Below are 72089 nucleotides of genomic sequence, written 5' to 3'. Positions count from 1 at the left end.
ACTGGGAAAAGCACTTTTACCCGGTACTTTGCTGATCAACACGGGTATTTTTTCTGTGTGAAAGGGTCACCCAGGGACCTCGACCTTACTTTTTACCAGGTTGGGAGACCCGGCAATTTCTACCCAGGTTGACCCTTTCACACAGAATAAATACCTGTGTTGATCAGCAAATCACTGTGTAAAAGTGCTTTAACTGGTAATTTGCTTTTCTGTGTGAAAAGGGGGTACAAAGTGGGACTATAAAAAAAAAACCTGTGCTTCAAATGGCGGGTAAATTTTTTTTTTTATATTTTCTGTATGAAAAGGTTATTAGTGTAGTTACATATACAGCACATACAGTACTATACCAACATGACCCATTCCAGTAGGGATGAAAATCTCTATTCCTGGATATCCATCTGAATTTATTCATCTCCTGTGTTGAGCAAGTTAATTGACAATAAAAATGTGACAGCAATCATAAATTAAAGGGAAGTCCAGGAATACTGCATTTTGTCCCTCCTGGCTCATGTTGGGAAACATAAGGCTACCCCTATAGCACATACTGTATGGGACTGGGTAAAACATGGTATAAAACTGTGGTGTACAAGGCATGTAAAGTAAGGCTGCTTTATGGAACTCAATACACAAATATGTGTCTAGGGTCAGGGATGCTGTAGCAGCATGGGAAATCGAGATACTGAGCTAGTACGAGACTCAGCACTATCTTTGTATGAGTGACAAAATGGCTGCTGACCACTGAGCCAGGCTGCCTTGTAGCCAGATTCTACGGAGTGATGAGTGACATACAGGGCATGTGAAATGAGTCTGCTTTATGGAACTTGATACACAAATATGCATCTAGGGTCAGGGATGCTGTAGCAGCATGGGAAATTGAGATACTGGGCCAGTACGAGACAAAGCACTATAGGTCTATGTACGAGTGACAAAATGGCTGCTGACTGCTGAGCCAGGCTGCTTTGTAGCCATACTCTATGGAGCTATGAGTGGCATACAGGACATGTGTAATGAAGCTGCTTTATGGAACTCAATACACAAATATGCATCTAGGGTCAGGGACACTGTAGCAGCATGGGAAATCGAGATACTGAGCTAGTACGAGACTCAGCACTATAGATCTATGTACGAGTGACAAAATGGCCACCAACTGCTGAGCCAGGCCACCTCGTAGCCGGACTCTATGAAGCTATGAGCGGCATACAGGGCATGTGAAATGAGTCTGCTTTATGGAACTCGATACACAAATAGAGCATGGTAATTGCTATAAATGTAGGCCCTTACACAAACTGCCTTTGCTTTACTTGAGCTGCCCACCTTCCAGTGTGTACTCAGAAAGAGTTTTCAGCACAGCCAGGAACATTGGCCCTCATTCAGAGCCGTTCGTTAGAGGCAGTACGCTCGTTGCGTTCCGATGTTGACTAACCGCGCATGCGCCGGTGTTACACTGCGCATGTGCGTACGGCTGATTGCGAGTTTTTTTTGTCTCGTTCATCAAATAGCGTACAGGAAGTGACATGCCAAATGTGATTGACAGAACAGGCCGTTTTTGGGCGTTGACGGGGGTGGAGATGGAAAAACGCAGGCGTGGCGAGGCGTTTTTGGGGCGTACATACATTAACAAATGCGAACGTGAAATGTGTTCATACAAACTCGTACGTCACTGGATGATCCTCTTTCCCTTCAAAATGCTCGCACAGCTTAGGGGCTGGATAACTCGACCACAGTGGCGATGGCCTTCTCCTCCGTCCCGGCACTCCACGATGTTGCATCGATTAATCACGGCTTGTCAGAAACTCAATTAGTGTTGGATTGAAAACCGGCTTGGTATGTGTTTGGAAAGCATGTTTTTTTGAATAGCACAAAACCGAACGCAGGTGGAAATCATAGCTGCTAATGTCAGGATTACACAATCAATTAGCGTACATTTGTGGGGGTGTATTTTGGCCGCAATGTGTTCGTTTTTGGACTATTGTAACAATAATGTCATCATGTTTAGGTTTGGTCCCTCATTTTGTGTTTGCAAGGTGTTTTTTACTCCTTAGGTAATGTTTAAAACGTTCCTTAACGAGCACTTTTTTTTTACAATGTGTAATTTTTTTTTTTTTAACGTTGTTGGCTTGTGGTCCAGGATTAAAAGTAACCCATTTTGTAAAGAATGTCAGAATACAAAGTCGTACATTTCTGCAAAATTTATTTGTATCCACCCATGAAAAAAAATACATATTGAACTTCAACATTTTGGGCAGTGTTCCACAATATTTATTAATTGTGCCAACAATAATTTTTCAATAAATGTAAATGTAAAAATTAAAAACAATTCACAAGAAAGGAAGTTTTGGCCAGAAAGGAATATGAGGCAAGCACAGAAGGAGTGTGGGAAAAGTAGCCAATGGTGTCACCGTTTTTTCGCCCGTTTGGCTGGGGGAGGGAGGGCGCCAGACCGTGTCCGGGATGTCATCAGGCTGGCCTGTCCAGAGGCAGATGTTGTGGCCTCTGGACTAGGCACAGGGCTAGGCACATTTGGAGGATTGGCTGATGTTGTGCCAGAGGTGGAGGATCCTGATGTTCTGGCAGGAAGGGAGGTAGGCTCCACCATGTGCTGGCGAACGAGCTGCTCCAGGGCAGTGGCGATGCGGATGTTGGCCCTGGTATTTTCCGCCAGGGCCTGACCAATGGTCACGTTGGCCGCAGCATTTTGCTCCAGGGCCTCAGCCACCCGTACCAGACTGGCGTCCATCCTCTGCAGAATCTCCGTATGGAAATCCGATTTTAAATTGAGTTCTGTGAGGAGGGACACTGCCTGCGAGGGGGATTGCCCTGGACTGGCTTCTGCAGGGTCCTCAGCCGGATGTACTGGTTCCTCCCCTGCAGAGCTAGCAGATATTCTGCGGCCAAGGCTCCCCTCTGGAGCAGACTCATCCGCCTGTGTCTCTGTTGGAAAAATGAGAAAAGACTCACATTAGAATCTACATATTGGCACAATAACATTTCAGAGTTGGTGACATCACAACATTTACCTGGGACAACATGAGGAGCCGCAAAGTCTGGCATGTCCGTATCCATGTTGGACACGCCAAACACCTCCACAGGCTGCACACACCCCTGTGCCAGCTCTTCTAAATCTGTAAACTCCAATGACACAGGGGTGGGACCTCCACCTGTCCCCCTTGCATGCCTAGCCCTGTGTGCCATTTTTGTTTCAGCCGATATTTGAAGTCTTGCCATCTGTGGGTTAAATTGGAAACATTACTTTTTATTTGATTGGGTTGTTGGTTTTAGGGTGGTCAAGTGTTTACTTACCGCCGTTTGACATCCCGGGCTAGACGGACATAATCCCCCACCCTATTGACCTCCACGGCTACCTCTTCCCACATTCTCCAATTCTGGCTTGCACTCATATTCCTGTCTGCCTGTGGCAGGATGTCCACACACTTCTGAATCAAAACCTCCATCTCCTTTCTTGTGAATTGTGGCTGCCTTTTCTTTTTGGCAGCTTTGCCCGGATTACTGGGCCCAGCAGCCTCTTCCATGTCATCCTCCTCACCTATTTGGGGTGATTTGAAGAAATCTCAAATTCCCAACTTGCACAATAATATGTTTAGAATTAATCATTGAGTCAAAATGCATGAAATACTTACCGCGGGACTGTTGTCCATTGTTTTCCTGGTCTGTATCCATGTGTGTTGTTCCAACTAGAAATACACCAGAATTGTGTTTTTGTCTTGTGACGTATTTATACATGCATCCTTATTTTGCGGCCGCATCATTGATTGTGCGTTCCTCTGATCCTTCCTTAATTTGGGCGGGAAACTAAACACTATTTATGGGTTGTGGCGTTTCGACTCGAGGTGGCGTTTATTGAATGTTGGAGGTTACGTTGGTTGGAGTTGATTGTTGGCTGGTTTTGGAGATTGCGTTTATTGTTTATTTTTTTGTGTTAGCGGTTTTTATTGGTTTTCATTTCCTTTTTTTTCACTTTTGGCTTTTTGGATCGTTTCCAGTTTTGGTAAGTTTGGGGAAGTATAATTTCAGGGCAATTTGTCTCTCATTGTGGTGTTTATTTTTCTCATTTTTTTTTCCCGTCATTTCATCTCTCTTAGGTTTTTTTTTGGCTCTGCCCCAAAGACATTTTGGTCCGGTTTCTTATAGATTAGCTCTTGGTAAGTTCATGTGTTAAATTGTTTAGGGAATGTTCTTGTTTGTCTGTACGCAACTTTGGTTGGCCTTCCACATGTGACGTTGTTTTTTGCCAAATCGAACACTGTGTTTTTTGTTAATATTTTGGGCCACCCTTATTGTGCCCTGTATTTGCGAACTAATTAGCGCATTTTTACTACTTGCTATTGTGCCCTGTATTTGCGAACTAATTAGCGCATTTTTACTACTTGCTATTGTGCCCTGTATTTGCTAACTAATTAGCGCATTTTTACTACTTGCTATTGTGCCCTGTATTTCAGAACTAATTAGCGCATTGTGAAATGTGTATTCATCCCTTAAGAATGTTTTTTGTCGCCTGGAGCATTGGTTGATTACATTTGGCCTCAATTTGTCGTAGTGTGCGTAACGTCATTTTGCTCTTGGGCCAAATGTGTGTGTGTCCCCTTTTATGTTTTGTGTTGCTTAAATTTGTGATAATGACATGGCCAGCATAAAATGATGTATATTTTTGATGTTATTATTTGCAGTTACAACATATCATGACTATACCCCGGCATGTAAGCATCACTGGATGGTATTTGAAAGCAAAGTTACATGTATTTTTAGTGGGTGTTGTAAAAATCCTGACCTTCCAATGTTGTCATTTCAGGTTGATTTGGGTCGGATTGTTCTGGCCCTGCTCCCGGAAGCCGACCAACCTCAATCTCGTCCCAGGCATAGGCATCGTAGGCGTGCAAGGCCCCAGATATTTCGAACACGTGTCACCCTTTTTGGAATGCCAGATGATGAGGTTTTAAGATGATACCATCTTCCTCCAAAAATCATCATAGACACTCTCTCATTAATAGAGAGTGATCTTGAGCGGCAAATTGACAGTCCTACAGCAATTCCACCACTTACGCAATTAATGGCGGTGTTACATTTCTGTGCCTCAGGATAATTCCAAACAACGGTGGGAATAGTGGCGGGCATCTCACAATCCTCCTTTTCCCGGATCCTGAGGGCAGTGATGGAGGCACTTTTCAAGCACCTCCATCATTTTATTCAAATGCCTTTGGATATGGGTGCCCTTAGTGTGGCCAAGGCCAATTTTTACCAAATAGCTGGCTTCCCACACATCATAGGGGTTGTGGATGGTACTCACATACCACTTCAGCCTCCAGCACGGCTGGAGGCAATATTTAGAAACCGTAAACACTATCACTCCCTGAATGTAATGGTGGTATGTGATGCCTCCCTCCAGATCCTGTCCCTGAATGCAAAATTACCAGGAAGTGCACATGACTCCTTCGTCATCCGGCAATCAGGGATATGGCACAAATTAACCAACCTACAAGCTGTTGATGCGTGGCTTCTGGGTAAGTGGAGGCCTTTAGTACCTAACAATGTTAAGCTTCATACAGAGTGAGCCTGATGTTGTATTTTCCTTTTCACAGGAGACAGTGGCTACCCTTGCACGCCCTGGCTGCTCACTCCTTATTTGGCTCCCACACCAGGGCCACAAAGTGAGTATTATTCCGCATTTACTGCCACCAGGCAAGTGGTGGAGCGCTGTATCGGCCTTTTATAAGGCCGATTCAGATGCCTCCACCGCTCTGGTGGCGAACTCATGTATTTGCCGGATATGGTTTCGAAAATTGTGGTCCTGTGTGGGATATTTCACAACATCGCCATAAGGAGTGGTGTCCCAATGCAGCCAGAGGATGCCTTACCTGAGGATGGCCCCCACCGAGGTTGGTTGGAGGTCAGTATGTGGGGGGGGCCATACGCGATGATGTGGTGGCCAGATTTTTTAGGTAATTTTTTGCAAAAAACCAGTGTTGATACCTAATGTGGTTGGGTTTGTTTGAGAGCATCTAATTTTTGGCTAATTTGTTTCTCCCTCTTCTGTTTTTTTTACATAATCTTTGGCACACCAACGATGACTACTTCCTGCTACCCTTACAAAACCTGTATGTGGATATTTTGTGGCTATATTCGGGAACACTTCTTGCCACGCCATATATGTGGAATCATGTTGGCATGGTCCTTCGTCAACCAGTTCTTGATTGTTTTTTTTGGGTGTTTGTTTTTTGGTATGTGTTGTATTTGAGATTATCACTGTGTGTTTTGTTTGTGAGTGACCACTTTGAATTTTTTGATATGTTGGTAATAAATTTTTTAATAGCTAAATGTTGTCCCTTTTTTGTAAAAGTTACCACCAAGTGTAACCAGGTTCACACATGTAACATATGACTAAGGGGTAATCCAGTACTGACGCCATTTGTGCAAAAATGATTCCTTTCTTCTGGGTCCAAACCAACACCAAAAGGAAGCCTGTACAATCCTTTTGCTTCGTAATATTGCCCTAAGCTGTTTGCACACCAACTAGGAACCTGGAAAATGTTGACATATATAATGGTGACTACACCAAAAAACTGAAATCAGATTTGTACTGTTAGGTGTTTCTTGTGGCTGTTTGACCCAAAAATACAACACACACTCTTATTGGCCCAAATGTGAAATCCTTGCAGGAACACTATACTTATGTCAGGGTAAACAATATGTGGTTGGGACAAAACGAATGAGCCAGAACGTAACTTCAAACAAAACAATTTATTTACAGAATGTTGAACAAAAAAACAACTAGTCCCTAAGGAGGACCGACATACAGTCAAGGACCACCAGCACCCCGATGATTTGGCTGTGCATCTGGGCCACACATCCTCTTAAATTTGCCCGAAGCCTCTGTTCCTCTGTGGGTGAGAAAAAATTGGGGATTAATACAACAATAGTGAAACCACATAAAAAAAGAATTAAAAAAAAAAAACATTAAAATTCATCACACTAAAATGGTGTAGGGCAAAAATACAAGGCCTATGTCCAAATTCAGACAGGTGTGCTATGTGTATGTTGAAAAGAGCAGTAACAGGTTACGGCAAATGACCAAAACCACTTTTTTTTGTGTTAAACAAACACAAAACATAAAATTAAAAACAAAAAACAGTTTGTGTCGAAAAAAAACAGCAAAACAATACATACCGGAAGACCCAACGCCAGCTCCCGAAGGCCCTCCATTGTCCTCCTCGGAGGTGGGTCCATTCCCCAAAGATCGGGGCGGTGTAATGACCGACTCCGGGGAGGGGGTCATTCGAAGAGGGGTGGTTGGAGGAGAGGGGGAATTGGGACGGAGTGGAAGAAGTCCAGCAAAATCTGCCTGAGGGTGTAGGAAGGCTGGGGAGGAGGGGGGAATAGGGGAAGGAGTGGAGTTGGAGTGTTGGCTGGGGGTGGGGGAGAGTGGCCGTGCTTGCCGTCTGGCGGGACGCTGATGGTGTAGTCTTCGCTGGGCCCCTAAAAGATGGTAAACAAATTGTGGTTAGATCCAACACAAATCCGCAAACAAATTCAATATCAAATGCACCCCCAAACCCCCCAAAATTTTAAAAAAAATATAATGAATAAAGATGAAAGACAGGGAAAACATGGCCATGCAGATATGAAGAGAATGAATAAAGATGAAAGACAGGGAAAACATGGCCATGCAGATATGAAGAGAATGAATAAAGATGAAAGACAGGGAAAACATGGCCATGCAGATATGAAGAGAATGAATAAAGATGAAAGACAGGGAAAACATGGCCATGCAGATATGAAGAGAATGAATAAAGATGACAGACAGGAAAAACATGGCCATGCAGATATGAAGAGAATGAATAAAGATGAAAGACAGGGAAACATGGCCATGCAGATATGAAGAGAATGAATAAAGATGAAAGACAGGGAAAACATGGCCATGCAGATATGAAGAGAATGAATAAAGATGAAAGACAGGGAAAACATGGCCATGCAGTTAGGGCCACAAAGACAAACATGAAAACCACAATCAATTTAACTTACTCGCAGTGATCTGCATGCGAAAGCATGCCAGCAAGCGGGGCGTCCGCCGTTGCAGGTCCGACCACCTGCGCTCCAGCTGCCCGATATGGCGGCATGAGCCGAAGGAGCGCAGGAGGGCCCGAACCTCCGCATATGCGGATCGCTTCTCCCGGTTGGTGATGGGTGGAGGCTGGCTGGTTATCCGCCGATCCATCACCTCCGTAAGCACCATCAGCTCGCGCCTGGTGAATGCGGAGGTTCTCATGATGGCAATGGAGTTTTGCCAAAAAATAATTTTTGATAAAGTGCTCCAAAAATTTCTGATTGGCTAATGTATTTAGGATATTAACAGGAGCAATTCTATTGGTTAGTGTATGAGTCATGTGTTCGACAGGGCCAGAAATCTGAGGAGACTTATGATAGGCTTAATGCAGTGACATGCGTAAGCAAATTTACATAAAAAAATGAACTCCATGAAATATGTGGGGCTAAAAACAAATATACCAATTAGTTTATAGGGGTTAACATGTATTTTGACAAATAAAAGCGAATGTTTAAGCCGTACGTATTCTGCGGGTAAACACAAACACGGACATAAATAAAGTTTATTGCACTGTGTAAAAAAAACAAAAAAAAAAACAATTAAGCTAATTGATATATTGATTGGCATGTTACGATTGAGGGAGGTAGGCAGAATAAATGAGCAATTAATTGAAATGTCTCAGGCCAACTTCCGGGTAGTACTAGTGCGTGCGTTCCCTTCAAACCACTTCGGGGATGTACGCTCGCTATTTGGCACGCTCGTTAGTTAGAGGAGGGGTCGCCTGAGTTTGGGGAGGATGTTTTGATGCGAACGAAAATACGAGCATGTGCCTGAATTTAAATATTTCTTTACGTTCGCCTAACGTACGAACGGCCACTTGCGTCCGGGTCTGAATCAGGCCCATTGTCAGTGATTGGCCTGAGACCACTTCCCCAAAATGTGGAAAAGATGATGTCCATCAAAATGAACTACAAATTCTATGAGAAAGACCTTTACTGTCAATTACATGCAAAAATTAGAGGCACCTGTAATGGTGGATTCCAGCTGGGACAAACTAAATATTGTGTGAAGAAGATGATGTATACATCACCCCAGATTATACCATCACCCCAGTCTATATCATCATCCCATCCTGTATTGTGTATAAATTACAGCTGCAATCCCTGTTAGATAGGGGATTCATTGTCCACATCTTCTGACCTGGGCTACATGAGGAGCAGCTTCACTCTGGTATATGGCTGCATGGAGTTGCCCCTCTGATTCGCTGAAATTCAGGTAGAGGGGCCATGGGTAGAGAGTTGGGGCACTATAATCAGAGAACACAGTTTTAGCTGCTTTATTTCATTTTTTTAACCATATCTTCTATTTTCACCTTTTGAAAATGTTTATGCTAATATCAGCAAGGCATTTGTGATGTCATGGCTAACGTGCACACACACACAAAAAAAACACATTGATTGATTGGATTAATTTTTTTTGGCACTTGGGGGAGAGCACTCTGAACAAGGCAGCAGCCCCTTGATAAATGACACAGGCAGCACCCCTGCGCAGCTACGTTGCTGGTGATAAGTGGGGCTAATCCAAACACACACACAGAAAAACAAACACATTGATTGACTGATTTATTGGCTTAATTTTTGGGGGGGGAGAGCACCCTGAACCAAGGCAGCAGCCTCTTGATTAATGACACAGGCAGCACCCCTGTGTAGCTACATTGCTGGTGAAATGTGGGATAATGCGCAGATCCACACAGAAAAACAAAACCTTGATTGATTGGATTAATTTATTTTGGGCATTTGGTGGGGAGAACACCCTAAATGAGGCAGCAGCTCCTTGATAAACGACACAGGCAGCACCCCTGCACAGCTATGTTGCTGGTGATAAAAGGTGTTAACGCACACACACACAGAAAAAAAACCACCTTGATTCATTGATTGGATTATTTTTTTTGGTACTTGTGGGGGAGAGCATCCTGAACGAGGCAGCAGCCCCTTGATAAAACACACCTTTATTGATTGATTGGATTAATTTTTTGGGGGGACTTGGGGGGGAGAGCACCCTGAACAAGGCAGCAGCCCCTTGTTAAATGACAAAGGCAGCACACCTGCGCAGCTAGATTGCTGGTGATAAGTGGGGCTAATGTGCACACACACACAGAAAAAAACACATTGGTTGACTGGATACATTTTTGGGGGGGACTTGGGGGGAGAGCACCCTGAATGAGGCAGCAGCCCCTTGATAAACAACACAGACAGCACACCTGCACAGCTACATTGCTGGTGATAACTGGGGCTAATATGCACACACACACAGAAAGAAAAACACATTGATTGGATAATTTTTTTTTGGCACTTGGGGGGAGAGCATCAGTCCCTTGAATAATGACACAGGCAGCACCCCTACGCATCTACAGTACATTGCTGGTGATAAGTGGGGCTAACGCGCACACACACACAGAAAAAAACCCACATTGATTAATTGATTGGATTAATTTTTCAGGGGGGGGACTTGGGGGGAGAGCACCCTGAACGAGGCAACAGCCCCCTGATAAATGACACAGGCAGCACCCCTGCACAGCTACATTGCTGGTGATAAGCGGGACTACTGCACACACACAGAAAAAAAAACACCTTGATTGATTGGAGTAATATTTTTTTTAGCATTGGGGGGGAGAGCACCCTGAATGAGGCAGCAGCCCCTTGATAAATGACATTGCTGATAAGTGTGGCTAATGCGCGCACACACACAGAAAAAAAAACAATTTCTTTATTTTTTTCACACTGGGGGTGAAGAGCACCCCTGATGGACAGAGCACCCCATGGACAACACAGCAGCACCCCTTATGGACTGCAGTGACACAGGAGCCACTGAAACCCCTCTCTTCTGTCTGCAGCACAGCTCCTAGTATATACAGTAACACAGCCCTTATGGACAACAGGCACAGAACAGCCCAGCCCAGCACAGCAGTCAGCCCTAGTATGGATGGTGTGGACAACAGCCAGCCAATCAACCCCTATGACAAGTGACAACAGCCAGCCAGCGCCTATGCAGTATGGTTGAATATTAAGCAGCCAGCCCCTGACAAGTAACAACAGTGGCCAGCCCCTTAAACACACAGCAACAGCACAGACCCCTCCTTCCTCTTCTCTCTACACAGCCAGAATGAAAATTACAATGATCGTGGGACCTTTTATACAATTCAAAACCCACGAGTATCCAACAGCGGGATAATGACATTGTCATGGCTGCCGACACTTGAGACTCCTGGAGGAAGGCAGGCCTACTAAGCACAATAAACTGGGGTGGTCTTAGGAATGACCTTGCCATAAAACTCAGTAGCTCAGGATAAGAGTAAAATAGAATTTATTCACAAAAGAATTATAAACAGCAAGGTCTCAAATAAAGTCTCAAACAGCACAGATGTTCACATATGCAATAATATGTATAGGAGAGAATCCCCAAATATATATAAGCAGTCTTTAGCATATAAGAACTAATGTAGTAGGGAACCCCGAGTCCAGAATGAGGCTAACACCTCAGGATGACATTGGTGACTTTGCCAGGGTAGAACTCTGTAGTAATGGAAAACCAGAGCAGAGCGGGCCCTGCAGAATAATATAGTTCCAGAACAGGGCCAAGCTCTGCGGTGCAGTGAGAGATGAAGCAAACTTGAGCCTTGTGGGGTAGAACAGAAGTATACTAGTGCACTAAGACAGACGGGAGCAGTGGAAAAAAACGAGCTGCCGAATGGGATAGCTGACTCTATCCCTGGGTCATGCACAAAAGAAATAGATATACTGCGCTCAGCTATAGATAAGATGTATCCTGTTTATGAATATATATAGTGGTGGCAATAGTATATAGTAGAAAAACATATAGGTAGTACCAGTAGCTGTGGTGAAATGGTACTTTTAAATATATTGTACATATATAATAGAACACCTTAATATGGAAAAAAAATTGTTAGTCTGATGATAAAGGTACTAGACAAATAATGATATAAATCATATAACCACAAATCAACAGTATACATATAAAAAAAAGATGGATTTTATTTAAAGGGGTTTGCTAAAAACAGTGAGAACCAGAAAACCTGCACTAGTAACTAGATAGTCTGTTACTACTAATCCAAAGTCATGGAATTGGGATGAGTGGGTATATGAAGATCAGGAATCAGTATCTGATCTATATGTAGGGATGATAGGTTGATGTCCAAAATCCAACAAAGCAGTCAGTGGCAGCGGCATCCCGACACTTATGCTAGGTAGTGAGACACGCACTGTGGGAAAGACCTCCCCCCAGTTGCATCCACCGTACTCCTTGCCACGAGAAGACCATCCCAAGCATCCTATCGTTTTTGGTTCATTTACTATCAGCGGGACGCCGCTGCCACTGACTGCTTTTTTGGCACATCCAGTCAACAATTTTATGAAATACCTGATTTTGGACATGAAATATATATATATATATATATATATATATTCATAAGCAGGATACATCTTATCTATAGCTGAGCGCAGTATATCTATTTATTTTGTGCTTGCGCCTTGTGGGGTAGTGAAGTTGGAGCAGGGTTAAGCCCTGTAAGGCAATGAGATTCCAGGACAGGGTTGAGCCCCCTAGTGTGGCTAGAGTTTGGTGAGGGGTTGAGCCCCATGTTGCAGAGAGTATTGTAGTGGGGTTGAGCCCCATGATGCGGAGAAGATTGTAGCGGGGTTGAGCCCCATGATGCAGAGAAGATTGTAGCAGGGTTGGGCCCTGTAGTGTGGCTAGAGTACGGAGCGGGGTTGAGCCCCGTGATGCAGAGATGACACTGTAATGGTGCAGTTGACAACTGTAACAAGGATGAGTTCAATATCCACAGGAATGGAAAGACAACAGGCAATGTAAATAGTGCAGCAAAATGGTGAAACTGCAGTGATGGAGCAATAAGCAACACTCAGGCAATAGGAATGCTGGGCCCTGTAGTGCAGCAGGTGACTGACATCAGAAGTTCATCTGGAATACGACAAAGTCCACAGTAATCCACAGGTACAGTGGGGATCTGGCAGGAGTCCAAGAAAAGACCTGAAAGCAACGTTGCACAGACGCTGAGACACAGTTACTAACAGGGTTTATACTAGAGGTCTGTGATCCATAGAAAGTTTCAGAACATGTGACCCAAATGGAATCAGGTTTGAAATAATGAGCAATCAAGGAATCCCACAACCTGATGACACCTGGGAAACAGATGATCACTTTAACACTCTATCCCCTGAATGAGAAGCATGCCAGCAAGCAGGATAGCTCCTCCAATGACCACAATGGAACTTTGGAAAAAGTAGTCTATATGTACTGAAATAGTCGCAGTCCTGACAGACATTTTGTCTCGTTTTGAGATCCGAGACAGATGGGAAAACCCGAGCTGACTTGGATCTCGGTTCGGATCGCTAAGTTCGGGTGGGTTTGGATCTCTGAGATCCAAACCAGCTCATCTCTAGTAATTGCCTTGTTTCCTGTTTAGAGCAACTAGTTACAATCTATGTAAACGTTCTTGTATAGTTACTACATTCAGTGTTATGGTTATTTTATAACAAATGTCTCTATTGGTAACAGTAATATATTAAACTGGTGTAATCATCATCGCGATTGTATGTTGCAATATAATAGACACAGTATCCTCTTTATGTTTGCAGAACAAGCATTACCCCAAATCATTTATTGACTGTATGTTTTGTACTTTTTGTAACATCTAGCCTTCCGTAGTTCGTAAGGTTTTTGGTATAGGGTGTTCACGTTTAATTTATTACATCATTCAAGCTGCATCTGTGATGGGCTCTTGGCGTACACTAGCACGAGGTGTCATGTAATAAAGGTAAACTTGTTTTATTCACTTATTGTTATCCTGCTGAAGGAACATTAAAGTTCAGAAACATTGATCCAAAACTGGGTGTTTATTCATTATTTAAGATGGAGTGAGTGCCACCCTGCTTGACATTTTATATTTCCTTGTCCAACCCGGGGGGTCAAGGTAATAGGAGGGAACCAGTCACAGTTATGCCCCGTGATGCAGGATTGCTAACGGGATTGCTGGCTGCAGAGAGATTTGTGCAATACTTGGGTTAGTCCCCCTGACAGGAAACCGAGCAGCAAGGCACCCAGAAGCACATTTATTTATTTACTAACTGTGTTGTGGATTCCCAGAAGAACACGGAGGAGACCAGTATACCAACTGGAGATTATTCTACAATCATGGATTCTATGGAGGATTCAATTCCTTTCATCCAACGACAGATGGGAGACACATTCAACTTCTCTGTAGCAGAAGCTGAGGCTATCCTATTTAAGGAGCAATTAATTGAAAAAGAAGACATCACGAAGGAGGACCTATAGTGTACAGAGATTGGCTTAAGCTCAAAAAAGAGAAAAAGATTTTCTATATCACTCTATCACCTTATCGGACTATTAAAAATATAAAAAAATACTGAGAGGTTTCTGTATAAGGAATATACCTACTATTGGCAAACATGACATCAATTTTTGTAAGAAATGGTTAGCAATATTGAACAAGTGCTCCTTCGATTTAATACTCTTAGTTATCAAAGATGCCACAAAAGTACTAAATAACACCAGAGAAAATATTCTGGAATATGAAGCTGTGCATAAAGCTGAATTTTTGAAATATACCTCAGTTAATTGGATAGAAAAGTAACTGACACGAATGGAGCAATATACTAAAGATCTCATAAAATTCAAGAAAAGTAAACTGTTAAAAGTCAACAACGATTATGACACACCTGTTCTCACAGGCTCTAATGTCTCCAATCAACGCCCTCAAAATTTTAGAAAACAACGCCAAAGATTTAATTATACTGAATCCTATCTTGATTCTAATGTGTCATCTAGTGAACTAGAAGATTTACCCACATTATCCCAAATGGCAGGATTCCCTTTAGGCATCTCCACAAGAGCTCTAACACCAGAACAAAGAGGAAATATACATGCCGAGCTAAGCAGAATCAGAGGCAGAGGAAGGGGCAGAGGACGCAAACCGCCCCTAGCACGGAGAGTTTATGGTTCAATTTTTCGGATAGGATTTTAACACCAACAGAAGAAAAAGTCCTTAATCTAGGACTTTCTTTTGTACTCACTATAACATTTAAAGACTTTTAGTGGAGGATTGAAACTTAAAGTTAGACTGCACATTACGTTTGAAAGAATATTTTGAAAAAACTCCAGATATTCTGAAAGCATCTAAAGAAACAATAGCCATCAAACTGCGAGCCTTACAGCTTGGCTCCCGATTTGATCCTTTGTCAAGTAATCACTCCATTAACACCTTTTCTAGAATGCTGAGGGATACAGTGCAACGAGATCTGTTTGCACATTCCAAACAATATTTCAATCTTACTAAAGAGGAATATATTGCTTTAAAAAACTTGAGACATTATGATGATATTGTAATAAGAGCGTCAGACAAAGGGGGTTCCATCATGATACAAAATCTAAGTGACTATAAAAAATAAATTTATCAACAACTAGAAGATACAAATACCTATCTAAAATTATCAAAGGACCCCATGATCCAATTCAAAAAGGAATTGGTTGCAGTCCTTCACCAATCATGGGATAATGGTCTAATTTCATCGGGCATCAAGAGAATGCTCACAACAGATTTTCCTATCACTCCACATTTGTACACAATCCCAAAAGTTCATAAAAGCTTACAAAGACACCCAGTCAGACTGATTATATCTGCCAAGGGCTCCTTATTGCAACCAATTTCAATATATTTAGACATTTTCCTACAACCTTATGTACAGAACTCTTTCTCTTACCTCAAAGATACTACTTTCCTCTTACAAACTTTGGATAAGTAACCACATATTCCAAAAGATTTGCTACTATGCACAGTTGACATGAGGAATTTGTATACGTGTATTCCCCACTAACGGGGCTTCTTGCAGTACGTCAGCTAATAATGAACAACCCGCTCTATCATGGTCCAGATATAAATTTATTCATTGAACTTTTGGAACTTCTACAAATTGCCAGATGTGTGATGGGCTCAGCAGTGGCCCCATTACTAGCCAACAGTTATATGATTGCAGTAGAAAAACACTTGATTTTCAAAGAAATATCTATCTCTAAATATTTTTTTTTAGGTCTTAAGGTACATAGATGACTTGTTTTTTTTGTGGTCAGGCCACCAGATAGGGTTCGAGGACCTGCTAAATACACATAATAATTCCACTCACCCAGTCAAGTTTACCTTTGAAATTAGTAACATGAAGGTGAATTATATTGATGTAACTTTAACTAAAGCTGATTCACACTTAAAACAACAATTTTTACTAAATCTACAGACCACAACAATTTATTACACAATAAGAGTAATCATCCTCCCAGCTTAAATGCGAGTCTTCCATACTCACAGTTCTTGCGTGTCTGCAGAATTAACAATGACTCAGCTTCCATTGCAGTCCAACTAGAAGAGATGATCAATAAATTTGTACAAAGAGGGTATACATTAAATTCACTACTTAAACAAAGGGACAAAGTGCTAAGCATCCCTAGAGCAACAGTACTCACTTCCATATTGAAGAGCCAACAAAATAGTAGGATTCCATGGGTAAATCACTTTAATTCAGGCAGTATAGTTATCAAATCCAACACAAAAAAATATTGGCCACTTATTAAGAGCGACCCAATTTTGACCACCTTATAAGATCAGTCCATTATGCACTGTTTTACCAGGGGGAGAAATTTGAAGGATCATCTGGTAAAAACAGATATAACTGCACAGGGTCAGCAATTAAAGGGTCAATTTTTATAAAAAAAAACAGGTTGTTTCAAGTGTCCAAATTGTACCACTTGCCGGTACATGGTGGCAGGTGACAAATTTCATCATCTCCACACAGGCAAACAATTTAAAATAAGACACCACATAACCGGTACCACCAAATTCATGGTGTACTTAATTTCAAACCCTTGTACATTTCATGTGGGTAAAACAGACCGCATGTTTAAAGAACGGGTGCCCCTTCACCGAAGTGCCATTTGTGCAACCCTGGATAAAGGCCACAGCGACCAACCGATGGCTAAACATTTCCTTGCAGAACAGCACAACTTTTCTGCCTTGTGCTATAGAATTATAGATCATGTCACTAAGTAGAGGAGGAGACAGATCTTTACTCTTCCTACAATTGGAGAGTAATTGTATTTTTAAGCTAAATACCATTGACCAAAAGGTTTAAATGAACATCTAGGTTTCAATTTCTTGTAAGTTCCATTTGTTTGAGGAAGCTATACTGTGTAAAATATCTGAATATACCCAGCATAAGCAACTCTTATTTTGTCTCTTACCAGTCAGTCAACTGTCAGCCCCTTTAGAACAAGGGATACTTCATACCACGCATATGAAGCTTTAGTGGGTTTAACACACAGAGTGTGGTAATTGCCTTGTTTCCTATTTAGAGAAACTAGTTACAATCTATGTAAACGCTCTTGTATAGTAACTACATTCAGAGTTGTTATGGTTATTTTATAACAAATGTCTCTATTGGTAACAGTAATATTTTAAACAGGTATAATCAACATCGCGGTTGGATGTTGCAATATAATAGACACAGTATCCTCTTTATGTTTGCAGAAAGTATTATCCCTAATCATTTATGGACTGTATGTTTTGTACTTTTTGTAACATCTAGACTTCCGTAGTTCCTAAGGTTTTTGGTGGAGGGTGTTCACGTTTAATTTATTACATCATTCAAGCTGTGTCTGTGATGGGCTCTTGGCGTCCACTAGCATGAGGTGTCGTGTAATAAAGGTAAGCTTGTTTAATTCACATATTGCTATCCTGACGAAGGAACATATATATATATATATATATATATATATATATATACTGTGTATATATATATATCTGTATATATATATTTATATGATGCATTTAAGTATTTCTGACTTATCTCTCAGGTGCCCTGCTTCTATTGTCCTAATGTCAAAATGATAAGTGAACAGAATTGTTCTAATATTGGAGCTGTCATCAATTCAAAACAGGCCGAAGATTGAGAGGAGAATGGTGAGATGGGAAAGCATTAAAGGTGACAGGGGAGCAGGAGAGATGCTCTCTGCCGCAAGACAAGAACTAGCAGGTGCAGGGGAGAGATACACTATCTTCTTGAGCAGTGTGAAACAAAGGAAATTAAAAGCATTGCAGCCCATTTACTAAAGTGAATGAGGCTATAAAAACAACAAAAAATGCAATTTTAAAATTAAAATAGAAAGTTTTGCCAGAGCTCATTTAAAATGATATCATACTATTAAATGAACACCAATAAACAGAATTTTATGGTCCTATATACACTTATCATTAACAAAGCTACAAAAACCATTGGGAACATGCCAAGTGTTTCCTTGTCTTTTTCATAGTAATATTCAACATAATATACTATGGTAATTATTGAAAAGAGCACTGACTGTTCAGTGGAACTGTGTGCTTTATCAGCTACAGTAGCTTGTGAGATTTCTAATAATGAAAGCCTTCTTTTTTTTAAGTGAATTGTGTTAATACTATATGTCTAATATATAAATCGTACAAAGGCCGAGATGACTTTATTTAAGTGTAAAAACACACAGTCATTCAGAAGACATATTATATGCTGTTAAAAGGGACAATATCAGAAAGTCTAATTATAACCCTTTCAATATTTTATTTTTCTAATTATATTTGAAAGCTCTATTTAGAAAAAGTTACCATTTTAATTTTCTTATTGTTCAAAGTGCACTTGCTTTTTAGTATTGCTTTTATTCTAGTCATAATGAGAGATAATAATCTAAACAATTAGAAAATGCTGATTTTTCTGTCAAGGCACTAGTAGCTAGAATTGGCTAAACTTACTGCCCGCAGGGAGGCTACCCCCAGTGATAGTACTGCTCTAAGACTGCTATCGCCAACAGTGACTCCTTGATATAAAAGGCTCTGTCCTCTGCGATTGTGATGTACTGTATATCATTGTATTCATTTCCATTATTTGTTATTATCATTAAAATACTATATTGATACATGGGATTGGCTGAAATTTAAGGGGTTGCAGGGAAAATCTTTCACTCTCACACAGAGTAAGATTTTGGTGCGATACTGCTTTCAGGTGGCCTTTATTTCTGGGTAGGGAAGGGGGAGGGAGAGATATGTTAGGCACACAAACAGTGGTGGATTTTACCTAGGAGCTGCGGAATCGGTATAAAATTCCCGGTATTCCCGGCAGCGGCAGCCCGACAGATGGACAGATCCCGGCAGCCAGACAGCGCTGGAAAACCCAATTGTCCTGAGGTAAGTATATACTAACCTAAACTAACCCCCCTAACCCTAACCCTCCTTAGTGGTGCCTAACCCTAACCTCCCCCCAAGTGCCTAACCCTAATCCCCCTGTAAGTGCCTAACCCTAGCCCACCCCTTCCCCGCTGCCTAAACCTAAGTCCCCCGGGGGGGTGCCTAACCCTAAGTCCCCCCCGGGGGTGCCTAACCCTAACCCTCCCTCCCCCTAGCCTAACCATTACCCTCCTGGGGGGGTGCCTAACCCTAAGTCCCCCCCGGGAGCCCTAAACCTAACCCTCCCCCCCCTGTGGCTGTCCACTCGCGGCACCCAGCATCCCTTCGATCGGAATGTCGGGCACATGTCTCCTGGCGTTGGGAAAATGACAGGCGTCTAGATATAGACGCCTGTCATTTAACCCATGCCGGGATAAAGCAATCATGTCAGCCGGTTTCCCAATTGTATCCTGGAGCTGCAGGGCTGCAGCCCCCCCACTAAAATATACCACCTCAGTGTAGTAGGTGCAGTCTGTGACTGCACTGGCTACACATTGACTGGCAGTGGCTTCCAATTGGAAGCTCTGCCTGCCAGTCACATACACATCAGGCAGTCTCAGGTGGAGGTGTCTCCTCCCCCTGGGACTGTCAGTCTTGGCTGCAATTAGCAGAGGGCAGCTTCCAGTAGGAAGCCACTCTTCTGCATTTTAGCCAACCTTACCTGGCTACTAGGGGCTGCAGCCGCCGTAGCCCCTAGTAGCTGATGATATGCTAATGCACGGTTCCCCGCCACTAATGCGCATGCAGCTGTCCGAACTATTACACAGGCACCGTAACCTGACTGGGAGGTGAGTATCTCCCCAGTCCCCCTCTCCCTCGCAGCAGTGGCAGCCCCCCTCGTCCAAGAGAGTAGGAGTCACCGCTGCACACAAATGTAACTCGTGTTGCATTCATCATTCATTCAAAAAATTGATTTAGGGCTAAATTTACTATGCAGTTTTGGCTAATGGATTTAAAGGGCCAATCATTTTCCATACAAAACCAGGGCTGTTTTGTATGGAATATAATTGCACCTTCAAATCCAGTGGCTGAAACACTAAAGATTCAGTGATTTTGAGAAATACTGCATTGAAAATTGGGCATTTTATTGTTAGTGGACACTTGCAGAATCTATTACACCCAATGAAAACAACCTGATATGTATGGTATATGCTTTGAGGTGGCAGAAACTGAATGTCTATAAAGCAAAAAGGAGAGAGCAAGAAGTCTATTTCTGGCACACTGTGTATATCAATAAAAATTTTACTTTTATCACATAAATTAAATATAATAAACAATTTAAATATAAACAATTGGCATTTAAATTGAGTTTTAAGACTACCTAATAAACCTGAATGTCTATAATTTAGTAAGTGGCCTAAGAGCTTGAAAACTAGTTTATAGCCTATTTTACAATAAGGATATATATCTATATAAAGGAGCTGGACACATATAGACTGTAAACAGCCTTGAAAAAAAGACCAAGTGTCTCGAAACACGTCGGCTAGCTACACTGTAATCACTTCCAAGGACTCTGGACTTTTTCTACAGGATCTGACTTCCATTTGGGTAAAGCATGAGGAGCCTTGCAGGGCAACCCAGGTACCCTGCAATTCAACACCGCTGGCTCCCCATCACCCACTGGGTATGATATCCTTAACTTTTTTGCTTACCAAGTGTACAATTATAATTATTTATTTGTACATTGCACAATAGTGCTTATTTTAACCACAGGCGTTAAATCAGCACAGTGGGTGCTGTAATCAGAACCCACCAGATCTGACATTTGTTTTATGTTTCATGTCTTTATTCATCCACAACTTTTTTTATTAAGTATATTTACATAAATATATATCATTCACTTATTGCATATGCTAATGTCCACGGCAGATACCATTTTTCTGCATCATTCATGTATTGACAACCGATACTGTGAATTCTCATCCTCTTTGAATCTACAGCACGTTTTTACTGTATGCATTTATATTTCATGCATTACCCTGTATTCATGATTACATTTCATTTTATGTCTACACTGACCTATGTCATCTATACAATTGACTCCGTCACAGCATTTATGTTGAGGAGCGCCGAGGTTCTCCCATTGTTCACATTGACCCCACTCCCATATGATATAAAGTTTTTTCTGCAGCTACTTGAAATATACATGTATTAATATATAATATATAAACAAACAAACCACAAGACTACCTCCTAAACCTGTATATCCATATTTCAATAGTGGTATAAGAAGTTGATAATTGACGTGTTTCTAGTTTATATTATAATCTGATAAATAAATAGAGGGATTTTCTGATGCCCTTTTTTTGAAAGACTCCAACCAATCTATTTTTTTTCTCTTTCTTTTTTTGACAATAACAACCACTCATTGTTGAATTGACTATTGCAAAACATTCATATTGGAAGAAGACTTATATTGGGAATACAGTGCTTTTTTATTCACATTTTGACCTTTATCACCTCTATCATTTTAAATATCTATATTTTGCTATTGTTTATATTTAAATTGTTTATTATTTTTAATATATGTAATAAAAGTAAAATTTTAAACTGACATACACAGAAATAAACTTCTTGCTCTCTCCTTTTAGTTTTATATATCATATTCAGCCTATGGCAGCACCCCCAATTCTATTATTCAACTATGCATGTGTTTGGTATTCCATGTTTTGTACCATGTACTTCCGCTCTACTGTATGATATGCCTGCATGCTATGCCTCCAATGAAGTGTATCCTCCATGGGCAAGATGTACTTCACATGGATCTATTCATACTGGGTATATCATACTGCCACACATGTCTGTTGTCCGATATATGCCTTGGGTCCTTGTATGGCTTATCTTCCACAGTGTAACCTTCGTAGTGCGTCCAACATGGCTGCCTCACCTGGTACACTCGTGGACGGGATGAAAAATACATGCACCTGATGATTATGGTGGGACCCTACTTCTAGCGTTAGGACGCTGCAACCACCCATTTTGTGTCATCTCTTCTAGGTATAACTTATTTCAGTGCGTCCAAGATGACTTCCTTATCTGGTACCTTTTGTTGGTGGAATATATAACCCATGGAAGTTATTTCCCAAAATGTCTGCTCCAACCCAGCAATATGCTTATTGTGCTCTCTAGGTTTTAGTTGTTTTTAATTATCTCCATTTGGTTTTCTATTTTCTGCAAAACCAAATCCTTCAACAATGTACCATGTTTTTTGATGCCTTTAAAGTGACTTTGAGTCCTGCGGGAGAAAAGCGCTATATAGTTAAATTATTATTATTATTATTATTATTATTATTATTATTATTATTATTATTTATACAAGGGATCTTTTGTTACTGATTAAATCTGCTTTTCCTAAGCAACAGACCCTTCTTTTCTCATATGTAGGAATTGAATGTCTGCAAATGCTTTTAATGGGAACTCTTTAACAGGTAACAGGGAAAGTAAATTAATAGGCACAAACTGACAATTGCAATGGAAAAATAAAAACATACATATAAGACATTTGGTGAGAAGACTGTTGCACTTTCCTTTTATTCCTATAACTTATTTAAGATGTGACAAAAAAACTGGGAATTTGGGGAGGCCTAAAAGCAATGGCATTCATGCAGTGGCGTCACGAGGGGGGTGCGGTCCGCACTTGGGTGTCACTAGCTGAGGGATGACACCAAGGTGCAGACTCCCCCTCAGTGACAGGAGCCGGGTGCTGCACTGTATAATTAAGTGCAGCACTCAGCTCCTGACACTGGGGGAGCCGGCCGGCACTGCACATAGGGTAGGATACTGGTGCCAGGATCCTGGTGCCCCCCTGTGACCCCCCTCTTACTGTCACTTATCTCTGGTGATCGCTGCACCGGTGATATCCTCCCCAGGGGCTCCGGTCAGTTGGTTTTCCATCCTGCACTGTTACCCTGGTCAGCTGTTCTATGCAGAATCTGACCAGGGTCACAATGCCGAAGTCAGGAGACCAGCTGACCGGAGCCCCGGAGGACATCACTGAGCACCAATCACCCTGGAAGCAGGTAAGTGGTTTTTTTTTTTGCAGTGATCAGCTTGTGGTCTATTTACATACAGCTGATCACTGGGGCAAGCTTCCGGCTATGCTCTGTCTGTTAGAGCAAAGCAGGAGTCAGGTAACCGGGGGAAACCCTGGATAAAGCCATCTCCAGGTGGCGTTATTATCATAGGGCTTCTCCCGATAATTTTTCACATTTTATTTTTAGTAACTTTGGCCAGATTACATTTCCCATTACAATTATGGGAAATGCGATATGCTTACTAAAAATATGTGATAATTAGGGTATGGAGAAGATTTTTACAAATTCTACTTCAATTACTCTTTAGTAAATTTATGTAAAAATAAAATAATGTGAAAAGGGTGTGAAAACACCCTTTTTCACTTTATTTTAGTAAAAATAATGTTAATAAATAAAGCCCTTAATGTGACAACCTTGATCTGGCAGAATGATGCGGCAAATGTATTTTTTAGCAGAATAGGAGAATGTTATGTGAAAGTAGTAAGATGCAATATGAAGTATGCAAGAACTAAATATTAGCATGCAAATAACATAAAGCTTCACAAAATAATGACTATAGCAGCAAATTAACAGAAAATAACTATTACCATCCAAATGACATACAATTATGCCCAAATTAAATATTATTAATACTCACTAAATTCATATCAACAACTCTTTGCAGTGAATAACCAGCAAACTGAATTTCTCTTTCTCAAACATACTTGTTCCCTTCAGGTTCTGTAAAACTTTATAATTATTACTCGGTAGAAAATGTAGTTCCTAAACTACTATAACACAGTGGACCTCATTCAGAGCTGCTCGAAAAATGCGAGCTCTCGCTCTGAATGAGGACTGCCACTTCTACAGCCAGAGCCGGGCTCCTGGCCGCTCGCTAGGCTGTGGGTGACCACCCACAGCTTTAGCGAGCGGCCAGGTTGATGGTCACGATGGTCAAGACCATCGTGACCATCGGGGCTTGCGATGAGACTCTTGTGGTAGGGTCTCGTCTTCCGCAAGCCCCAGTGAGCTTTCGTCGGGAACGCCTCCGTTTGTGTAGCCATCCCCCCTGCCCCACCTACAAAACTGGGCAAGCTGTCGATCACCATCGACAGTCACCCCTTTTGTAGTTAGTCCCAGAGCGAGACAATTTCTCTTTCACTCTGGGGCTTGCGCACAGGCGCAGTGTGGCCGCTGCAGGTGCGCAGGGCCTCAACATCGACCCGCTTGCGAGTGCATAGTCGCTTGTGAGCGGGTCAGAATGAGACCCAGTTTACCGTACTCCAAATATATGCAGTATCTCTCACATAGGGCTCAAATTATTAACATAATTTTTACTAAAATAAAGTGAAAAAGGGTGTTTTCACACCCTTTTTACATTATATTCATATTAAGTTACTAAAGGGCAAGTGGAGTAGAATTCGTAAAATTCTACTCCAAGGCCTAATTATCACTTATTTATAGTAATCAGATCGCATTTGCCATAATTGTAATGGGGAATGTGATCTGTGTGCAAGTTACTAAAAATAAATTGTGAAAAAATACCAGGGAAAACCCTGTGATAATAACAAGAACCTGGAGGTGGCATTATCCAGGCTCTCCCCCAGTTACCGGACTCCTGCTCTGCTCAATCAGGCAGAGCAGAGCCCGGAGCTGGCCACAGTGATCAGCTGTGTGGTCTAAACAACCGCATGCTGATCACTGCTTAAAAAAAAGAAAAAAAATAGTAAAAAAAAAAAACTTACCAGAGTCCAGGGAGTGGTGATCAGGGCTCGAGTATCTGGTGATGTCCTTCCTCCGGCCAGCTGGTTTCATATCCTGCACTGGTACCCAGTCAGCTGACTGGGTCCCAGTGCAGGATGGGAGATCAGCTGACTGGAGTCACAGAGGACATCACCGGAGTCCCGATCACTGAGGGTAAGTCTAATTAACGGAGGGGGGGTCATGGGGGAGGTTGCGATCATGAGGGCGGGGCTTAGCGACAGCCAGTTGGCACATGCATGGGCACTTGTCATGGTATTTTTTGCGAAAATACCATGATAAGTGTGCGGAGGGGATTCGCAGGGACAAAGCTTTATCATAAGCTCTGTTCCTGCAAGGGATTTTTACTAAATCCCTGTGATATTGGCTGAATTCAGTCAGTAATGTCCCACTACAATCTGTTCTCAATATGCAGATTGTAGTAAATAGAGCCCATAGAGTTCTATTTATCACAATCCGCATGTGATAATATCACCAGGATTCACAATGCAATATTTGAATACATCGCAAGGATGTATCAAATATCACATGCAGGGACAGAGACTGTGAGAAGGCTCTGTCCCTGCAAATCCTCTTTGCACACTTTTCAGGGTATTTTTCACAAAAAATATCCTGACAGTATGACTGTGCATGTGCCTCCAACTCTCACCTCCTCCTGCATTTTCTCCCCCACCTTCCCTGCTGCACCCTCTCAGTGTTACACTTACATGCCCAGTGATCGGTGCTCTGGTGAGATCCTCTGGGACTGTGATCAGCTAATCTTATAACATAGACCAGTTGACTGGTGTCACAGAGCAGGATCACATAGATCAGCTGGCCAGAGTCCCAGAGCAGCTCACTGGAGCACTGATCATTGGTCTGGGGGCAGGTATGTGTTATTTTTTAATCTAACTTTTTATTTTTTACACTGTGATTAGCACTGTGATGTATCAGGCATGCAGGTTGATCACAGCCACTTAGTCTGGGCAAAAATCTAAATCAGGTGGATAAATATAAGGATATTTATATGGGATCCTAAAAAGACCATTATTTGTGAACAGATATCCAGTTCCTCACTACCAGTGGTGTATCTATAATGGATGCAATGTGTATGGTGCACACGGGCCCCAGGGTCCTGGGGGGCCCCGCACCGCACACACTGCACCCATATTTTTTTTAAACTTACCTGTCCAAGGTCACGCGTCGGGTGTCACTGCTGCTAAGAACACCGGAAAAATGGCCGCTGTGGCCATTTTCCGCTGTTCTGCGCATGCGCAGTAGACTCCGGCCACTAGAGTGTGCCCGGAGTCTACTGCGCATGCGCAGAATGCCGGAAAATGCCCGCCGTGGCCATTTTCCGGCATTCTGCACATGCGCTGTAGATTCCGGGCACACTCTAGCACCCGGAGTCTACTGCTTCTGAGGTGGCTGGCCAGCCACGTCAGTCGGCTGCCAGCCACCAGGGAGAGAGGAGGGGGCCCCGCACGAGAAGTGCACACGGGCCACCTCTTCCCTTAAAATGACCATGCTCACTACATTTATAATGATTGTATGTATGGACATCTACCGCAGAAGGAGAAGAGTCAACATAAAAGAGAATTAATCCATCCATGTATGTGGTCAATAGTTTCTGTATGGATAGACATTATCGATTGTTTATATATGGTATTTTTGTATAACTTAGTCTGGGCACTGCTTTCCTTGCCAGCAGGCAGGGAAGCCTGAGCTATACTAGGGAAAATGGGGTGGAACCTGGCTTAACGCCATCTCCAAGTAACATTGTTATCACAGGGTTCCTCACCATTATTTGTTTACAATTCAACTTTGGTACATTTGAAACAGATTGCATTTCCCATTCCAGGTATGGGAAATGCAATCTGCTTACTAAAAATATGTGAATTAAAGGGCTTGGTGTCGTTTTTTTTTGCAAAAACTGCTCTAAAACACCTTTACTACATTTAAGTGAAAATAAAATGTGAAAAGGGTGTGAAATTTTTTTTAGTAAAAAAAGAATTAAAAAAGGGCCCCTAAACACATATAATAATATGAAAATAGAATAATTTTATAAATAATATGCAAAAATGTATATATCCCAGACTGGTCAATCATTTAATTAATATAGGAGATCACAGAGTCCTTTTGTTTTAAAACTTTTTTGCTAGGTTGTCACAGTCCTATTACATGTATTGTAATCCCAAATGAGGCAAAGTTAGTATCTAATGTTGTTTGTCCTGCACACACAGAAACAAAATCTTCAACACTTTAGTGATTATATATCTCAGTTCTGAGTTCACCAATCTCTCCACTACAGATCCTCCATGGCCACAGTGCTGCAACGCTAAACTGCACACTGCCTCTTTCTGTATCAATTGCCGGGACTCAGCTACACCCTTAATGCTACACAAGTCAGCAGGTACTCAGTGGCCCTGCACTCTGGCTCCACCTCAGCACTGCTGCTTGCCCCAGTCTCTCACACAAATCTCCGGGCAATCCTCTCCTTACCTACACACAGCTCCACTCTGCTGCATCCTCTTTCACCTTCTGCAAGGTCCAAACACAAATACACTCTCCACCTGCCTGAATTTCTCTCCTGCGTTTCACAGCACCACTGTGAATACAACTCCAGTACTACAGGGCCTATAGATTATAATGCAAGCTGTGCTGGGGGGTATCACACACTCGGTGTGAAAAACAGAAGTGTGGGAACAAGGTTAGAAAAGGAGTCACTGTGGGGAAGAAAAGAGCGCTCTAGAGGGAGGAGATATATAACTAATATATAACTAACAGATAAAAAGCTATTTTTGCTAAAGAAAGACTTGTGTGAGAAGAAAAGAAAGAAAGAGTAAACAGTTTGGAGGATGAAATAAAAATCTTGAGAGTAAAAAGGTTTTATGACAATTTAAAAAAGTGCACTGTGGGCGAGAACATGTACTGAAACTGATATCAATATGTTTATCTGTGTATACTTCCCTATCTAGGTCGACTCTTTATGTTTATTTGCACACAAGATGCAGATAAACGATGGCTGCCACAATGAATATTTAAAGAGATTGATTAAACAGCCTGAATGATTCTGAGATTTAGTCTAATCAATCGTGCATTTTTATGAAGTATAATTAACAATTTTTTTCCCACAATGTCTACACTAAACCAGTCCCATCAGTATAACAAAATGTTTATGTATAAGCAACATTTGTTGGCTCATCCATTCTTATTATGTATTTGAATAATTTCAGTACAAAAAAAAGTGTGTGCTGTCGGATTATTATTATTTTTTTAAACCAACATTGACTTAATTTAAGCAAGAATAATGCTTAGCTAGAGGCTGTCTGTTTTTATACTTATCATTAAAACCATCATTAGAGTTTGTGTGTTTGTGTGACCAGAGTGACTACAAGCCCAAAGAAAGGTCAGCCCTCCATGACCACTCCTGTTCACCTAATTACTAATGTGCACTAGTTGCTAATAGAGAGGATGTGTCATTTAGAAAATGACTCTGCCTACAGCTGAAAGTCCTGTTACAGTACATAGTGATGTCATTGTTAGTAACAGAAAGGCTTGGATGTCTTATTTAGTGTTAGGGATCCCAGTAGGGAAATATTCTTCTTCCCAGAGACTTTTCTTTATGTTAGTTACAAGCCTTACAGGCAGAAAATCTATTCTAATTTTCTCTTGAATAAGAACACTGCTTTATTGAAAATTATTTTTTTCTAATAAAGACAGTTAGCAAATCTTAAATTGAAGAATAAAAGATAAAAAATATGTTGTGATAATAATATGTTATGATAACGCTCCCTCATTTAAAAATAAAAATAAGTTTAATTATTTCAGTGTTTTTTCTCACAGCTTCTGAGAAGCTAATACATTTGTAAGGAAAGTTAAATTTAAAAGAAGCTTTGGAGAAAAATGAAACTTTCATCCTCACAAATTTAATTGTCAATCCAAATCAGGTCTGTAACTAACATCCAAATGTACCTGGTAGAATCAAAGGGCAAATATATAAATATTTTTAAAGAAATAGTTAAAAAGGAAATTATACATAAGGAAGAAACTAAATCTATTAAAAGTAATCTCACCAAAAACATGCTCTAAAAATGCTGAAAAATAATGAGGACTTATAGGGAGATTTACTAAGCCTTGGAGATAGATAAAGTACCAACCAATCAGCTCCTGTTACTTTACAGGCTGTGTTTGAAAAAGGATAGTAAGGAGCTGACAGGTTGGTACTAAATCTCTCTCCACTTTATCTCTCTCCAAGTATCAGTACATTTGCCCCTTTGTCTTTAAACCAGCTGATAAAGGGGGGGGGGGTCATCATCAAAGACAGAGAAGACTATGTCAATCTTGAAACTGTTGAGTGATGAGAAGTCTTACAAACCACAACCTAAAAACCATTCATAAACTTTCACTGATGAACTAAGAGCTATCTTATTAAAAGGCCTGCATAATGGTGTACTTGCTAAAGATGTATATCAGTACCAGCTCAACAATCATCTTCAATTTTTACCTCTTTCCCAAGGTACATAAGCAGCTAGATTTTATTTTTATTTATGCTGTGTGGCACACTAAATGTACCTTTTTTTTTTTTTTTTATAAAACTACCACATGTGGACAAATTATTCTGTTTCAACAAAAGCTCAGTGGGAGTTTCATCTACTGTTGAAGTACTGACAACAAGAACAACACAGATCATTTTCAAGATTTTTTTCAGTACGCAAAATTGCACATTAAGAGCATTCATCACTTTAATAAAATTTGTACTTTCAGTCACTTTCTTTGCTGGCAATATTGCACTATTGTGTTATATCACAGTGTCACGAACATCTAAAATTCACATCCATCCTGTAAAAAAACAGATCTGTCCGGTATGCATACGAGCATATAATGTCTTGCTGAAATACACCATTTTACAGAGTTACTACACTAATAGGCGTCTGTTCTCTCTTCACTATTTTTTTTATTATATTACAGTATTCAACTTTTTGATAACCGATATGACTTCTCAAATCCCACTCAGAAATTCTCTTTAAATAATAAACCATTTTGGGTCCATGAATCAATGTAACAATAAATGTACAACAAAATCTCACAAACCAGGGGTGTCTTTTGTGATAATTAAGCATAGTGCTTGAAAAAAGAGTAAGTACTCTGAAATGTCTCCAATCTTTACAACAACATGTGCAAATAAGTGTTTCTGTCACTTTTCACCTAGCATACCCTTATTGTGTTTCCAGCTTGCAATTTCCGTGATGAACAAAATGGTACAGCTGGGACTGAGCACTGGAAATGAGAACAAAAAAGACAAAACAAAAAACCAGAGTGTTTATAAATAATATGCTTGAGCTGAGTACATTTGAAGTTTAAATCCCAGATTGAATCGAAAGCCAATTTCACAGATGTTGGCAAACTAATAAAACATTAGATTGCAATTTCAACCTTGGATTAAAAATGTTTTGGTGAATTAAATAAACAAAAATCTAACATGTCTACACATTGCGAATCTGATATTCTCTTTTATTGGGAACATTTATTTAGCATTCTCTGGATGCGCAACTCCCTATTTATAAATTTCCCTCCTGCTGTGAAAAGTAAACTTCTTGTTTTCTTTTATTGATCCTGCTTCCTGTAGTAGCAATACAGAATGATAATGACTGTATTACATTGTGATGGGAAAAGGAAGGAAAAACGTCCTCTCTGTGCTGCATTATATAGATGGCAATTAATGGTGTAGCTGGGGGACATCAGCAGTTATAGCCCCAAAGGGATAGGCGCATGGTGGCTGGCTTCTTCCCAGGGCCCAGCCACCTAAATACTGGAAAACCCAGGGCTGATCCATCCCTCCCCTTACTGAGTCCTTGTTTGAAGATGATGCTAGTCACTTCCAAACCTTTCTGCATCACTGTTGTGAGTGGCGAGTGACAGATGAAGTTAAGAACATAGCGACCGGAGAGGTGGAGGGAGTGTTAACCATGTATGGCAGTCCTTATAATGCTGTTATTATTTTAAGGTGTTCTTTAGGATGCTGTAAGTACTGTATAGTGATCACTGGGATGCTCTGTTTTGATAATAGAATATCGGTAGGTGTATGGGGATCCAGAGCCTATTATCTTGGGACTTCTGGGTCCATAACCTATTAGAAACCGGTGTAACAGTGCAATGTGCAGCAGTGATGCTGAATGTAGTAATCCCCCAGACAGTTTACCCACCAGGAGGGTATACACTTGGCCAAAGTATGTATGATGTTGAGTGTATTGTGCAGTTGTTTGGTGCTGGTGGTGGTTAGTCCACACAGGGTACAGCTTAACCAGTTCTTAGGTTCATTCAACCATGTAGAACAACAAGCAGCATAAGAAACAGGGATATGACAGGTATAAATGTAGCATATAGAAGCAGCCTGGCGCTTCAGGGTATCGCTGTGCATTGCAGTGCTCTGGGAATCTGAGCGGTAAATGCACCAGCTGATGTTAGTAATAATGCCCACACCCTATAGCAGTGGTGATATAGAGTACTTGCGGTGTTTGTATAAGCTCTGCATGGCTAGTATGTTAGAGTTTTGAAGTCACATCTAGTCATCGTGAATACCAGGGAGAAAAACATGCGTAGATGCCTTGCATGTGCAGTAGAGCATGTCAGAGGTTAGACCTCTCACTGAGCTCTTGCTGCCTGCTCAGCTTGCCTGTCTGCACTGAGGATGGAGGCAGCACCAGAGTGCTCCTCATCCAACATGTTTACTGTATGGTGATCACTGAATTTGGGCTGTGTTGTTTTATACTGCAGTGAGGTTGAGGGGTATTAATGTAATGTCAGGGGTACTCATTGAAGCAATTTGGATGCAAAACATGTATTTAGATGTTGATATTTGAATTTCGAAACACCTTGGCCTGCTGTGCCTATTTTTCCAGATTCGCTACCGTACATGTCAAAGACTAGCTACTCTTTCTGAACAATATGAAACAATATTCCAATGTATGCTCACTCACCAGTGTGTATCTCCAGACTGCGATCCACTTCTGTACCTGCACTGCTGTCAGCTGAACTCCTGCAAACTGCTGCCTCTGAGTCTGCTCCAGTTACTGTGCAGTACTGCACTGGCACTGGTATCCAGACGGCACCCCACCAGTCCCAGTCCAGTTCAAACTGCTGTTTCTCCCAGTGCAGTTCAAGCTTCTGCTTTTTCACAGGTCCCAGTTTGGTTCATGCTGCCTTTTCTCTGGCTCCAGTCGGTTCAAGCTGCATCTCCTCCTGTTACAATCCACTTTAAGCCTCTGGCCCCAGTTCGGTTCAAGCTGCATTGCCTCTGGTACCAATCCAATTCAAGCCTCCAACACCAGTTCTGTTAAAGCTGCTGTTCTTCTTTGGTCCCAATACAGTTCAAGCCTCTGGTTCCATTCCAACTCAAGCTGCTGTTCACCCCTATTCCCATTTTGGTTCAAGCTCTGTTTTTAATTTGGATCAGCCTGCATAGCATTGCCTGTGTCTTTCATTCTGGATCCAGTCCGGTTCAGGCTGTTTATTACATTCTTGTCCCAGCCTGTGCAGTAGTCTGAAGTATCCTGTTAATTCTAAAGACTATTGTAGTGCTTCAAGTGCCAATTCTTCAGTCTGCTTTTATCCTGACTTCAAGAAAGTCTTCTGTTTACAACTTGCCTGTTCATTGCATTTTCAAGTGGACAATCCCTTATTGCACTTCAGAATGTATTGCTGCTCGGTGAGACTATTGCTTATCTCAGAATTGCAGCTCCTAACCTGTCTCTGGGACTCTCTGCTATCTATACAATCAGTACCACTCTCTCTGAGTGTTGGGGTCATGCTGTGTTTTCACTGAAGCCGGTGCTAGGGTCTGGGTACTGTATCTATATCCCTCTTCGATGGTGTAGGCTCCAGGCACTCAGCTCTGGTAATAAGTTTTGTGTATACTTTAGTGTATTCCAGAGGGGCTACCGATTAACCGTATGACTCACTGTTTTGCTTCCTGAGTTCTAAAAACACTGGTTTTAGCCCTTGACTACTGTATTTAGGATTAGGGGTTGAGTTTCACTTAATTGGTTCCAGGGACAGACTGGGAGCCTTCCAGTGATCACTGACCACTTTGATGACACTAGGCAATATAAAATATCGGTCCTACCCATGAGTAGACACATAATCCAGCCTCTACAATTTCTGTATTGCTCATAAACCTCGTCCACAGGGTCTGAATTGGATTTGAAAACTGTGACACTTTGTTTACAGTGTGACCGATTCCAGTCAACACAATTTCATTTTAGTGCAGAAAACAATTGGTGATGTCACAAAAGTGACTATGATATAGAGCTGAAAAGACTTTGAATATTTTGTAGAGTGCACATGGAGACTCAAGTCACCAGTATACATAATAATCAGGGTTATTCTTGATTTTAAAAAATGTGAATAAAAAAATATGTAATAAAACTAGTATGAAAAATAAAGATCAATAATGAAGCCTACAATTATAAAGTTAGATTTCTGGTAGACTTTAAGGAAGATTTTGTGTCTTTATGGTTGTGAGAAGTACTTATTTGTTTATACTGTACACGGCATAAATTTCAGGGTCTGTCCTCAAGCATAAATATAGTTGAGGGCACAACAAACAAAATGTATTTAAATGGTAAGGATATTGACTCCAAAACAATTACTACAGGTTCAAAAATAACATTATAAAATGTGCTTAAATAGATAAAATTAAAACTGTAAAGTATATTTGTATTGCAAAATCCTGAAATGCAATTTTGTCACTGAAATATAGTGCCAACAAATTATAAATTTCTGTATTAGATTGGTTATGTTAATATCTTCCTCATTGAGCTTACAGTCTAAATTTCTACCAAAGTTCACATACACAATAAATAGGGTCAATTTGTATCAGCAGACAATAAAATGACCTGTTTGTTTTTGGATGGTAGTGCTGAAACCAAATCCATGGTCACAATATTATGCTGCAATGCAAGTATTAAACTCAGTGTTCAATAAAGAATAGTCTCTCTCTCTCTCTCTCTCTCTCTCTCTTTCTGGATTGAAGCTGACAAATTTCTTTCAGTACATATGCTATGTGAATGAAATGTAAATTAAAAATTTAAATCTTGTCAAACTACATATCAATGTTACATTGGTAAAATCAAGCTTTAACGAACAAGGCCTTTTGTGGTTGTAAAGTTGTACTTTTTGGCAATTCATCTTGATTCTTTGTGCAAGAATATCTCTACTCTTAGGTTAGTCTATTCCCCACTGGCTTTCTTTCCAGGGTAGGCAGAATATCACTTTGTATAATTTAAAGAGAAATGGTATTTCACATTCTGTGTTTTATATTTTTAAATGGACTCATGTTTAATTAGCATATTATGTACTGTTCATATTAAGACATTTTCTAAACGAGCAAAAGTAACTATGAAAAAAGTTAAAATTGACATTACAGATCACTGACTTCATCCAAGTAAGTATTTCTTAAGTGTAGAAAATATATGATACCTTGTTCACTGGTCTTTCCTTCTGCTCACATTTATATAAATTATGAGAACAAAGAGTCATTGGTACAGACTTTATTTTATGTGTTACAAATGTGCATTTTAATGTTTCTATTGCATTGTAATTTCTGTGCCTATGGATGTGCTATCCTCTATAAATAACATTAGTTGGTGCAAAAAACATTTCATATAGCAGACAAAGTCAAAGGATCACTTAAAAGTAAAAACATTCTAAACCTATTGTTCATATTTGTATAATGTAAATATTAAGAGATTTATGTGAAAAAAGTATTCTTGTCATAGAGCTGGACTGTTAAGTCTTGTTATAGAGATGGACTGTTAGGTCTTGTTATAGAGATGGACTGTTAGGTCTTGTTATAGAATGGACTGTTAGGTCTTGTTATAGAGATGGACTGTTAGGTCTTGTTATAGAATGGACTGTTAGGTCTTGTTATAGAGATGGACTGTTAGGTCTTGTTATAGAATGGACTGTTAGGTCTTGTTATAGAGATGAACTGTTAGGTGTTGTTAAAGAATGGACTGTTAACTCATACAACTCAACAAAAATAAGCTATTGTTTGTCTTCTTTGTTCTCCATAATGCCATTATCATTTAATAGAGTCTTCCAATCATGTTTTTTCATGTCATTAAAACATTTTAGTAGAAATAGCTAATTTTGAAATGCTGTGACAAAAGGGGCAGATGTTTCGAACCATTTAAAGAGGACATGTTACAGCAACATTTATCTACTAAATTCTATAAAATGCTAGATAGAATCTGATTAGTTGCTATGGGCAATTTCTCCACTTCTCCTCTTTAGAAGGTTTGATATATCTCACCCAAAGTATGACCTGGATCATGTGATGGAGTTATTGGTACTTCTCAGCTGTCCACTATGGGTGACACACCTTTATTATTATTGCTTCACTTTTTGTAATGGCACATTGATACTTTATTTAGCTTTATTATTTTGAGTCACTAATCACATCCTTCAAAATTATATAATTATTGTTGAGGTTTGGACAAGACCTAAAAGTAACTCTACTTACAAGCAATCCTAGGGCCTGATTCAGCAAGGATCGCTATTGTGATTACGCATGCAGATGGCTGATTGTTGCATACTGCGCATGCATTGCAGAGCGCAAAGGCTCCACTGTGATCCCCCTTGCGATCACAGTGACCATGCAGACCCATCGCAGTATGATTGACAGGAAGTGACCATTTGGGGGTGTTGACAGGGGGTGGTCAGGGAAACGCAGGCATGTCAGTGCGTTTGAATGCTGTTACAGGCGTGCATAAATTATTCACTGAGATGGCCTACGCAGCTTGAGCTTTCACTGCGTGCAATGAGGTTAGCAAATTCTGAGTAAGGTCAAACTGGTTGTAATTGTGCATGAATCTCTACGATGGTACTCAATGTTAATGATGGTTTTGCAGACTTGCAATGTATTATGGATGTGAGTAAGGGGAATTGGGCGTCCTTATGTTGGGCTGCGACGGCATTGCAATTGCTAACATTAGCATAGTTTTGCAGTGGGTCTGCATGCGTAATCGCAGCTACGATCACAATAGCAATCCATAATGAATCAGACGCCTAGTTCAAAGTCTTAGGAGTACATAAAGTCATCTCTCTATACATAATTAAATTCAGCAGGAATAACAACATAAGGCAAAATGACATTGGGTAAAATTTACCAAGCGGCATTTTCTAAATCCAGGAGGTTTTGCAGTTTCGCAACCCACCAATTTACTGAGGTCAAAACCGCTGCAAAACAGCAGAGAAAGCACTCTTTAGAATAGAAAATAATCAAATATCAAAGCACCATCAATGTTTTAGACTGTGGAAAGAAAAGAATAGATAACCCTAATTTTGTAACCCCTCAAACAATAGACCTGCTTGTGGCCTGTGGCAGGTGAAATACTGCACAGATCACTATGGAGTGTATAGGAAAGATTCCTGGACTGCACACCCTGAATATATATAATTTTATAACATTTTGCAATCAATAGAGGTTTTTAGCATAATCATGGCCAAGGTTATGGGCCTACCCACCATATCCAGGTAACCTCTTTAGGGTAGGTCCCTAACATACTAGGGTTCAAATCCAGAGTGCTGGACACCCCTAAATTAGCGCAGCCTAGCCACCCCAGGGCATTGCCATAGTGAGAAAAGTGAAGTAAAAAAAGACCAGCTATGGTTGCATAGAAAGGTGAAAATACAAATATAATGAAACAAACAAAGTATTAAAATTGTGCAGAAAAGAAAGAATGTGCTATAATGCAATGCCCTGGAGCAGACCAACCAAAGCAATCCAGGGGACCCAAAAATCAACCCAAAATTGTAATACAGTATATAAACTTGTAGGACTTACCTAAAATTGTGCCTATTAATAGTGTGTATATACTATACCAGACTCAATGCTTTTAAACCAATAGGAGAGGGGTGCTAGTCCAGACTGAAGGTGTCTCTTTTCCTTAAATGGAAGTGTATAGGAAAGATTCCTGGACTGCACACCCTGAATATATATAATGGGAGGTGCTACCTGATGAGACTAATTGCAGGCACAGAAACAGAATCGGTATGTAATATCGCCGGCCGCATGGCCAGCAGTTCGAATCCCGGCAGCGTTAGGCCTACAGAGGAAGAGATCCCGGCAGCGGGAGCCCAACAGCACTGGAAATCCCGATTGTCCCCAGGTAAGTAATAACCAACCTAACCTACCCCCCTAACCCTAACCCTCCCTTAGGGCTGCCTAATGCTAACCTTCCTCCCAGTGCCTAACCCTAATCCCCCCTCTAAGTGCCTAAACCAAACCCCCCCTTCCCCGCCGCCTAAACCTAAGTCCCCCGGGGGGTTCCTAATCCTAACCTCCCCCCGGGGGTGCCTAACTCTAACCCTCCCTCCCCCTAGCCTAACCCTAACCTCCCAAGGGGAGGTTAACCCTAAGGGGGTTAACCCTAACCTCCCAAGGGGGTGCCTAACCCTAAGTCCCCCCCCGGGAGCCCTAAACCTAACCCTCCCTCCCACATGGCTGTCCGCTCACGGTGCCCGGCATCCCTTCGATCGTGATGCTGGGCGCCGGTCTCCCAGCATCGGTAATATGAGCGGCGTCTACCCCGAGATATGACAGTCAGGAAGCAGGCTGTCAGTATAATGTCAGCCGGCTTCCCGACTGCATACCACAGAAACAGACAGATCTCAGGTGCACAACTCCAAATTACTGATAATATATAATGCGAAAGAATTTTGCAATCAGTAGAGGTTTTTAGTATAATCATGGCCAAGGTTATGGGCCTACCCACCATATCCAGGTAACCTCTTTAGGGTAGGTTCCAAACATACTAGGGTTCAAATCCAGAGAGCAGGACACCCCTATATCAGCGCAGCCTAGCCACCCCAGGGCTTTGCCATGGTGAGAAAAGTGAAGTAAAAAAAGTAAGAGCAGCTTTGTTATGTTTAAAAGAATAGAATTAGTTAAAATAAAAAAAGCATAGAGTCCCCTCCAAATCAATAAACAGCCCTGAACCGCTCAGCCTGAACTGGCATTGCAAAACAGGGGAAAACGGTGTGGGGTTCCACCTATTTTCCATTAAATAGCAACAGGCTGAACCAGCTAAGGGGATACCATACACCGCATGGGGTCACCCTGCCATAATGTTAACCAGCCCCAATTTGGTCAGCCTAGGGTTGGAATCCCTCACACAGTCACACCTGCTCCAAAAATGGATCTCCCTCCGAGGTTTAACTGGGGCTCTTCCCCACACTCCAGATGGTGGTTGGTGCAGGGGTAATGGAAATGAAATAGTAAATAAATAGTTAATAATATTGTTTTTTACAGGTGGCTTGCAAGTCCTGCAAGCCTGCCCCTGTATGATGGCACATTTAGAACCACAAGTGTCAGCATGCCCGTACATTAAGGGCCTTCTGACACCTGTAGTCCACCTTTAAAATAAATTTAAATAAATACAAAACACACACACTGAGCATTGTATTTTTTTTAACAAAAAAAAAGCACACACCCTAATTCACCACTTTAATACTCACAAAATCCATGAAGCAGGTCCTCTTTCCTCATCATTGTTTGAACTCTATTGGCATTGTTCCCACATTGGCACTTTTGCTCACATCAAGAGGATCCAGAGGCATAACTGGGCGCGTGGCCACATACCAGAAGGGGTGTGGCCACTGGAAATTGGTTGTGCCAACCAGTGGCATAACTAGGGGGGTCGAGTGGGGCACATGCCCTGGGTTCAGTGGCAGACCCAGCAGAGGGGGGCGCTGCCATCCAGGGCATCATAACCCATTGCGCCATGATCAACTCTTGCTGTAACGAGCAGGCAAGTGTGCCTGCTGGTGCTGGCTGGGTTAACTGTAGGGGGAGCTGCAGCAGAAGCACACAGCCTCTCCTAGGTAGTCTTCCCATATTGTATCCTGAGAGCTCCCAGGTGACAGAGTGATTCTTCTTTCCCATGGGGGGAGGGGACAGAAGAAAGAGGTCTGTGTGTCTGTGTAGGCATTGTCAGTGTGTGTGTGTGTATATGTGTCAGTGTGTGCATCTGTGTCAGTGTGTGTGTATATGTGTCAGTGTGTGCATATGTGTCAGTGTGTGTGTATATGTGCCAGTGTGTGTGCATATATGTGTCAGTATCTGTGTCAGTGTGTGTCTCTATGTCAGTGTGTGTGTGTGTATATGTGTCAGTATGTGTCTGTGTGCATGTCTGTGTCCATCAAATACACAGGTGGAAATTTGACAAGCCCACAAAAATGTTAAAATTCAGCCCCTCATTCACATGTCCTGATGGTCCGTTGAGAGATGTCGCTGAGGGGAGGTGATGGTGTGCTGAGATATGACATAGGAGGGAGGTGATGGTGTGCTCACAGATAACATGTGGGGGGAGGTGATGGGGTGCTGAAAGATGACATGATGGGGAGGCAATAGTGTGCTGAGAGATGATGCAGGGGGGGTGATGGTGTGCTGAGAGATGACATATGGGGGAGGTGATGGGGTGCTGAAAGATAACATGATGGGGAGGTGATGGTGTGCTGATATACAACACAGGGAGTGATGGTGTGGCTAAGAGATGAAACAGGGGGAGGTTATGGTGTAGCCAAAAGATGATGCAGTGGGGAGGCGATGGTGTGCTGAGAGATGACGCAGGGAGAAGGCGATCGTGTGCTGAGAGATGATGCAGGGGGGGAAGTGATGGTGTATTGAGAGATGATGTTGGGGGAGGTGATGGGCTGACTGAGAGAAGACATGGTTTGAGGTGATGGATGATGTAGTGGGGAGGTAATGGAGAGATGCATGGGGAATTAAGTTACACAGGGGGAATGAGTCTGGTTTAAACACTGTTGTATGATAAGACCTTGTTAATATTCCTACACAAACAGGCATCTACCAGATGATGTGACCTACATAAATAGTGAATACCGACTGAAGACGCCATCTTCCCATGGAGGATGCATTTCTTCAGAGGTTCCATATTGTGAGAAACCACCATATAAATAAGGTGCATATGGAATGGAAAGGAATGTTCCCAGAGTGATGAGAAATGGGTGGCATGTCATGTTGGTACGCCCCATTTTCAGTGGCCATGCCCCTTCGGTATGTGACCACACCCATTTTTTGCCACACGGCTAAGGCGCGCATATATATTTTGCTATGTGTGTATGGGGAGGCCCACAATGTGGAACCTCTGAAGAAATGTATCCTCCCTGGGAAGATGGCATCTTCAGTCGGTATTCACTATTCATGTACAGTGGGTCACATTCTCCAGAAGATGCCTGTTTGTGTAGGAATATTAACAAGCACACCATCATCTCCCTCCCTGCATAATCTCCCCTTCATTCAATGTCTCTCTGTGTATCTCTCCCCCCTTCATTGTATGTCTATCTGTGTGTCTCCCCCCTTTATTCTATGCCTCTCTGTCTGTCTCCCCATCTTTATTCGGAATCAGTATAGGATGTCGGCAGTCAAGATCCTGGTTGTCAGAATCCTGACACTGGTATCCTGACAGGGCTAGCATACCAACACTTGTTGTTGGTATGCAATTTTCTATTTCACAAGAATTATTTTTGTATCTACAACTGAATCCAGGAGCTCACAAAATACTTAATATTATCTTATCTCAGTTGCAGTGCATCACATATGTTTTATACTGTAGATTTTAACCTGCTTGACAGTTTTTGCCCCTTTTCCCTTTTGGGTGGTGCCTCTGTGCCAATATTTGCTATTCTATGGTCTAAATTGGAAATGCACATGGCATACAAATTAAAATTGTCCCTATTATCACCTAATATAATAATAAATAGTAATAATAATAATAATAATAATACTAATAATAATAACAATAAGTGTATCTTTATAGAACTTTTCTCCAAAAGAAATCAAGGCATTTAGTATAATGGTAAATTTTTATATTTGTATTAAACTGTTAATTGTTTACCTGTACATGTGCATTTCTATATAAAGAATGACTGGTACATGCAAAAGGGATTACATATAAAGTAGCAAAAAATTATCAATCTTTGTTGTCCTGTAGGATGTGTATAAATAATATAATTTTTTAAATGTTAATGAATTTTATTTATTCAGTGAAGGGTGAGAAAGTCAGGATTTATGGACCAGCAAAGTTCCAAAGTTTTCCACTCATACTATTCGAACATGTATAACACAAATGTTTCACATTCCCCTGGGAAGCTCCTTTAAAAAGAAAGGATGGTTAAAAAATACCTTAGAGAAGTTCAGTTTCCAAACATCCCCTAATGAGCCTGAAATGTTATTGGAGGGTTGTCTTACATCTACCAAATTAGAAGAGATTATCAAATCTCTAACATGGCAAAAGCCTAGGTCCAGATAGTTTTCCTATTATCTATTACAAAACTTCAAGGACTATTTAATGCCTCATGTTTACAGGCATATAAATGAGTTATTACATACTGTAAAAAGCATTTTTTCAGACCAGGAATTTCAATCCCGCATACAGTAACTGTAATAATTCCAAAACAAGGTAAGAACCAGTCCATATGCTCTTGTTGTTTTCTTTTTTCCCTTCTTAATTAGGACATAAAAATATCTGCCAAATTTATAGCAAATTGACTTAAACTTTCCTCTCAGGTCTGATCCAAAGATCAGTTATTTTTTTGTGCCCGGGATTGCGGTTGTCAGCCTGTCCAATATAATTATGGGGAATTCTGTCCTGGCTAACACTGGTATATGGATTATTTTCCTATTTAATCTAAGTATAAGAAATCTGTACTCATGCACTTAAATACTGCTGCCAGGGCCCTAATTCTGCTTCATTGGTACTATTGTACTTTACCTACGATTAGGGATTCGTATATTCTGACTTTATTACTATTTAGATTAGTTAGATGGACTTTAAGGAGTTACATATTTATATAAGATTTTTGCAAAGACAGCTCTCCCATTTGAATCCTCATAAAGGGTTGCATTCTGTTCAGGCTTGCCTATAATTGTATATGTTTGAACAGGCTTCACTTTGGTTGCTGTTTCGCCCCACTCCTTCCATGTCTGGAGCCATTTTCTCCTGTTATGTGCTGCTCAACTTTCACAGTCAGGGGTACTGTATATTTACTAAAGTGTGGGTTTTTAGAAGTGGAGATGTTGCCCATAGCAACTAATCAGATTTTAGCTATTATCTTCTAGAAGGTGATAGGTAAATGATAATTAGAATCTGATTGGTTGCTATGGGCAACAACTCCACTTCAAAAACCTACACTTTAGTAAATACAGTATACCCCTAAGTCTCTTTTCCATCCAGGTGTTAGCCACTTTGCATCCTGTTTTCTTCATCCTCTTCCTCAAACCCTCACCCTCTTGTAATTTTATGTGAATGATGTGGTTCTTTAATTTCTGCTACTTCTACATTTGATCTGTTGGTTTTTATTAATGTCTACTCCAAAACATAAACAAAGAAAATATAATTTAAAGCAAAAGGCTTCAATGTCTGGACACCTAAATTTGTATTTTCCACATGCTGATGATCATTTATTTTATCAATCTTTAATACTACTCCAACTTCCTATGTTGTTTCGCAGTGTTCTGCAAAAATAAGGAAATAAATGAAATGTGTTAAATGTAATAGGAAACAGTATTCCAGCCACAGTGTCCATCACCAAAGTGACCACACAATTAAAGACACAGCTGCCTACAGAAATAGAAACTGTACTTTTTTTTAACTTAGGAGACTCTGTAAATTGTATGACTTAATATATACTGTATGAAAATCATTTACAGCAATCCCATGCTTAGTTCTGTTAATGTGTTCTTGAAAATTGAAGTGTTAACCAAAAATAGCATTAAGTGGAAATTGATTTCCCTTAAGAATTGATTGAATTCAAAAATAATTGTGCCCTAGAATCTGTATCAAAATGCAGTAAAAAGTATGGTCTTTCCATATTTTCTTTAAATACATTCTCTTCATCTCCATTCTCAAACTGCCAGCATTAACTTCCACTGCTCTCATGCCATAAATGGTCTCTGTGGTTACTTCATGTAAGATTTCTCACTTGTTCCCAACCATGTTACCAGCTGTCTTCACATCTAAAATTAAATCCTGTCCCAATTATGTAAATAAATGCATGTCCAGCCCGAGTTTTGCTTTTTAATCATATTGTTTAAGTTCAAAACAGGTATATGGCATAAAAAAGAGCTTTATACAGTATTAAACAGTGCTTATCAAACAGCTTAATACCAGCTTAATTAAAGAGCTATATTGTATTTACATATTTAACCATTTTTCATAAAAAGCAATAAATACTTTCGTCAAGCACCACCAACAGTTCATGTTTTCTGGATTCCTTTAATCATGCACAGGAGAGTTAATATATTTTGCTGTGTAACAGACATTAATCCTCAAAACAAGACCTGTTGGGAAAACTTGACGGTTGAGGTTGAGAGCCACTTCACCTAAATAATAGTGTTCTTGCCATGTAAAGATTGTTTCTCCTTTGATAAATTGGTATGAATGTATTTTATTAGTCATATTAGTGATGTTGTTGTCAAAAAATATTTTAAAAATGTGTCCTCTTACATTGTTGCTGCAGTCATGCCAAACAGCCCCTCCCAGCCCGCCAGGTACTGTATGATTCTACTTGTGCCGAGTATCTTTTTTTGCATATTTTTCACCTGAAAACAGATCTTGGTTGCAATGCAAAGTGACTAAGATGCATCAAGAGTGTGAACTGATTAATTTGATATGGGACACTTATATATCTGTGTGCAACTGAGTTTGAGGGGTATATTTACAAAGTATCAGGTTGTTAAATCTGATACTTCTGTTTGTGCTTGTGCCCAATATTTAAAGGGCAGTGATTTTGCTAGCCGTGTCTTGCTAGTAAAAACACTGCCCTTTTAAATATTGGGTATAAACATGAACAGAAGTCTGATACATTGTAAAGAAACCCCTGAATCTGAATACGAAGTGCTACAATGCAGCGGATGCGGCTTTTTATCATGTCAAGTTCCATTTTGCTTAATTTACAGACTCAGGTGCTCACAGATATACAAGTGTCACATATCAAATTAATCAGTGCAGTCTCCTGGTGCATCTTAGATGCATCACATTGCGACTTAGACACATTTTTGTTCAAAAAAGACACTCAGTGCTAACAGAGATGCACTGGACCTGGCGGCTCACTCGTGCCAGGTGTCTGCATGGCGTATTGAGGCTAGATGTATAAGGACACATCTGTAATCATACTGTTAAGCAATTTGTTTTTTTTTTCTGATACAGTAGCTTTCACAACAAGACTGTAGATGTTGATTTTCCATGTACAATCAAATGAATGTACACCATCTACAGAAATATAACTAAACTCATTATCTTTGGTGGACAGAGGAAATACTGTGTGCCATGTAATTGCTTCCTTCAATTGCTACTGTCCAAAAGACATATCTTAGCTGAGTCAATTGCATCCTGTGACTTTTTTTATAATTACTCTTTTTGGAAAATAAAAATATTGTAGCAACGGTTTAAACTTTCTTTAAACATATTTCTCTTTAGACCTACTTTACCTCAATGTCGGATATAGCTAAACGTTATTTACAGAATGTACAGACATACAATTTTGTAGAAGACATACCTAATGCAAATCTACCCTGTGCTCTTGGAAAACAACTACAAAAATAGCAGTGTGCCTATGTGTGTGGGGATGCAGGGTAGTTAAGAGACATAGGGGTAAATTTACTAAAGGTCGATTTGCAGGTCGAGTTGAGGAGTGATTTATCTCTTCTCAAATCGACTCAAATCGAATGCAGTGAAAATAATTTTTTCACTGCATTTACTTTTATTCGATTTGTTTTGCGATTTGCAAAACAAATTCCATTTGAGTCAGTTTTGAACAGTGATTTGCTGTTTGATTTGTCATGTTCATGTCCAAATCGAATGGCAAATCACCCTTCAAAACGAACTGCAAATCCCCGACACGTTAGAACTGCTCCATGATTCCACTTTCAGCATGAGCAGTTCATTCTCATACAGATACATGCAGACATCAGTAAGATGCCTGCATGTATCTGCCTAGAAAAAGTGTTTACACAACACTCACACACAACCCGCCACCCACTGCCCAGGGGTGGCGGGGATAGCCCCGGGCTATCAGCCTAGGCTAGAGGTGCCCTGCAGAGCACCTCTAGGAGTCTCCAACTCCCCAGGGATCCCTGGCCTGGGCTGACTAGTGGTCAGGACTGATGCTGCGGCTGGGGGCCCGGTTATAGGGCTCCCCTGGCTGTGGCATCAGTCCCCTGTTAGAAAGGGTCCAAGGCTGGTTCTGTGATATACAGGGAGACCCTACGCAAATTTTTCCTTGTAAATCCAGAACCAGCCTGCTTCCCATAGCCCAGTGCTGGTTGTACTGAGTACAGGGAGACCCTACATCATTTTTTCCCTGTACTTAGTCAACCAGACCTGGGTTTCAGCAGTCCAGGGCTGGTTCTGATTTGGGGGGGGACCTCACGTCAATTTTTTTCTTAATTTTAACAGTTTAAATACTTTATTCCGTCAAATACATGCAGGCATCTCACTGATGTAGGCATGTATCTGTATCAATCTGACCTGCTCATGCTCAAATCGAAAACATGAAGCAGGTCTATTGTATTGGGGATTTGAAGTTTGATTTGAAGTCCAATTTTGAGGTTGATTTCAAATTGAATGATAGTAAATAAGGTTTTGTGTGTTGGGCTATGTAAAAGTACCAATGTTTTTCCGATGGTCGATTTGAGGCCGATTTGACTCAAAATTCGATTTTAAGTCCAATTTTTCATTCGATTTGGCCTTTAGTAAATACCCAAAAGCAAAATCGAATCCAAATCAAATGAAAATCGCACCTCAAATCACTCAAAATGCCAAATCGACCTTAAGTAAATTTACCCCATAATATGTCTAAATGTTACATGTCCTGTTGGCTGATGCCAGCCTACATTTTTACACAAAAAATATGAAACAAAAACTTATCTAAAATAAAGACATAGCTTTATTATATTTTGAATAAAATTTTATAAATAAAATGTTAATTATTATTCCTTTATATTGCTATAGAAAAGGAGGATGGTGTACTGGCAAAGAAAAACAGCTTCACACACGTTATCCCCTGCTGCTCAGATAAAACCAATAGAGGCCTAGATTGGGGTCAGCTTCCAGCCCACAACACAAACATTTAAGGTCTACAATATCCCCTCTCAATGACACACAAAAGGCCCACCTGGACAGGTAGTACTGCTTACCCCAGTAAGTTAGAATCAGCCTATCCCATGTATTGGAAGTGAGATAACCAGAAGAACTACAGCAAGACAGCTACTGGTACCATTGTTTCCCACCAAACAAGGTTCCCATTAAGGAACTGAAGTTGTCACCACCATACTAAGCTCAAAATAGCCACTAAAACCCTTTACCAGATCCTCAATAAACAAAAACAAACCCTCCGTAGTGAGGTTAATCCCATCTTGCCTGTAATGATGGGATTTCTTAAATTGAATAAAAGGATGACTCACCACACTACTACCGATACTCCCAACACAACAGCCAACCAAAGAATTTACCATCTTCCATGCCAAATTCAATGCCACTGCACTCTGGTGACACTGCTAGGAATGATGTTAGACAAAATAAGTTGTCAAAAAAGCCACATCCCTGAGAATTGCTCCAAATCATGATGATAGACAATCTAAAAAATAACAGCCAAAATCTTGACAACCACCTCCCTTGATTTTAATGCTACATATAAATGCTACATATAAATCCAAACCAAAGAAGATAATTATTTGATGACTACTCTTACCACTATTATCACAGCAGTTTCAAAACCACTGTCAATGAATCCAAGATGTGTGATTAGTTCGATAAGTTCCAGGTGAGACTGCTCAGTTGCCTTAGCCCTCCATAACTGCCTGAAAACCTGCCAGGCATAAGAAAGGCACAAATAACAGGAACGTGCTTGGTATTTTCCACACCTGTAACATGTCTGTCTTGGAACCAAATATTAAACATCAAAGCACCAAAGACTAATGAATGACAAGACACACACTGGTGATTGATCACATGGACCACATGAAGATTATTACATTAAAAAACCATATGCTTGCTATATAAATACTCACTCCATAATTCAAGTGCCACCATAATGAGAAATAGTTTGAAGAGGAGTTTCCTACAGTAATTAAACCTTCATGAACCCACTCTTCCAGGCACTGAGCTGCACCAACTTCCATTAAGTTAAGCTCCAAACAGGAGAGAGACAGTTGCTCATGTGAACAGCTAAAAACAAAGGTAATATTCCATAGGAGAGTTACCATTGCAAATCCTATTAAAGCACTTCAGGAAAACATCCCAACCCATGAGGTTCTTCTTAATCTCGGTTGCGAAGCAAACAAAATTATATGGTTTGCGAGCACCAGATGTCACGCACTCCAGTTTTACATAATAACTCTGCCCATATGTATCACTTGGCAAGCAAAGTTCAAAATACCAGCAAAGATTGCATGTGGCACTAGGTAATCATATACCAATCTGAGAACAATGGGGCCTTGACATTTAGCCACTTTCTCAGATGAAAGCTAACAGCATTTGCCTACAGTATTGATCTCAATACCTAAGTAAGACAGCAAAAATACTGGATCCTTCATCTTATTGCAACTGATGGGAACATAAAACTCTGCTACCAGCCCATGCACATCAGAAAGAAGCTCCAGAGGGACCCATCAACTAAAATTCACCAATTTCTCTCCCCCATACTCACTGTCATGCACCAATGTATTAATGTGCTGAACCTTTTATAAAAAACATGCATGTTGCTAAGCAACCAAAGGACAAACATTTGTCAAAATAAAAACTGTCCTCCAGTTCAAATCTCTAAGAATCAGGATATATCGGTAACAATGGAAAGACAGATTTAACATCTACAAGTTTGAATAGCTCTGGGGCACTGTTACAAGTGTATTAAAGTATGTGTAAAAATTGTTGCTACCAGTCTATTATAGGTGAAGCAGGTATACAATTGTCAAAGAACTTTGATAATGTTATCCATATATCTTAGAATTAATGTGTTGCTTCAAATAGTACACATGTCAATCCCTAGCTGATAACATAAATAATGAGCTACTTCAGAATATGTGTTGCGCAGGCTTGCGTTCTTAGGGGCATATTCAATAGGCTGCGAGAATAGCAAAAAACCCACACCTGCAAGGTTTTTCCAGCAGGTGCAGGTTTTTTGCTATTCTATAACGTGCGTGTTTTATTTTAAAACACGCGCCAGGAGGTATTTTTTTACGCACCTCCTGAGCAAGCGTGATTTTTCCTAAAATTGATGATTTGAGGAAATATCACCGGGACTTGCTGTGACACCCCCGCGGCACCCCCCCGAGGACTAGTTATGCAATTGGAAGTATTCAATTAGCTTAATTAGTCCTTAATTACTTACCTTCGGCAGCGCTGTCTTCTTCATCCTGCGTCGGAGCCGACTCTTCTGCAGCAGGGTGAGTATGTGAGTGTGTGTGGTGTTTGTAAGTGTGTATGAGTGACTGTGTGTGCATGAGTGTGTGTGTGTCCCGGTGTCAGTGTGCCCCCCCCAGTGTCACTGTGGCCCCTGTAATGGGTACTGGGAGAACTACATCTCCCAGCAGCCCTTGCCCTACCCACCAGCCCCTGGAGCCTCCCAGGAGCCCCCAGGACTCCCAGCAGCCCCCTCTCCAGTTAGAAGTGGGGATGCCACCGGTAGCTGTGGAGACCCGGGCAGGTAAGTGACTTTTTTTTTATTTAATTTACGCGGCGCGTGGTTTTCAGTGATGAAAACCCTAAGTCCACAGTTTTTTTAATTGAATCCCATGGGTATTGGAAGTGCGCATACCCGTGGAACTCCGAAATTGGGTGCAAGTGGAGCGAGTATTTAGCCACGCTAAACCTCACGCCAATTGAATATACCCCATAGTATGCAAGAAAGTGCCAAAACACGAGAACCAATTAAGCTGACTATCTAAGGGAACTTTAAGCCAGCCCAGGAGCCTGGCCATGAAATCCAGAACTACCAGCTGAACCTAACATGCCCTGTGCACCCAGCATTGCACCACTGGTAACACTGGCCACATTTATATTACAAGATGGCATCTGGTCAGTCAAAATGGCCTGTGATTCTCACAAACTGCTCCCTGACCTAGACACAAGAGCGGCCACAGGCAACATGCCATGAAGGCATACTGTTTGCAGAATTACACCCACTCTTTTCAACACAAGGTAAGTTTACTAATACTAAACTATAATTCTCTGGTAAAAGTTTAACCTCCAATTACTTTAGACCCATCTCTTCCAATTAATTAAACATTTCCATTTTTGACCTAAATTGCTGCTTAATTTAGCCCCATTTATGGCTTATAGATCCAACAACGTGATCTATAGACTGTCTTTATTATCTGTGTCAATAATGTGAAACATTCATTACTTTGACCCTTGACTGTAATGTTCCTTTTCATGTTTTATCTTTTAGAAAAAAAAATCTTTAATTAGTTTTAGTACTAAAATAAAATCTATTTAAAAATAATTCTTCCCAATTAGTCTGAGGGGCATTGCACATAGTACTTTCTTGCTCTGTTCAGGTTAATGAGATATTGTACATGTTTGATTTGAGGTTATGCAGCAATTCCTATAAATTTGGTAACTGCATATTATTAGAGGAAACTCTGTTCTGGGATAAACTAGTATAATGAGCATAGCATATTAGTTAAATTGAGCACTATGTATGTGCAAATATAATACATATTTTTTTTTATAAACACCACTAGATGGTGACATTGTCTCCAAAATATTGAACCATTCATGGTATTTACTATTTTACAGTATTTATTTTTGATTATGCGGCTACACGTACAAAAAATAAAAATATAAAATACCATGTGGAGAAATAGATGAACAAAATGCAAAGTGACCTCACTGTATTCTGTAGGCTGGAGAACCATGTTTGCTTTATTATATCTATAGAGCACAAATGCCACTTGTTTCTACTACTTTATGACCATATTGATTAATTGAAAATGTGAAAGATCTCTGCACAGTGGAAGTCCTACCCTTTTATTATTAAGATGTAATGCACAAAAATGTAGCACATTTGTGTAAAAAATACTAGATAGCATGACACTGCAAATTACACAATCCTATATCTCATTAGCATTTTTATCTCAGTCACTTTAGTAGGCATTGCCAGCTGATGTGGAGCACTCCTCAATCCTCTACCATTGTGGTAGCATTTCATCTCATTGTGTCAGCAAGGTCTGTCAAGAATTAATGGTCCACTTTTGGAAGAATCTTCGACCAGCTCAACCATAACCATAATCATGCATCAGTACTCTCTAAGAGAGAGATCCTTCCTGCCCTGAATCTTTTTCAACCTTTTTCATGTGTCCACTTACCATATGCTGTTCATGGGTCTCCCACAGTCCCTCACAGGCACCCTGCAGTGTGTGTCTCCAACAAGCCTTCTACAGCAGGATGTAACTGAATGGGACACCTGCTGTCTGCATATAGATGAAATGGATATTACTTAACTAACAGTATCCAAACATACATACATGCATAAATAAATACATACATACCTACATACGTACACACATGGTTGACAGTACAATACAAGAAATGTTTTAAACACAGTTTGAAAGTGAAGGGCTATCCAGCAGGCTAAACCCCTGTTTTCAGTGTCTTGATACTCCTATGGACGTCATGCATGTGTAGATGCCCAAATTCTGTGAAACAAAAAATTTTCTTTTCTGAAGACTATTTTTTAATGCGATAGTTTGTGTCAATAGATACACTGCATGAGTGCATTATAAACTTGTGATTTTCAGGTTCTGCTGCAGCACAGTGAGGAGTGTTGCTCTGTAATCTTTTAGCAATACTAATGTAGATGCTAGCTTGTTCCACAGAATGGAATGCAGTAGGTATGCCGACGGTCTGAATACTGACCATCGGTATCCCGACAGTCTAATCCCAACAAGGCTCTAATGACAGGCATCGAAATCCCGACACCGAAGGTAAGCCGGGCGCGGACAGTCGGAGGGGGAAGGGTTAGGTTAGGGGCTCCCGGGGGGAACTTAGGGTTAGGCATCCCCCTGGGAGGGTTAGGGTTAGGCACCCCCACAGGAGACTTAGGGTTAGGCTGTGGGGAAGGTGGGATTAGGTTTAGGCACTTAGAGGGGGGTTAGTGTTAGGTACTTGGGGGGAGGTTAGGGTTAGGCACCCCTAAGGGAGGGTTAGGGTTAGGGGGGGAGAGAGGTTAGCGCTACTTACCTTAATTAGCGATCAGGATTTTCACCCTTGCCGGCCTGCCACTGTCGGGATTTGAACCGCCTGCCATGTGGCTGGTGATAAATCATACTGTTTCCCCACAGAACATGTGTGGTTCACTTCAGTATGATTTTCATCTAATATGACTCATTATAGCTACTTGAATTTCTACTAAGACTGTTCAATGTACCAACATATCATCTGCACCTTTATCCCTTTTGTTATTATTTCATCCATTTTTAATCAACCACTTTTGTAAAGAGACATGTTCTGTGTCTGTTTCAGAATTAATGAATATAATCATTATCATTACTAAATTAAAAAATTGAAGAAAAAGATATATCAGATACAGTGAAAAATTAATGCCCAGTTTGCTGTACTATTGCACCTAAGTAAAAGTGTGTACATTGATTTATTAAAACTTTAAAGTGACTTTACTCATCTCTAACGAAGTACCTGGACCTAATCTATGTACAGCCTTTCTGGGAAATAGTTACAATTGTAGATTAAAATCAAAGTATGTTTTGTTTGCATCAACCCTCATTCTTTAAAATAAACTACATTAGTGGAATTGTTTTCTTGGTTAATGATAATAATTAATTGCAAATTAATACATGCAAAAGTCTCTTAAAAGGATTTTGATTCAATTTACCACATTTCATTTAATTAAATCAATTAAGTAAAATAAATGTATTATGCATGCATTAGCTTCTTTGAAAATAAAGTTACCAAATTATATATATATATATTTTTGTGAGTGAAAGATCATTTATGTTTTCTTCTGTTATATACGTAAAAGCCTACATAGCAAAAACAATCTTCCCGCACATTTAATTTACATTTGTAAATTGTCAATTGTAAAGTGCAACAGAATATAAAAAACTGTTAATAAATAAATACATAATAAATTTACATGAGGAAATGTACTCGAACACCCTTAATGTTCATGCAAATACCTAAGAGATAACTGTGAAATGTTTTGAGATTTATTTAGGAGTATTGAAATTACAATAAACAGCTACCTTGTATATTGATCATGTCCAGCGAAAACTGCTGTTGTATTATAATTTATGGATAAATCAATGTACAGTAGCAGGATATCTGTAGCAATACACTAGGTTCTCTGACTCTTAACTTCAGCAAGAAAAACTGATATGGCATAATTGTCAATAAACACTGCAGTTTATATTTTCTTCTTGATCAATAACAGCAGGTTGTTTATTAAAAATTCATATATTGTATGGCAACAGTAGCAAAACGAACCAGAACACAGCCTGAAAAAATTCTGATGAAGACTGATGGAAGTAAAATGTTTGAATGTGGTTTGAGATATTTGGGGGGAGATGTATCAAACCTGTTAGAGAGATAACATGAGAAGAGATAAAGTACCAACCAATCAGCTCCTAACTTTAATTTTTCAATCACAGCCTGTAAAATTACAATTAGAAGCTGATTGGTTGTTATTTAATCTCTATCCACTTTATCTCTCTCTAAGGTTTGATACATCTCTCAAACTATATGTGTTAAGGAATGACACTTACTTTTAGTTTATGTAATCTTTGTAGACTCATTGGGCAAAATTTACTAAGCGGCGGGTTCTAAACCCCGACGGTTTGATGGCGGTTTGACGGCGGGTTCTAAACCCTGGGGGTTTGGTGGCAGTTTCACGGCACTTTCTAAATTACAGCCCTGTTCTATTCTATTCTAAAATTAGTTTTGACGGGAGTTTTGGAGTGGTTTTGGCCTTAGTAAATCTGTGGATAGCAAAACTGCCACCAAACAGACGGGGCTTAGAACCCGCCGTTTAGTAAATTTTGCCCATTGTATTCTTGTTTTGTAGCTAGTGACATAGAACATCTGACATTGTAGACTTAATAGCATGGCCATGAAAAGCATAATTCACAGTCCCATGAAAAGGGACACCTTGTCTAAAGTATAAGCTATACACATACAATAAAAAATACTCTCTTCATACAAGGTGTTAAATATGCTCAATTGCTCATTCATAATATCTCTAATATAAAACATTTGTTCTCACTCTGTGTATTTTAGAATGATCGTTGTATTTTTGTCTGGTTGTCTTAGTGCGATAAACATAAGCTTTAAAAAAGGCACAATGCTCTCAAGCCCACCCCCTAAAACCATTATACTGTGAAAGCAAGTGTAATTTATCCTAGGCTAAGTAAACCAATAAATCAGAACCATACAGTGCTATAAATGCTAGTTCTTCATCCCCTGCAACTTTACAATCAAATGCAAGAAATGTCTCAACACAAGAAAGAAAAGGTTATACATTATGTAAAAGGCTGTGCCACCATTGAAACTGGAAATATGTGCACAGAGGAAGTCACCAAGGAACAAAGCTCTGAACATCAGCAATCATACAATATAGGAGATAGCATCACAGCACTGTCCCTAAATGCACACTTACCTGGAACAAAAATGACAGCTTTAGAATTGATGCATTGAAAAGTCCACTGAATAAATGTCATTTCTGGAAATCGCTGCTTGTGTAGCACTAAGATGGGTCACTACTATTTATCATTTAAAGCTGTGCTTTCTATGCTGATCCTATTACCAATATAGAGCTGTGACTTGCTTAATCTGTTTGTCCTCATGTTTATGCCACAGGAGATATGTTTCAGTAAGTATGACATAGTCATATATGTCTTTCACAGTTTGCTGGATGATTCTAGAGAATGAAAAAAGGTCAAACTACACATTCTCCACCATCATCAACACAATTATCAACATTATAATTGTCATCCTTATAACTATTGTGTGTAGCCATATCACCTTACAATTACTTAATTTGGACCACAAATAGTGGCGTCACAAGGGGGGTGCGGGGGGTGCGGCCCGCACCCGGGTTTCACCTGCCGAGGGGTGACACCAAGGTGCAGGCTCCCCCTCAGTGACAGGAGCCGGGTGCTGCACTTTAGTATTAAGTGCAGCACTCGGTTCCTGTCAGTGAGGGTGCCGTCACCGCACATGCCCGCGCCTCCTGCATCCCCCACCGGCACCACCCCATTGATAGAGTTTGGTTACCACGGGCCGGGTTCGGGCCGTGGGACCACGCCCCTCGCTCAGTGTCACGCCCCTTCCTTGAAGACCAGGGCCGCGATGTCACGCCCCTCGCCTATTGTCACGCCCTCCCAAAGGCCACGCCCCCTTTCGTCAGGTGCCGCGCGCATGGCGTCTCTCCCCGCACCGGGTGTCACCACGGGGAGAGACGCCACTGACCACAAAGCACATAAGGCTCTGTTTATCAATCTTTTTTTTACTAAAATAATTTGGAATGGGTGTTTTCACTAGAAATGAGCGTTTTGGTTTTACTCGGATTTACTCGGATATGTTCGGATCTCAAAAACAGCATCATAATGGCTATCTGGTCCACCCGTGTTTTGCATATCCAATTAGATAAATCCGAACTAATCTGAACTTGTGCTAATTTGGCGAAAAGATCCGAATAAAACCGAACCCGCACATCTCTAGTTTTCATACCCTTTTCACATTATTTTAGTTTTACTGAAATTCATTAAAGGGCAATTGGAGTAGTTTTCCTGAAAAACATCTCCAAGCCCTTTAATTCCCAATTTTTTAGCAAGCAGATCGCATTTCCCATACTTGTAATGGGAAATACGATATGCTTGAAATATACTATAACAGCGCCATCTGGAGAGCATTTGACTCCTGCTCCACTCTGACAGGCAGAGCAGAGCCAGGAGCCGGGCCCCATTGAGATCTAAATAGATAGTGGAGGGGGGGGGGGAGGGTAGCGCTGGCCGGCGTCGGCACATGTGTGGAGGCATTTTTACTGTATTTTTTCCAAAAAACGCAGTGAGAATTGTACAGTGGGGATTTGCAGGGACAGAGCTTTCTTGCAAGCTCTGTCCCTGCTTGAGAATGTTAATACATTCTCGTGATAATTCCAAAATTCACAATGAGAATTTAGGTGAAATTATCACACTACAATCGGCATTTGAAATGCAGATTGCAGTAAATAGGGGCAATAGAGCTAATAAAATCCCTGTTTGTAAGAAAAACAAAACTTAGCACTGATTGTCCTCCAATAACTTAAGATGGTCACAGCTGACAATGGCTTAAATATTGATGCCATATGGCAGTTGGTGCAAATATCACACATCCTATGTGAAGTTTAACTGTTTTATACAGATTATTGCTCATATTACCAAAGTCAAACAAGACGAGTACTCATCATAACAAATCCCTCATCTACAATGTACTATACTCATGTATTTAATAATGTAGCAGAAAAATGTTTTAATATTATTTTTTGCTGCTACAATCTCATACAGACTAGGCGTCACTTAGAGTTGGACCAATGTTCATTTCTGTGGCATGAATATATATATATAATTCCATATTTGGCAGGCAAAAAAAAATAGCCTTTTGAGTTGTCTGTATCCTAGATTCCCATGTTCCATTATGACTAGAGTTGTAGGATGGACATGGGAAAAGTTGAGTAGGTGGGTTATCAGAGGCCTAGTGTATGCTGATGATTACATCAGCAGCATGTTTCTGATTGGCTGTTTGCATGTTGTCCTTGTTGCACTGAAGTAGGTGAAAGAGTCCACCAATCTTACAACACTGGCAGAGGCACATGCATTGGGCTTTGTGTACCTATATTCATGCCTGCACTGTGAAGGGGAGCAGTAGTCAATCTAGGAACCTCTGCAACTGACCCCAAACTATGATAACCTTGTTTAGGTTCATTGTCTTAACTCTCCAGAGGTGTTCACAAAATGCCTCCTTTTGGCAGTCTGAAATACTACCAGGCAAAATAAAATGGTAGTCAGTACTATGAGCTATCCACATCAGATGCTCTGAGAGGGAGATTAAGAGTCTAGCAGGACCTTTGCATATGCAGCCAACACATAGAGGACCTCTATACCTCTTCTTTATCGTTGTATATTGCTCAACCTGCCCTTTTATTGGCTGCTATAATAAAGATAGTCTCACTCCAGCCACAGTCAGACACTAGAAGCAGCCTGCTTTCCTGCCTGTCAGCTATTATCAGTCAATTAACCACTTTTTGAAAATTCATTTCAATGCACTGCTTAGTATACTTTATGCAATCAAACGCTTTACTATATCTGCATTCTACAGTATGTTATTTACTTATTGTAATCATATATCACTCATAAATAAGTAAAACAGTGCCCTTCTCTAACCTTTCACTTGTTGCACTGAACGACATCAACAGATTTGTGACGCATTCCAATAAATTATGCATTTTCCATATCTTTGTAGACACAAATCTGATGTATGGTGCTTAGACTTCCAGTCATGTGTAGTGTTCCTGCAAAGAGGATCATCACCTCCAGGGTCCTTCAATGCTATATGATTTTATGATGAGCTAAAGAAGCTCAGCACACACACATGCTTGTTTTGTTCTTGTGTTTTGCAATTTTTTCCTTTAATCTGTTCTGTTATTTTTATGCAATTGATTTCTACATTTTTATGCAATTGAGTTCTACTCTATAATGGAATATAATCAACAATTTGTGGAATAGCTACAGTCCTATTCTCTTCCTATGACCAAAGTGGTTGTTACAAAAATATGTTAAATTGAAATGCGCAAAATAAACTTCGGACAAAGGTGCATACTGTACCATACTAAGCTTGCTGGATTTAAAAGATGCATCCAGCTCACAAAGAGCATATGTGCCTGACTTACTCCAGGAGTGAACATTAATATATGCACCTGGCTTACACCAGAAGATGTGGCTTTACTGTGGTAGTAGTAGATGTTAAAAATACAGTACACAATTCATACACAGTAGAGTACATGGCTGGACATTGTTTTAATTACAATTAAATGTAATTGTAAACAAAATGATGTTTTAATTAAATTCAAATCAATACACACATCACATTTACCTATAAAAGATTAAATGTACATTTGTTTTATTGCTCCAGATCGATTGCTAATATTACTATAACAATAATGTGAATAGATTGCACCTGGGAGGAATTCAAATGCATGCAATAAATCAGTAGTGACTGCCAATCATCATTTTAGTCATCAGTTCATATTTTGTATTATGTTATATTTTAAGTAAGGTACCTTACATTCAGGAGGTTGCCCGGATTTGGTCTCAGTGGAGAAACCCTATTGGTTGTCTCCTCCACAGTTGCCACAGCTGTGAGAAGGAAGGCCACTGCTGATGGAGGCGGGGAAGCAGAGACAAATCGGACCTGTGCTGAGTGTCGGCAGACAAATCGGCCTCCAGTTGGGACCCTGGTAGCTGGAATACAGAGAAATTTCCAGGTGCTGATTCCTAATAATGTGTCCCAGGTCTGGCGATGGTAGCTGTCCACAACAAGTGGAACCAAAGCGCAAGGTGTCCACCGGGGATGTGATGAACGCTGAGCAGCGAGTCTCTCTCCCTGCAATCTGGGGCAGACCAACAGATGGAATCAGTGCTGTTACATGTGATTGTAAGCTGAGCTGACATACAATAGACTGTTGTGCCGCTTGACGCATTTCTCAGCCAAGAGCTGTTTCCTCAAAAAGCAATGGTATAGATAAAGTAACATTTGTGTGAGGGATTGATGGATGCTTGTGGGAAGAGTTGTGGGTGAGCTGACCTTCCTGCTTCTCCTTGTTTGATTTCTGGCATCAGGAAAGTCTGTCTGCTTGCAGTTTGTTGTTGCCTTGTCATTTCTAGTGCTTATTTCTCCTAATACATTCTTTATCAAGAATATAGGACCTCATTCAGGGGCCGGATATGCAAATGAAGCGCTCGCAAGTTGCGTCGTTAAGATGGGATCTATAGCTGGACGAGCGAGGGGAGAATGAGGCCGTAAGACTAAAAATACGCCCCCTTCTTGTTCCCATTACATGTCATCTCTGGGCATACTGTATAAGGATTAATCGAGACCATCAGGAACCATCGGAGCTGGTCATAGAGCTTAAGGTTGACCATACCCTCTCTTAAGCACTATGATCAAGTCAGTGTAAAAACCTCCCATGTCACATGTACCATGACACTACTTATGCACTCCCATAAAATGCCATTTTCATAGTCAGGCACGCCTGCGTTCAGATCTCCACTCCCCCGTTCACAAGCACCTTCCCCTGTTACCACCCACAAATGCCTCATCCTGTCCCTCAAACTAACGACCTGGCTGTGTTCAAGGAGAGAGCAATTTCTGATCGTAATAGCTAGTTTGCGCATGTGCATTGCTAATTTTACACATGTGCAGTTTAGCAAACATCGGTGGCGTACGACCGTGCGGCCGCAACCACCGACTCTGAATGAGGTCCATAGTATCAAGGGTACTCTAATGCAGGGCCGGGAACAGAAATCTTGGGGTCCATTACACAGATATTTCTAGGCCCCCCCACTCGACCCCAACCCCTTACCGATGCTGGCAGTGACAGCCAGGGGCATGCTGCATTCAGCATCATGGCCCCCGCTAACTATATCACCCATTGGACCTGCATGCAGGGCCAACGGAGGATGTCACTGACGATGTGTGGGAGCATGCTTCGTCAGCAACATGTCTGGTACACACTAGATGATGTGCCCAATATGTCACTCTGATCCACCGGATTGGTCGACATATCATCTAGTATATACCCAGCTTTAGAGTTGGCTCTGAACATTATATGTGACAGTGTAATGTGCATGCTAATTTTAATTGAAAAATATGCAAACTTTTTGTGTAGGAACAGGACCCCATATACCCAACAGATCGCACGTTAAAAAAAATTACAGACTATCCATAATATATATATATATATATATATATATATATATAGTCCAATGGCAGGCAGCACTCCTCAATGAATAGAATTAGATAATGTCATGCAGGTGCCTTCCTAGTCAACCATTAACAATCAGGTGAACTTGTACATAAACAAATGGACGGCAGCACTGGGTGCAGAAATGAAGACACTTGTTGCAGTGTTTAGAGAAACCAACATTTCAATGCTTATAGCTTATAGCACCCTGATGAAAATGCTATAAGCATTGAAACATTGGTTTCTCTAAACATTGCGGCAAGTGTCTTAATTTCTGCACCAAGTGCCGCCGTCCATTTGTTTACATATATATAGGACAAAGACTTGGAGTCTGGCACTCCTAAATACGATACTGGGTAACTTGCTGCGGTGCCCTCTTAGGACGTCAGCCCATCCAAATATATAGAGGCAAATAAAGCGGCACTCAGCAGTCTGGAAAGATGCACTTAAAAGTTGTACTTTAATCCAACATTTCGGGGACGACACCCCATCTTCAGGGATACATACATGTCTAAGGTAACTAAATCACTGCTATAAATACATACAAACAAACATACAATTAACACAGACAGTGCTCACGTGTCTGTCCCCACCATCCTCCACAGAGTGCTGCAAGCTGTCTATCCAGTGTACTCGGCTCACTGACATCATCAGGCAGGGAAAATCAGGGAAGAGCATCATATAACACCAGACTTGGTTGCTAGGTAACCCCAGCGTCTGAAAAAAATGTGTAAACAACATAAAAATCGTGATTTTTTTTTTTTAAAACATGAGGATATAATACTGTAAAGCTGTTGAACATAACAATTAATGTAAAGAACAAAGTTCTGATACCCAAAATTCTGATATATTAATACACATATATAAAAAGTCATTACAAAAAGCATTGTAGAGGTAATGTTTCATTTAACCCCTTTGGGTTTAAAGTATTAACGGTGAATATGCACCTACTTTCCTTTTGTAATAGGATTTTATCTTTGTTTCATCCTCTTTTGCTGAGGGGAACATGATCTATAATGATCGAGCTGATGCTGGCAACATTATGTTTGGCTAGAACACAGGTGACACTTTCAGCCACCCTCATACAGGTAAACATTACAGAATTAATCATTCTGTTACCTGTATGACCACACATGTGGTTTATATGCGAAGTTGCCCCTGTGGTTTAGCCTATGTAGCCAAAACCCAAAGACAATTTAAAGAGAGAATGGCGCTACATCGTGGCACCATTAGGCAAGCCCTGGAGACTGGTCATAGTGACCAGCCAGTGGCAAGGCACTGTATTCTAGCCAAATATAATGTAGCCAGCATCTGCTCGATTATACATCATGTGCCCCTTCTCAAAAGAGGATGAAACATGGATAAAATCCTATTACAAAAGGAAAGTAAGTGGATATTCACGCTTAATACTTTAAACCCAAAGGGGTTAAATGAAACATTACCTCTACAATGCTTTTTGTAATGTTTATTTACATATGTGTATTAATATATCACCATTTTGGGTGTCAGAACTTTGTTCTTTACATAAATTGTTATGTTCATTACAGCTTTACACTATTATATCCTAATGTTTTTTTTAACAATTCACAAATTTTATGTTGTTTACACATTTTTTTTCAGACGCTGGGGTTGCCTAGCAACCAAGTCTGGTGTTCTGTGATGCTCTTCCTGGATGTCCCCACCTGATGATGTCATCGCGCCGAGTACACTGGATAGACAGCATACAGCACGATGAGGAGGATGGCAGGGACAGACAGGTGAGCACTGTCTGTGTTAATTGTATGTTTGTCTGTATGTATTTATAGCAGTGTTTTAGTTACCTTAGACATGTATGTATCCCCGAAGATGGGGTGTCGTCCCCGAAATGTTGGATTAAAGTACAACTTTTAAGTGCATCTTTCCAGACTGCTGAGTGCCGCTTTGTTTGCCTATATATATATATATATATATATATATATATATATATATAAATCATACAAACTTGGCACTCACATGCTTTTCAAACTGCAACTCCTTTGAATACGGGGAATGTTGGTTCCAAAATATTGCAATAGTTTGTTAAGCTGACCGCCGCTTCACTGTCGTTCCCATCTGGCCAGTCCCTACACTGATTCTCAGATAAATGATCTTTGCTCTGCCATCTTTGGCTCAAGCTTGCATACATTTTAAACATGAATATGGGTCCTGGCTTAAAAAGACAGGACCAAACCCAGGGATATCAGTTAATAAGCACCTGGAAAAAGAAAAAAAGTCTGTCTTACATTTGAAAAACAGGGTGCCCTAGCAAGTGTGATATTTTTTATGTAGATGGAATGGTCACATACCAAGGGCACCCCAGATGGTTGAGTGCCGTGGAATAAGCCTGTTGTTTATTTAAATGTTGTGGGTACAATGGATATTAATATTACAATAGTTTTATACAAGCCAGATGAAGCTCTTAGTTACTATTAGCCGCGTACCCATGGCAGTGAGTTGTTTTGGGCTTCTGAGCCCCCGGGACCCGACACAGGTGTGCTCCTAGTACCCCGCTGTCACCATGCCTACTCTAATGGAAACTACAGAGGAGGAAAGGGATCTAGGAGTCACTGTTTCCGGCAGGTAAGCAATGTAACAAAGCAATGAGAAAGGCAAGTCAGATGCTTGGTTGCATAGGGATAGGATTCAGTAGCAGGAAGGAAGTAGTAATAATGCCCCTGAATAGGTCATTGATATGGCCTCATATAGAATACTGTGTTCAGTTCTGGAGGCCACATCTCCAGAAGGATATAAATACATTAGAAACTGTACAAAGAAAGGCAACTAAAATGGTGCATGGCCTACATCACAAAACATATCAAGAAAGACAGACTAAAAGATCTCAATATATATAGTTTGGAGTAGAGAAGGGATAGGAGGAACATGATAGAAACTTGGGTTTTAACAAGGTGCAAGAGGGAGACATTCTTTAAAAGAAAAGTACTAAAACATGAGGACATGCACTGAAACAGTAGAGCAATTTAAACATGCTTGGGATAGGCATTAGAATATCCTTACAAAGAACTGAGGATTACATATGGTTGAGGTTACCATAAGGGAACAGTTTCAGTTTTTGGCACCTGCATCTCCATTACTGGGAGCCTCATCCTACCAAGAACTAACCCCGACCAAACAGTGCTCCCTCCTCACCCTACTCTGGGTCAAGAGGGGCTTATGCTGGTGGCTTTAAATAAGGCTCCTTCATCCTTTAGACTGGATGCCATGTAATACTGACATTCTTGGTATCCAGATCGGACAGTCACAAGGTGGTTGTCATTGGGTTTGCACAGGGTTTTCACCTCCCAATTGTGGGTGATGTGCCATCCGGAGCACTTGCAATCTTAAGTCGGCATTCGAGTTACCTAGTGTAAGTCATGAAGGAGTTGTGGCTAGGTCGCATGGACGGGCCTTTTGAGCTTCCACCTTTGGTGAATTTAGTAATTTTGTGTCCACAAAAAGTATAAGGTAAATTCAGGCTCATACAGCATCTGTCTTTCCATTTGAGCTCATTTGTGAATGACACCATTCTTGAGGAAAAGTGTTGGGTGGATTGCCAATCTATTGCTAGTGTCTTGGCTATGGTCAAATCCATGGGCCCAGGTGCTCACATGGAAAAATATATATTGAATTGTAATTTAGATTAATGTCTTTACATTTGGATTCCTTCTGGTTAATGGAGTTTAAGTTGCCTATTGGTATCTTCATTGACAAATGTTTGCCAATGGGATGCTCTGTTTCATGTGATTACTTCAAGCAATGTTCTCTTTTCTTGATTGGTGCATCCTGGCCAGCACATGAAGTCTTGGAGTCATGCATTATTTGGTTGACTTCTTGGTGGCTGGCTCTGCTGGTTCCTTCCAATATTCTACTCTATTTTCCCTCTAAGCCTTTTATAGCTTGAAGTCCCACCCATACTTTCTTACTTGGGTATTGAGATCAATACCCTGGTCAAGTGTTGTCATTTACTGATTATTAAGATATGGCTTTGTTTGTCCATATTCACAGCTTTGTGCCATAAAAAGTAACTTAGACAGAGGTCCAGTCCCTGCTGGGATCATTTAATTTTGTCTTTTGGTGATCCCCATGAGAAGGTGTTTTGTCATAAACTGGAATGGACCCCTGCAGAGGTGATCCATTCTTTTCTTCATGTTTTACTGAAGTAAAATGTGACCAGCAGGTTTGAGTCTCCTTTTTATGGAAGTTTAACGGGGTCTTTTCCTAGCAAGTTCCTTTTTGATCCAATGCCTAGATTTAGCTGTTTATGGAAACCTCTGTATTCAGGCTTTGGTCAGTTATTCTTTAGGGATGTTAGTCCTATCAATATTATAAACACAAGGAATACCCCAGCTTCAAGTCTCTCTCTTTCCCTCCATCTCCATCTTTCTCTAACACTCTTCTATGCCAGCTAAGGTTGTGTTTAACAGTGCCATAATTGAAGACATTTCAGTCAGAAACATAACCATACAAAGATGCCTGTTGTCACCACTGATCTATGAAAACAACTCCTAACAGCAATCATTAGATCATCAAAGGATACTTAAGTGAAGGTGGGTGACTAGGTTATAAATGATCTATTGCCTTAGATATCTGTCCCTAATCTATTTAGAATCATAGATGAATATGGTATGATCTCCAGCTACAACATTAATATTTCTAAATCAAAGGAAATGCTGATGCATGCCTTGTCTTAAGGAAAGTCCTTGTACCCATATTTCAGCATAAATGGCAGTCTTGATTTAATTTTCATGAAGTACTCTAATATGTCATGAAAACATGTGGCTTGTTAGGATTATGTAGATAATTTTTTATGCAATCCACATTTAATTACATTTTTGAATGACATCCTTTATTATTTATTATTTTATTATTTATTTAATTTCATTATTATTATATTTATTTTATTTATTATTTATTTAATTACATTTTTAATGACATTCTTTATTCCGGCATCTCCACTGTTCTCTGGGGGATTATATCAGCAGCCAACACTTTTGCAATTAACTGGGTCAAAAAACCCAGGTACAATAAGAGCTGTTACCACTGCAGTGTTACCGGGTTTTACCTGCTAAAAACCCGGGAAGAAATCCTGGGTCAGTTGACCTGGGATTTCTTTCTTGGAGCGGTTTCCACTGAGCTGAGGCCTGGGTAGACACATCAATTACCCAGGTTTTTTAGGCAGTGGAAAAGTGAAAAAATATATATTTTATCATGTCTGAATTGAAAAAAAAATGGAATTCTCCCATAGAAAAATCTGAGAGGGGGCATGGTGTTTAAGGGGCTATACCTTTATAAGCTATTGGACATACCAAGCTGCAATTTTGTATGGACAGGTAGAACTGTCGCTTGGTGCTACATGTCAAATTTCAGGGCAAATTAAAAAAAAAATGGAGATTTGGGAGTAATCTAAATTTCTAAATTTAATTTTCTTCTGACACTTTCAGTTAGGACCACTTTTCTTCTGTAGTCTATGAGGGATTTTTTTGAAGGCATAAATCAGGGTACAGGACAAATTTAGACATGGGGTTTGTTTTATTAGGTAGCTATTGTTCCAGTGTAGGGCATTTTAGGGTTCAGGTAATTGAGAAAGTTACAGTTTTTAAACTCACAAATGCCCCATTATATAGATAGGGAGCTTCAACATGCTGCGCAGCTTCAGTAGGTGGCATCTTGCACGGGTGTACAGTGGCTTCCCCTGGGTGCACAAAGATGGCTGTCCTTTGTGGACGTTTGTAGAATTGGGAGTCAGGGGAGGTAGCAGGCAATAGTGCTAGCTGAGACCAAGCTTAGGTGCTTGTGTTAGCGGGACCCAGCTATTGGACATACCAAGCTGAAATTTGGCATGGACGGATAGAACTGTTGCTGGGTGCATGCAAAATATCAGGGAAAAAAAAAAATTAGGATTTGGGAGTAATCTAAAGTTCCAAATGTCAGTTTTTTATGCCACTTTCAGTTAGGACTACTTTTCTTCTGTAGTCTATGGGGGATTTTTGGGAAGGCATAAGTCAGGGTACATGACGAATTTAGACTTGGGGTTTGTTTTATTAGGTAGCTGTTGTTCCAGTGTAGGGAATTTTGGGGGTTAGGTAATTGAGAAAGTTACAGCTTTTAAACTCACAAATGCCCAATTATATACTGTAGATATGGAGCTTCAACGTGCTGCTCAGCCTCCATAGGTGGCTTCCTGCAGGGGTGTACTGTGACTTCACCTGGGTGCACAAAGATAGCTGTCCTTTGCAGGTGTTAGAAGAGGTGGGACCCAGGGGAAGAAGCTGGTGTTAGTGTCAGGTGGGACCCAGCTTAGGTGCTTGTGTTAGCGGGACCCAGCATTGGAGCAAGCGTTAGTGGCAGTGGGGACTCTGCTTAGGTGCGAATGTTAGCGGCGGCAGTGGGACCTTGCACAGGAGTGGGCATTAGCAGACGTCAGCTTAGGTGAAGCCGGTGGCAGTGGCTGGACCCTGCGGTGGTGCTGTGTTGGCAGCAGGCCTGGATCCAAGAGGATCTAGTCCCTGCCAGCCATATTGCAGAGTTTGGCAGTGGTGCCCATTTAAAAAATGGCGCCTCAGCTCTATTTTTGAAATTCACACAAGATCTTTCGTAAACAACCTAAAAAATGAAAACCTGTGTAAAAAAATATGACGTGCCCCCCCAAAAGAATAACCAGCCCCGGGCTTTAGAGATTCAGTACTAGTTGTGCTAAATACAGGGGACAAACGATGTCGGGGTCCCCTATATTAAGCAAAACCAGCACCAGGCTATTCAGAACAAGTTCTGGTTGCAGGTTACAGTATTTAATATAGGATGTGTTTTGTAAATGTATTTAGCTTTATAGTTGCTGTTTAATTATGATGCCACTTAAATAACATATTTAGTGTTTCTCCTGATGTGTTATGGGAAAGAACTTTTGCATAAATTGTCCATAATCACTGCTAAACTTGGATGGCCTAAAAAGCACTTTTTCCTGGAAAATGCATATTGCTGAAACTATATCTAATAATTTCAGAGCACCTCACTTGATGCTGCTGCAAACTGTAAGTCTCAATCTACTCTATCTATTTTATTATTATTATTTATTTAAATTGTGCCACAAGTGTTCTGCAGCGTCGTACAAAGTACATAAACAAATAGGTTGGTCAGTGACTTACAGTACAATACAATATAGGACCAGGACATGGATAATAAATATTGCTACATTAGCGACCCTAACACCCACATAATCAACAGAGCATAAGCAACCAAGTGTTAGGTGCCCTAGTGGGGAGTAAGAAGTAGATTAAAGTAAAGTAAGGAGAAAAACAAGAGGGTAGAGGGCCCTGCTCGTGTGAGCTTACATTCTATCTATCTATCTATCTATCTATCTATCTATCTATCTATCTATCAAACTCGCTATATACAGTATATCAAGATATGTCTACATACATTGTTGCTCAAATCACACCAAATAGCCCCTCTTAGTGTGCCAAGCAGCTTTTCACTCAAAATATGTGTCCTACATTATATGTACAAATTAAACTACTGGAAGTATCAAAACTGTTTTGCTAGTGTATGCAGACCACTGTGACATTTGTTAATCTTTGTGAGACTGAGTATGTATCTGCAAAAAGGGCTCCAAAGTGAAAAGATGCAGCTTTTCTCATACCAAGTTCCATTGTGCTTAATCTGCAACTTTGTACATGTGTGAAACCAATTCCTGTCACAGCCTAGCACAAGGGTGGCCAACCAGTCAATGGCCAACCAGCCAAACAATATCTGCAGTCAAGTTAAAGAGTTGATAGCATGCGAGCCCCTTCAGCACATGCACAAAAATGGAGATTGGCCTAGCTGTCACAAGGCCATGCCCCATTTTTGTGCACATGACATTCGCAGGAGCATGAGCTTGTGTCACACCCCCGTTAGTCATGCTGCGGGTAAGCCCAGCACATTGAAAATGCACAATTTACATACTCTTCCCAATATAATTTTTTCACTATTGAAGTGAAAGAAAAAGTCATAGTAATATAAAAAAACATTGAAAAAGCCAAGTTCACATAAAATACACAGAAACAAGCCAGATCCACATAAAATACATTTTAAAAACCACATCCACATAAAATACATGTTGAAATCCAGAACCACATAAAATACATTGAGAAATCCAGATCCACATAACATACTTTTTAAAAACAAAATCCATATAAAACACATTGAAAAAGCCAGAGCCACATAAAATATGTTTTAAAAACTACATCTACATAAAATAAATTTTGAAATACAGAACCACATAAAATACATATAAAAAGCAACATTCATATATTACACAATTTGGTTCCTCCATGTGTCACTCCTTCCCCTCCCTTGCCATTCCAACCCACATTCATGTGTCATTGCAGCCCCCCCCATGCCACTCATGTGTCACCTGCGCACTGCATCACTGGGAACGCTGGCCTCTGAAGCAATCAGGGGCTTCTTTAGCCTCTTAACATGTCAGAAGCCAGTGTTCACAGTTCTAGAGGGGGTCTGCCGAGCCATGAACCACATCAGAAAAACAAAGGAGGCGCATGCAGATCAAGGGCCGCATGGTGGCCACCCCTGACATAGCATATCTAGTTCACTTTGTGTGGATTTTTGTTGATTCTCTGATGCAGATAATATGCAAAATGTAAATAAATATATGGTACGCTATTTATATTGGAGTGTCTTAGTCGTGTCAAGCATCTCATGGCATATGGTGTATAGACACTTGTGGGTTTATTTACCTAATAACAATATTGTAACACAAGTTCCAGAAAACTCTAAATAAATTCCACAATGGGAGTGAATTTTTTCATTGGTCAACTTTTTCCTATATACTCTTAGCCTGACCACACCTAACCCCTCCATCCTAAAGTAATCCTCCATCTAAAGTAATATATGAGAAACCTATATGCTATTTCCCAACCCTCATTCACCCCTTACATTCAACTTACACTCACATCATAAAAATACTACTTCAGTAAAATTATATGAAAAACTAATAACAGTAACTATAATATATGGACAAAAGTTTGTTGGTGCACATGCAGGAAAAACTTAGTTGGACCCTGGTCATAAAACTGAAAACTAAAGAGATCAATTGCATCTTTCCAGACTACAAAATATATCCATCTGTATTGGGCATTCAATCTCGAAAAAACATGTAAGTCTGCTTACACACACACGACACTCCAATGATGCTCTCATGTGACAGAACAGTTTATTTCAATCACATGGTTGCTGCCCAGTCACTACCTAGAAATGCTCTTTTCATTGAAAGTTTGATCAATATGTACATTCTAGTTGTCTCTGTCTGTGTGCATATGCCTGATCCGGCACATGCGCAGTCACTGATTTATGGTGCTTACACAGTATGCTAAAATCCACAAAACTCATCCTCATTTCCACTTGTGTCTTGCACAGTATCAGACCCTTTTTGTCTGACCCTTATGTTCTGTCAACATTTTACTTTATGTGTGCTGGAACTTGGAACTGATTATGCTCAGTGTCTATTCTATACTAATCTACCTGTCTGTGCTTCCTGTACTGTCATCATCAACCTTTACCCTTCTCCCATGACACAAGGCTAAGATGGAAATATTAATGGAAGGAATTATGTTGAGCATGCAGAATATAAATCCTATCACACAAACGAGCATACTGTATATATTAGCATAATTCATGGCAAAAAATACCCTTCTGATTGTTTGCCTATATAGCTGACTATGACAGTAAAACATTGTTTTGTTATATCAGTTTCATTAAACTGCATATATACTTAGTTACATATTGCATATTATATTTTTTCATGAGTAAATGTTTACCTTTCTAACTATATGACTATTAGGGTGTATAAACTGCCTTTATCCATAGTAATACATAATATAGTGTCAAATAAATATATATATAAATAAATATAAATGATATCAATTTAAATAGTGTCAAATAATATGATATATTTTAAAAGTGTATTGCATTCTCCAGAATGCTTACAATATTTTTCCTTTGACAAGAAGGCAAATATCACTTCTATATGCCCTCTCCATGTTACAAGTAGCCGGTTATCCATGCCTGGTTTAGTTAACAATGTCCAGGACCATTGCACACTCAATCTTTTTTCAGCAATCAAAAGGCTCTTTATATTTATTTCTTTATGAAAACTGATTAACTGCATTCCCAAGGCTAAAATTTTAATTAAATATTCTTTTATATGCTATGAAAGTTATGAAATGCTATTCAAGTTCTACTCATAATGATGATTGATTGCATTATTAACACAGATCATTTTTATCATAACAGTTTAGGGAAGAGCTTCAAACTCACATTTTTATTAATCTCTATATCACTTTTATGGGGACTTTGACATTTATTTAAAGTCTTCTACAAAAACAACAGACCTTTGTTAACCCTATGTTTTCAGAAGAAATTAAATAGTAGGGTTTATTTCTCCATTCATATCTCTTATATGAGCATCAGTTTGCTAATGCAGATAGAGAGCAATACTATTTGTGAGTACACAGATAGCTAGGAGGCAGCTTCAGGTAACTTTAGCAGCTTAATGTCTGTGCTTGCCAAATGTTAGATAATAGCTAGACATGTATTCAGATGTTTCTGTTATACAGTAGATCATAGTTTCTGTATCTGTTATATGGAAAATGAAAGAATATATTATAATAAAATTATTTTGTTTTGTATTCATTTTCAGAGTGAAAATGAGAAAGCAAATAGAGAGAGATGTGTGAAGTTCAAAAATTAGCCAGGGTCTAATTAATTTAACAATTGGTCTAGATTCACCCAAAATTCATAAAATAATTTGTTCCCACTGCAGAAATCAGCCAGTGCTTGAAATAAAAGCACCCCTTCAGGAAGCATTAACAGATGTTAGAAATACTCAAATATTCATTCTTCCTGGATTGCAGTTATGAAATGAAGGTACAGCATCACTTTCAGTAGACTAATAAAAACTGCGTAAATACTGTAACACACTTCAAAAATATCTGTCTGAATCAGCTGTTTACTTTTTATTTAGCATTTTATATCTTCCCTAAAATGCACTGACCAAAATCACAATTTTGTTTCTGTAATTGTCATTTGTGTCATTGTTTATCTAAGTGTAAAAAATAAAATACAAAGGCAAATTAATCTCAACTGGTGAATAGTATTTGTTTAACTACATTTATTATCTGAAAAAACAATTTTAGCACTATTATGCTGGCCATGCACGCTACAATTATCGGGGCGATCCACCTGATATCGGCTGATCACCCCGATAATTGTAGCGTGTGTGCGGGCTACCGAAGGTTAAATGTTGCTCAGTCGGGCATGCAGGATTGTCCAGCATGCCCGTCCGATGCGATATTTACCCGGTAACTGTCGGCCGCATCGGGCAGTGTATGCCCAGCGCGGCCGACAGACAGACATTTCCTGTGTTCCTTCCTACGGAAGTAACAGGGAAATGTCTCCTCCCCCGGGGGCGGAACGTGGATGTCGGGCTATACACTGTGAGATTTCTCTCACAGTGTATGCTGGCGACATCTGCGGCTGGCAGCCGGCCAGATAAAAAGTCTGGCGGTCTGACAGACATTTTATCTGGCTGTGTATGCCCAGCATAAGTTGTACAAATATACACAGACAATTCACTCTGTTATATATTGGTATAATTATTAAACACTACAAACAGAAAATATACAAATATATCTGTATCTTAGAGGAATCAGTGGTAATAAATTACAAAGAAATGCCTACACGCATCTTACATTAATTCATATAGTAAGGAAACAATGATACAGAGGATAAAGGGGTCTATCCATTACAAGACTTTTTGAACGATCTGACCAAAACCAGGAGGTTTTGGTCGCATTGTTCACAAAGTCGTGTAATGGATAGCCAGCAAGGACCAGCGATGCGCGTGCACGCTGGGTCCTTGCCGACCCCGACTATCTGCCGAACATGCTGGTCAACCTGACGACGCTAGCCAGGTTCCACAAGTTAGCAGATAGGGAGGTCGGTCTCCTGCACTGAATGACGTTCAGTGAACGCCGTTCAGTGCGGGCACCGCATCCGGCGACATGAAGGACTGAATGCTAGACATTTTGTTTTGCAGGTCGCTTAATAGATAGGCCCCTTAAGAGTGTCAGTATTACTGCAACAAACTTATGTCAATTGTAATGAATATAATAGTGACTTTCAGCACATTGTCATCAAAACTCCCTTCCAGACAAAGAGAAACTCTTATTAACTATTTACGAAAAATCTATTATTATAGTATTGATGCACTATGGTAATTCCATCTGCCTGGAGCAACCTTGACCAATGGCCACAATTATTAAATTGTATAAAGGAAACTCTATTCTACAAGATTATTAACCGAATGTGAGACCAGAGTAGCCATTGAAATTGTAACCAACAAGTGCAGCCAATTGTCCCCAATCATGTGGAAATCATCATATTAATAAAATTTAATTGACAGCAAATAAACTTCTCATTGACTCACCTAAAGTATGAGCAAAACTCACAAGTACTGGTCAATAAGTGTGTTGTGTAAATATGTACTGTACAATGATAGGTGTAAAATTACATTTACTTGAAACAAGGGAATATCTTGTAACAATTTAAAACTAATTTCCATATTGTATTAATTTACAAATACATCTTCATAATTGATAAGCTGAATGAACACTTAGGAAGTCATTCATGGCAAAAATGTAAATTATATATTACTGGGTGAGATTAATAAAACTAGATACATTTAAAGGGTGTACCTTACATTGCAGAATGGTGCACATACATTTTCACTCAACAGAAACAGAAAATATAATTTAAATTAACTGGTCAAAGTGAATTGAGATTTAAAGCTTTGAACTAGCAAATCAAGGTGAATTGACAA

Source organism: Taudactylus pleione, unplaced genomic scaffold (assembly GCF_031769625.1).
Source record: "Taudactylus pleione unplaced genomic scaffold, aTauple2 ptg000170l, whole genome shotgun sequence".
Classification (NCBI taxonomy): Eukaryota; Metazoa; Chordata; class Amphibia; order Anura; family Myobatrachidae; genus Taudactylus; species Taudactylus pleione.
The sequence above is the reverse complement of the archived record's forward strand: the minus strand, read 5'-3'. Positions refer to the sequence as shown.